Consider the following 72,089-nt stretch of genomic DNA (forward strand, 5'->3'; position numbering starts at 1 on the left):
CATGATGGCACCCAGAGAGAATATATTTCTAGTCTTAATTCACGGGACCGCTTGGCTTGACCACTAAACTTCTCTATCGCTCATCCAGCATCTTGTCTAGTCATTAAACAATATGGCATCCAAGATTTACCTTAACAGGCATAAGTGCTGGGACCTAATATTATCCCAGCAGGAATTAAGAAGTAGAGTTCTAAAGGTCCTGATAGCCTTCCATTTTGGTCATAGTGATCCTGTTTTGTTAATCCTTTCTAACCTGACATAAACAAAGCAATGAACAAAGATATCCCATCAAAGCAAAATTTTTTGAGCGAAGAACACACTTAGCATTCACTTCAGCACGATCATGAACCACCCACCCGTCCAATGCTGTAAATCAGATATCACCAATAAGACCGATTGTAGATAAAAAGTTACTAAAAACCTAACCACATTCCACAGATCACCATCCGCCACTGATGACCCCATAAAGAACCAATTCACTGCATGGGATTTCAGTAAATCACAAAATGATCCCCCCTCTAACGTATTTTATCAGACGTCCAGAATACCAAACTATGATTCCTGGCACCAACATAACACATCAATCTGAACAAAATCAAGCACCACAAGATCATGAATTAATCTAAACCATGCAAATCCGATCATCTAAAAAAAAATTCTGATTAAAAAACCCAAACCAAGTCAAAAGTGCAGTAAACAGACAAAAGAAGAAATAACACCACCAACCACTCTCAATTTGACAGCCAAAGTCTTCCGAGGCCTGACAAACAGTGCTCCACCAAAAATGCCTAGCAACAGCCTTTTGGTCTTGCAGGACCCAGCGCACCGTGTCACCAATAATACCTACTTGCATAGACCGCACCACAAGCCAAATACTGGTCTAAACAAACAAAGAGTCCAAAGCACGTCATGAAGAATCCTGAAGCCAGGGAAACTAGTTCCAAGTTTAACCTTGTTCTAACTTAAACCTACAAGTTCACAAATAGAATTAAAAACCACACAAGTAAGAAGACATACACGGCCACCACCAGTAACAAATTTCTGCTTAAAACCTACAAAGTTCACAATTAGAATTAAAAACCATACACCTGACATACATGGCCACTAACAGTAACAATTTTCTATATATATTGCATAACATTGCATGCTCATTCCTTTGAAGACTTGTTGATGAGGGACTTGTGAATATGGGGGATGACACCACCACCTGCGATAGTGCCCTTGATGAGAGTATCAAGCTCCTCATCTCCTCGGATGGCAAGCTGAAGGTGACGTGGGGTGATACGCTTCACCTTAAGATCCTTGCTTGCATTCCCTGCAAGCTCCAGAACCTCTGCTGTGAGATACTCCAGTATTGCTGCTGAGTACACAGCTGCAGTGGCTCCGACACGGCCATTTGCTGCGATCCTTGACTTCAGGTGTCGGTGGATCCGACCCACAGGGAACTACATAAATCACAAGAAATTATAACATAAACCAGCATATAAAGGCAGAATGGAATATGCATTCAACAATGCATTACATCAAATTCCCATTCACCAGATTTTATTTACGAATTTCTGCAATAAAAGCAGAACAATAGTTGCTGGAGTATATCCCCTCTCCCTCTCCCTCTCGTGCAAACAAAGACACAGACATACAGGTAAATTATTTCAGTTATTGTCAGAAATTTTGTAAAAGCACAAACTTATCCTTCTAATCTAAAAAATATGCATGTCTAGATATTGTCATTATTTCTGAAGAGTAACTAATAATTACTGATTTGACTTTATGAATTAAGTATCAAACATGGAAAGACTACATCTCAAGTCTGTAGCCCTTGAAAATCTATGTTTTCACCCCCAGCTGCAGCCAAGATTTGACCCAATGCCTCAACCGAGTTCAAGAAATTCACCAGACAAGCATCTGTGCACACCCCAGCTATAGCCCATGCTGCTAAGCCTGGACATTTGCTTCATTACATCGACAAGCCAAACAATTTTCCTTTTATTTTCCTAGGATAAAATAAGTTTTCTGATAATTAGTGAAAACTGTGAAGAGCATGAAAAGACTAGCAATTACAAATGGCAATTTCTAACCCAACCCACCAACTAAACCCGGTTTAAGCAGGTCTAACTTTGGCATAAATAGATCTACACCATAAATAGGTCAGACTTATTTATTAAACAGGTCAAATTCACATTTAGACCTCTAACCCGTTTAATCTGTTTTGATCTGCTAAATTAACCCAATTTGGTATGTTTAACAATTGGGTCGAGTCATGACCCAACCCGCTTAAACCACTCAAAACCCATTTAACCTAATATGAGCAATTTCTTGAATAGTTGATGCAGAAGGTTATCCATTTAAAAAGCTTGGATTCATGTTTAGAGTTTTAACCAGTTTAATAAACAGGTCTGCTTGGATTGACAGGTTTTTGACCAACCTGCACCCAGTCTAGACCCAATTGCCAACAACCAAGTTTTTTACGTCTGGTGTTCATGATAGATTCTTCATTAACAAACAAGACAATGCCTAAATTGCCCATCATTTTGGGTTGTCCATAGAGTACCTGCCGTTGTTATGTCAGCCTGTGTTAAGCATGTGGCTCGCTTAGGCCTATCAATTGACTATGACCATAGTTAAGCTGAGGATGAACCTGCATTTTATGGAACACCAGGTGCATTTACACAAAAGGAAGTTATCAAATTTTTAGATCTCTCTCCTGCATATATGTATATGCGTATACATATACATGTGTGCGTGTGTGTATAGCAGAGAAAACATATATACATCTTAAATGAATAGCAGAGAAAACATACCCCCTTTCAAAATTCAGATAAAATACCCTAAATGGAATGGTTCTGTTGTTCCTCTAACTCAAAATTGCATCCCTTCCTCCATGAATGTAATTTTGGGTTGGTTGGAAAACATGACATTTTTTTAAGAAAAAGATAAGCTTTTGGTCAAGTGTTGAAGGCTCCCATACCTCCCCCCCCCCAAAAAAAAAAAAGAAGAAGAAGAGAGACAAGAAAAAAGAAACCCCAATTCAACACATTAATTAACTAGAGAACCTAAACTGGAATCTCCAAGTCCAAAATTTTAAATCCAAAAAAAAAAAACGTCAGAATACCTTCTAATGCGTTTCAACCCAAAACGGAAAAAGCACAGAAAAACTACATCGAATGCCCAGAAAACAGGAACTTTGAAATAAAAGGTAGTACCATTCGCTATGCATCAACTGCGCATATTACGGTAAGCATGTTGGTTCATACCAGACCTAAGAATCTAAGGATTAATTCCTCAATGAACATAAATTCAACAAATAAACATCTTAATGGCACAAAAATAACTATTTGTGTGCACAGTTTCTTTAAGGTCGGTCATTTAAAATTGAAAATGGATGAACCCTGTTACAAAAATAACCAATCAATTATCAAGAAACAAAAAGGACTACCATACTCCAACCTGCCCACATCGGGGCCGAGAAAGGCAAACAAGAACCCTGATAAAACGCAAGAGACACGAAGATGTATACTAACAAGGAAAAAACGGCCTTCAGAGAAAGATAAAAGCCAAATCTACAAACGCGTCAGATCCGAGTCACTGCCCAAAGAGCTCAGAGAAATCGGATCTAACAACATCTCAAAGAAGATGAGAAAGTAAACAAGATTTACCTGCAGACCAGCTCGCGATGACCGGGAGACAGGCTTCTTCTTGTCCTTGTCCTTGTTCGCCGCGGTCGTCTTCGCTGCCAGAAGTCCCTTTCCTCCTTTCCCCGCCATCTCTCCCTTCCTAAAATCGAACACAAAGAAGCCCCGTTCAACGAAATGGCAAGCCCTAAAACCCTAAATCACCCCAAGAAAAACCTTAGATCTAGCTCAACAAGGATGCCAAAGACCCAAACAGAGAAGACGAGGAGTCAAATCTTCGAAAACCTAATCGAATCGAGAAGAAAAACCCTAGAATTCGAAGGAGATTGAAAGAAGAGGGAAGGGGAACGTACCTTTCTTTTCTTCTCCTTCCCCCTTTCTCGAGAGCGTCGAAGGGTTTGGGTAGGGATAGGACAAAGAAGGCTGAGATTAGGGGCGGAATTGGGAATAAATAGGGACTTGAGGGTTTGGGAGAAAGGCGGTTGCTTTTGGAGGGCGATTGGAAATTTCGAAATTGGGCTGGGTTCCAAAAATAGCCTCGTACTTCATAAACATGACGTGAAGAAGGATATTGGCAAGAGAAAATAGTTGGGGGATTCACGTGGAACCGGAGAGAGATTTGGGGGATTGAGATTTCATAATGACTAAATTGCCCTCGCGCGGTTGCGCGTTGACCTTGCCTGGCTCCGTTTGGAAGTAACTAAAACGCTTAATCACTTTAAAAACGTTGAATTTTTTTTTTTGGTACACGTAAGCGGCCACAACATTCTAATACGAAATTTTTTTTAAAAATTAAAATATAAAAATTAAATATTTTAAAAAAATTTATTTATTATAATTAAATTATTAAATTTTTAAAATATTATAATTTTTTCTTAATTGCTACTTCTGTCTAATATGGTAACAAAAATGATCACAATATAACGGAAGTTTGATATGATATTAAATAACTGATATGAAATTTTTGTATTTTTTTTTTACAGCTATAATTTTTATTTTTCACTTCATTTTTTTTCTCTATTACTATCTTCTCTAAAATTTCAGCATCTTCTATATTATTATTGGTACCTCTATTATCATCACCAACTCCAAAGTCTTCACTATGACCACCACCATCAAAACTATTTTAATCACTATCACCAAATTCACTATCACTGTCCTCTATAACTCTTGAAAAATAAATTATTTTCATGAAGTATATATTAGGAAAACAAAACTCTCATATATATATATATATATATATATATATATATATATATATATATATATATATATATATATATATATAATAGTACATTAGTTATGAAACTCTTTCGGTTATGCTAAGCACATGTGTCAGTCTCCTCTCTAAACACCAAAAAAAAGAAGGTATAAATGGTGGCAGTTTTAGAGAAAAAAATGATAGAAAAAAATGGAGAAAAAAATGAAAAGTAGATATCCTAGCTAGAAGAGAAGGAAAAGACAAAAAAAAAAAGTTTAAATCTCAACTAGAAGAGAAGGAAAAGAGAAAAAAAAGATTTTAAACCCTACCTATAAGATAAGAAAAATAGAGAAGAAGGAGTTTAGAATTCTATATCAGCTAGTTCTATGTCACATCAGCTTTTACTGTACATCATGTGATGTCAAGTGACAATCTCTATCATGATTTTTAGACGGAAGTAGTAGTCATTGGAGAAGATCAAGTTTTTAAAGTAATTAAGTCTAACTAAAAAGATAGAACGGCTCACTATTGGCCCATTGGCTGGTTTGAGAAGTTATTGACCACTGATTATTATTTTTTATTATTTTTAATTATTTTTTTAAAAAAAAAGATGGTGAAGAGGGTGTGTCAACAGGCCAAACATGGGCCAGCTTATCCTAGCTCAAGCTCGGCTCAATATTATTCACTATAACAAGCATGATATGTGCCAATAAAAGAGCACCAACGATGTACTAGCAAGCAAGCATTCATTTTGTGCCAACCAATAATCTAAGTAACTCTATACTGGTTTAACATGATATGGACCAATATAACTCATTTGGTTTGCGAAAAAAAGGGGAGAAGTGTGATCAATGAAAAAAATAGAAAAATACCTCATATTTAGTTAAAGTTTTCAAAAGGAGATAGAAAAGTAGCATTTCTATAGGAATAAGATTCCATATTTCATAGAATGAAAAACCAATATATAATATAGAAAAGTCCAATCCATCAAGATTTTTTTCCAAATATGTCTTTAAGCTTTTAGATAGAATGAGATGAGATTTTTTTTTTAAATCAAGAGTATAATAGATATTTTATATATTTTTTTTAAAAAAATAGATGCTCAACCAAATAATATAAACCATTCTGAAATATGTGACTTTTCCGTAATCAATCAAATATATAAAAATTACTCTCCCAAACATCATACATCCAAGCATCATCTTCCTAAGAAGTATATTCTAATGAGAAAAATTTCTTCTTACGAATCAAATGTCCTTAGAATTTACTAGAAAACAGGCATTTCATTCAAAAAAAAGAGTTTCACAATTTAAGATCCATAATTTTCAAAGTATTTACAACTAATTGTCATAAACATATTTTAATAGAAAAGAATGCAAGCAATTCTAAAATTAGAGTTGTAATTTTAGAACTCCTTTTTAGAATTGCATGCATTCTTTTATGTTAAATATGTTTATGACAATTAGTTGTAAATACTTTGAAAATTAATATTTTCTGAATTTGAGAATTGTTTGCATAAAATGTTAATTATAGACTATCTAACATAGACATATTTTAAGAGAAAATAAGGTAAAATGCTTAGAGATTAAGTCTAATGAAAAAATAGAATTACAACTCTAATTTTGTAAAAAAATATTTCCAGAATACAATAAGTCCATCAAAGCCTCTATTCTTTCTAATGCCTAACAATGACAAATAATTTCTATCCAAACAATTTACATATCATCAAGATTATATTATCCCTTAATACAATTAATCACCAAAAATACATGCAAGACACAAATGTTTACAATTAACGAAATAAAACTCCAAAAATCATAAAACTTACTGCATATATTCTAAATAAATAAAAAATTAATTTATGGCTAGTTTAATAAATCCTATTAATTTTAGACTAAGGCTTCCCTATAACTATTAAAATACATCTCCAAAAATTATGATACCAATCTTGTTAGAATCTCTACAAGACAAAGGTTCCAAAGGTATATGCCATATAGCCAGAAACTGATAGAAAATGGTTGATATGTGTGGTGGAAGGAATCATAAAATTAACTTTTAATTAAATATGTGAGATCTTATCTCGATTCAATTCAGATCTTTTATAGTTATTAAGATTAATAAAGAAAGTGAGATCAAATCATCACCTTTATACAAATAGATCTATCTGCAATTTGATGATTGTAGATATCTTCACAGTCTCTTTGAAACCACACAAACATCCGATCTTTATAGATATCTACACGAAGCTATGATTTGATCAAAGATTAGGGCTGAGCATGGGTTGGTTTCTCTTAACCCAACCGAATCCAACTTGGTTGAAAAAAATTAACCCACTATCAATTGTTTATTATATATAAATCGTTTGAAATCGAAGTGAATTGTTTGTAGTAGATTCGCATGGATTGTGTCGGTTTGAGCTTCAATATTGATCCAATATTGATTTTAAGTCTAATGTTGGCCCACTTAAGCTTATTTATTTTTTTATAATTAATTTAATATCAAAAAATTTTAAACTTTATAAGTTATAAAATTTAGATTTATTTTTTAATCTGTACAAAATAAAATAGAAAAAGAAAAAAATTACTTATCTGAAAGCAATTACATTTGAAAGCTTTCACTTTAAAATTATCTCAAAGTGATTTGCTTCCATTAATAATTCAACATTAATATTCTTATGAATCCAAATAGGTGATGCAGTATTTTTTATAATAAAGTATTGAAGTCTAAACGATGTCATTCCAAAATAAAAGTGAGTTTGTGAAATACTATATCGATTGAGTTCAATTTTGTATAGATTAAAAGTGTAGGAACCGAATCCAATCGTAAATAATCAATTTTTCATAAATCCTAATCCGATTCCATGCAATTTATGTCTTTCAATTGATTGAAGTCGATGTTTATTGGGTCGGATTGGATGGGTTTCTTCGGATTTTGGTTATTTGCTTAGTCATATCAAGGATGTTTGATCTCATTAGGATGCTAGTTTTCTTACAAAGATCTTTCTTCTGATAGTAAATTTCTTTTTCCTTATTGTTAAAAAATTTTTCTCTAGAATTTCAATCTTTTTTTTTTGCAAGATTGTATTTCGCATAGGAACGGATCAAAAACTTTCTCAACTTTTCTTGATTCCCTTCTCAAGGAAATCCATCAACCTCTCTCTCTTTTCTTTCATTTTTTTGCACTCTAACACTTTTGGATGTCCAACACTTTAGACATGAGGTAGGAGTGGGTGAAAGATATGTCCAACACTTGGGCATAATGTTGGCATGAGAAAGGAAGGGCATCCAACAACTTGGATGTCCAATATTGGTGTGATCCCTCCTTCTTAAGGATTTGTTCCTTTTACAATTATTGTGAACTCCTTCACATTAGAGTCCCAGGGAATCAAAGTTTTGACACAAAAACCCTTTGACCAGTTCAAGACTTGGGCAAGGACTCTTAGAATGCCCAAACTCTTTGGGCACTAATCCCTTTAGCACATCCAACTCTTCAATGTGAGAAATTTATTTGTCATGAGAAAAGTGGCGCACAATCATAAGAGAGGCATAATGGGCATGAGGAGTCCTTCTAAATGTCAATCACATTAACGGACCCAACTTTGATAGATCAATATTTGACCATTCAAAGTTTGTTAAGAGTCCTATTGCTTTTAGGTTTGATTGTATTAACTCTGACTTATCAACCTTTGGCATATCAACCTTCTTACTCAGATTTAAATCGAGTCTTATCAAATTAAATTCAGCCATCTGATCAGACATAACCTCTTATGTGTATGATTCCATAGATTTAATTTTATCTGATAGTAAGATATATTGTGATCTCCATTTTCAATATCATTAAAACTCTTTTCAATGGATTGAAATAATTTCAACTCATCTTAATAAGAATTATCAATCATCAAGATAATTTTTATGAGCCTTACAATCCATCAGTGATGCCTAGCAGCATGTAGTGGTATTCTTATAGAATGAAATGGAATGAATCTTTAGGATTAAGCTAAAATCAGATCGGATACCAACATATCCATATCCATATCCATATGTGTTTTATTACAAATATGGATATGAATATTATTCGGATGTAAAAATTTTTATTCATATTTGTTTTAAATGGATACAGATATAATTTGGATACTAGAAGTATGAGTATAATTACAGATATAACTTAGATAATTAAATTTTATGACTACAAAATTAAAGATATTACTAAATAGATGATAAATCAAGTTAATAATATATTTATATAGTTATATATTTCTCTTAAAAATTAATAAATACTATATAAAATTATATAAGATTACATATAAATTTGGATATACGGATATGATTGAATAGTTATCTATCCATATCCATATCTATTTTTTTTGACAGATATAGATATGGATATTAGTTAGATCCTCAAATTTTTATCTATATTCGGATTGATTTAGATACGAAAATAGATCTAGATGGATAATATCTATATTACTTTCACTCCTACATGTGCTTCAGTCTTTTTATCATGAGTTTCAACTAGACAGAGATTATGAAATTACTCATTAAACCTTATTATCTGTCATATGTCTAATATATTTGACTCAAATTTTTGATGTAAAAACACTGAAAATTCTTTTCCACTAGTTACTTTATCTTGATCAAGATCTTCTGAACTCAGTCTTCTAAATCATATAGGATCATCTTCTTATCTACCAAGGATGATAGATTTTATATAAATACACATCCTCCTCCTATAATGAACCTACTACAGTCAACATGCATTGGAAGGACTCATATAGCTAGAGATTAAGTATATGTACAGTCAAATTACAGCAATCTCATTGTGAATAACCAAAGCATTGCACATCAAAGGATTAGTCATACTACTGCAGTATCAAGTAAGTCATTGACGAGTGAGTAGACATCCAAATAATTTTTTATATTGATCACGTTTGATATCCTTGTTCATCAACAACTATCTGTACTCTCATTTCAGTATCTTCACACTGTAGACTCGAGACTCATCTATCCTTCAAAAGAGAAGCGACCTGTGCACCAATCTCATTGGATCAATCACAGTTCTTATGATGATCTCTTGATTGAAAAGATTTAAAAATTAATCACCAATGACACATGCCTCAAATTTTTAACTTTTGAGAATATGTATTATCATCTTATTAATTTCTTAGATGATTCATGAATACATACATAATATGAATAAAAATAAAAATTTAATTTTATTAATAATAAAAAAGTCAAATATAAATATCTTAGAATAAATATATGTGTCTGCCTGATTGATTTCTAGGATATACATCTAACATAAACTTATTGAAGATAACCGATCACGTAAACTTAGATATAGATTTACATTAAATAATACGGCAATGATGCTAAAACTTATCTTAATCATACTTTTGGTTATAAGCTAAGGCCTTGAGTTTGATCTCTATTTCATTAATGTGGTGGCCTTTTCTCCTTGCACATATAAAAAACCACATCAGAGTTAGATTAGAGAGAGCAAAACCATAGTAAATAGAGAATTCTCACTAATTATATGCACAAAATAGTGAGAGATGGAATAAGAAGGGAGAAAGTGAGCAGACTAAGAGAGATGAGAGAAGAGTGTAGGTTCTAGAGTGGGTGAACAAGAGGAAGAGAGAGTGAGAGAGAAAAAAGAGAGAAGAAAAGAAGGGAGATCATTTGATGGAGAACAAATGGGACCCGATGGCAATGATTATATTATGGTGATGGTGCTTGGGAAGAAGAGAAGAAGAAAGAAGAGGATGATGAGAGGGAAATAGGGGCTATGGTGGAAACATGAAGAGGAAAAGAGAGGGTTGTGTTGTAAGGGGTTGGTTTACTTTGGATCCAAGCCTAAGCCAGTTGAGCTCGGTTCAAAGGCTTAAGGTAGCTTTGGTATTATACTTACTTTATAGTGGTTTGTAGGCCTATCAATTTAAGCTCATCACATAGCAAAACTAAGTCAACTTAAGTAGAGAGTGCATATGGTTAAGGGTTGAAAGCTAGGTCTCATTCACTTAAAAATCAAGGGAAAGGGGAGAAAAAAACCCCTCTTCCCAAGCTATTTATTACGCTAATTTTAAATTCATTGGGAGATTGTGTACATAGTTCAAAAATTGTCCTAACCCTCACCATCTTATAATGAAAGTTAGCAACTCATACCATGTCCTCCATAATGGTTGGTGGTTTTGATTGTGCACAAGGTGCTGCGAAGGCTTAAAATGATAATAGGACAAAGCTAAGCTATGCTAACTCCTCTTCATACTCATAGGTTATTCTATCATAAAACTATCAAGGTACTATAAAAATCATTATTTTTAAATAATTTTTGAAGCATATTATTAGAAAATTTATCCCAAATACAGTGTATTTTAGAAATAAGGATTTTGGTTGAAGCAACCCATATATCTTAAAGAACTATTGGAAAATTTTGAAAATCATATACAATTCTAACTTAAATACTTTATACACTATATTGACTTTCTCAAATTGACAACCAAGTTGCCTTTGCTCTGGTCCCCTTGCCAAATTCTTGAACTTTGATTCTCATATTAATTTATGCAAGCATATGCAATTGGTAGTATCGAATGGTTTGGAAAATGATATCGAATGCTATATTCTTTGGATGCCCTCAATAATGATGAGAGGTGTTAATTTTATTGCTGCTAGTTTTGAAAAAAGAGAAAGTAGAGACTTTGCAGAGAATAAAAATATCCAAAAATTTGAGAATTTTTTTAGCAGCAATGGGCTAATTGACTTGGGTTTCTCTAAGAATCCTTGTGCATGATAAAATAATTACTTTAATTGGTTAAGAGTTTTGAAAAGGTTAATAGGGCATTAGCAACTTCTAGATTGATCAATATGTACCTTGAATCTAGAGTAATTCATCTACCAAGGATTGAAACCAACCACTTCTTAATCTTGGGTAAAGCTTCCTCTTAATTATCTAGAAGAGCATGCATGGATAACCTTGTTAGAATCCCACTAGATTCATGGAATTGGATCACCAAATAGGAGAGAGATAGAGAGAGAGGAAGGGGATCAAAAAGAACAGTGGAGATCCATTTGCTCCCTATAGAAATGGATTGGTGGAAGTCCGCATTTTCTAAGTTGGGCTGCATTTAAAACAATATAATATGGGAAATCATGTTATCGATCCCATGATTCCATTAGGATAGTCCAAGGTGCATTTTTTGCATAAAAGAAAATTCGATATTCTTTTACACAGACAATCATTAGATTGTGAATCCCATCTTTAAGATTTGGGAGCACCCAAGGATAATGCAAAGATGGAGAGTATCTATTAGTATTAATATAATACCTTCCTTCATCATATTTGAGAAGCTCTTTTAGATTTATCCATCTGCACTCCCTAGCAAGACATAGAGAGAGAGAGGGAGAGTTAAGTTCTACTCTTCTTTGTAAGCATAGTTGGAGTAAGCTCTTTTCGTTGAGTATAAAGATAAGGTTACTTTAGTAATAATGGTTACTAGCAGATAACCTATGCTATATAACGAAATTTAGATAAATAAGTGCAAAAATTAGAAAAAAAATGATGATAAGCAAAAGCTATAGTTGTTTAAAATATTAGATGCTATACAAAATTTTGATATGCTTGTCGAATTGATTATTTCATGAAAAAACTATTATTACATCAAGATATAGAAAAACAAACCACTTAATCAACCTAACAAATAACATGCTAAAATAAATTTAAAAAATAAAATAAAAAAATATTATAAATTTTTATTTATCAACATAGAAATAAAGAGTCAAATTCAACAAATATCTTGGAAGATAGATCTACTTGAGAATTCTAGATAAAAGTGATCTTGTAAAGAATAGACAATTTTAAACCACTTCATTTCTTTTTTAAAAAAAATAATATTTAATTAATATATTAATCCAAAATTTATATTAAAATGAAAATAGTTTCCTATATTTTCTCAAGTAGAGGTTTTGTCCAAAAGATCCAAAATGGATTCTTCTAAATAGACTTCATTTTGTTTTTGGGATATTCGATGATTTTAGAATTTTCTTTAAAAACATTAGAATCTTTCAAAAGACTTCTTAGCCCTTGGCCATCCATCCACAATATCGGATAGGGCTTTAGTACATTATTAATATACTATCATGTTGTTATAAGATAATTAATATACTATGTACTATATAGAGTATTATATTTATGTTACTATAATACATATAATATATTGCAACTATCATATCATAAAGTTTAAAAGTATCATAATATCACATATTTACATCAGCAAAAATGTATTAGCTAAACTATTATAATATGCTTTTTTTGGTATTTTGTCAGTATGCCATACACCATAGTATATACAAAATATTTGCATAAGTTATTATTACACTAAGTATGATATCATGGATGTATAATAACAAGTAACAGAGGTATGCATCATTTTACTAAAATTGCACTATAATATTAGTGCATTTCTTCTATCTAACTAATTAAAGAAGAATGTATGGGGAGGGGAGGAAGCCTTTAAGAAGAATTATATTATAAAACAGGATGAATTTGTGATCTAATTACTCAATCCCAAGAAAACACCAGAAGTGTCAATGATTAACAAAAATTCAGCCACCATGCACATCAAAGTTGTTAATTTTAGAGTTCAAATGAAAGCACTCACAAACATCTATAGATTTTCAATAGCCTATGAAATCTTGGAGTCATGAATCTTATTCAATTTAAGTTTGACAACCAAACTATGACAGCATGAGTAGCTACTTGAAATTTCTAAACTAATTGAATCAAATCCACTAGAGAAGGGGGTGCTCCAAGTGCCTGCTACATACATGCAAGATTCAAAAGCTCAAAATTTTTCAAAGTTGAGTGCATTGAGTTAACAAACTAAAAAGTATAACTAACATGACAAATAATCTGCAATTATGAATTGCTATGATGAAGACCTTTGAATAGCGTTAAATCAGAGGAAGAGTAAGTAAATTGAAATAAATGATGCCTTAGGTAGTGATTAACATATCTTTACTTGAGGAAGAGGTCCGCTAACTCTGTCTTTCTTTTGAGTACCATACAAGAGATTGGATAGCAACATGACAAACTGTTAATCATCATATCATCAATAATGAATATATGGCCAAAGCTTAAATATATAACTCAGGATAATGCATGTGTTATATATTAACTTGGTACATTCAACAACATAACTAAATAGTTAAAATTTAAATGTAGATTATAACCAATAACACAAATCTCATTCATGCCATAGCATTCTAAAAGACAATAACCCATTATTTTTTCCTAATATTTTAGGACTGGATAAGTGCTGATGACTAACACATCCAAGAAAAAAATACTAAAAGTTATCTGTTTATCATTAAAAGGGCATAAGGTTTATTTCTAATTGAGCGAAAAGATACAACATTCAAAGAGATGAAATTGTAATACCATAGCATTTTGATGTTATTAAGAAAGATCTACAAATAGATATTTAGATGGTATCAAAGCAACCTCAACTTGAGTAGGGATTCGGGTTAAGAGCTTTAAGCTTCTTCAAGTTGTCACTTTTCAGATGTTGCATGCTTATAGTTCCAAAATATATAATCATAAGATACCATTGTTAGTTCTATCTTTGAAGAAAATGAAAGCTAATGTGTAATTATTAGAAAGGAAAAGAAGATAAGAATAAAATAATATGAGAATTAATCAATGTTAAAATCTACTAAATAATATGAAAAAATAAACCACAACCTCATGTTGTTAGACACAACCACATATATAACTAGAGGATCAGAGGATTTGAACTCTAAATCTTTGAATGGCCTAACCACAACCTTATTCAACAAATTAATTGATAATATATTTATACCTTTCAAACTCTTATATATAACTACCAACACAAACCCCACACCATCATCTAGACTTTCCTATTTGGCCGCTCCAAGCCTCCCAACCAATTGAGACACTTGAGAATTGAAAAAAAAATAGAGAAAGTATCGGGGGAAAACATAGGAAAAGTCAGCGAAAACAAAAGAAAGGTGGAAAAAATTAAAAGTTAAGACCTTTTCCAACATAGATTGATCATTTTTTTTTCTTTTTTGCTTCTTTTTATTTTCATTTCTTCCTTTTTTTCTAGAGATTTGCCGGAAGGAGAGCACATGAGGGAGATTGAAGGGGTTCCTTCGATTCTGATTGGGCTTATTTCTCAAGCATATGGGATTTTTTGTGTGAGTTGTGGTGGTGTGACATGGTCCCTTAAGGCTTTGAGAGCTTAATCTTGGTAGAAGCAAGATATTTTGTAGGGTTTGGGGATTTTCTAGCTTACTCCATCCACATGTCCGCTTCTGGACTTACTCTCCATCTCCTTTTCCTTCCTCCCTCCCTATGCTTTCTCTCACCACCTCCTCCTCCTACACCATACCAAAAACCACTGAGCTTACACTTCTCCCTCACCACACCTTATCATTTTATAAGATTATAAAAGAAAAAAAAAATATAGACATAAAGATTACTAACTAGAACTACAGTGGAAAAGGTATGGAAGGGCATGTTGCTTATAAGGATGAGGCATGAGTTTTGGATTGACGATGTAAAAAACGAATTGGAGGAGATGATGTTCACTCTGGCATCGCCTCTAACCATTGATGACATCCCTCATCTAGATCCAACTCCTCTCTTCTCACATAGGTGAAGCAGCCTTTGCATTTGCTTCTCTTAATCGATAGATGAGAGAGGGGGGAAGAGGTATGGCAATGGAGAGTTTCAGAAGAAAAAAAATTGCATCTCCTCTGATTCGAGAATCACCATATTTAAAGCAAGATTTAGTCTTTCTCCTTTTAGATGACGGTCTCCGTCATCCAACAACTTAATGGATGACTATATTTAAAGCATATCGATTTGATGGGCGATACGTGGCACATTAGATGCATGACACCTGGAATGTTAGATGTATGCACTTGTTGCATTGAGAGACTACTGGCTTCTCCTTTAATGTATTTATATAGATTTTTTAATGGAGATTGGGATAGTAGCCTCCTATTGTCTTTTTTTTTCCTTGACTTAATTATGCTCTTTCCTTTTTTTATTAAAATAAGGTTAAGGTCTTTCCAAAGAGAACTAGATGAGTCACGAAGCGGATACAAATAGATCAATTTCTCATATTCATGGTAGCATCGATATCTCAAGTTAGTCATCAAGACCCACTCTTTAATGGTAGGACAAGCTCTCCGTAATTTAGGATTTCAGCCCCCACCATTTGCTAGCCCCATCCTTAAGCTCTCCTTTGCCCTTTCCATGGATTAGAGGGTAAATTTACATATGGTTCACATTCATCCATGTCGCCCAAGCAAGACAAAAAAAGAGTGAGGAAAGATAGAGAGAAGCACTCCTTCTCTCATTGGTCCCCAACTCTAGGCAACTTCTACCCTCAAGCTTCCTCTATCATCTTAGTTATTTGGAAGAAAAATCCCTCATTGCATCTAGATGCCTTGATTTTTTCCTCCTCCTCCTCTTTCTCTTCTTTGATCAGAATCTTCATCCATAATTCAATGCTCAAATTGCATGCCTACCTTCTCTGATCTTTATATCAATCTTTTAGTTCATATCCCTATAAGAATATTGAATATTAGTGATAGTATTAGTGATAGAAAAAAAATTCCATCGCTAATAATACCTTTTAGCTACCAAAAAACTGATCATAAATCTCACCGTCGCTAATATTATTAGTAACAGAAATTTAATTATTAGTGATAGCAAAAGCCATCGCTAAAAGTGTTTAAATTTTTTATAATATTTAATATATAAAATAATTATTAGCGACAGCGAATTGATGTTATTAACGATGAAAATCTTACCATCGCTAATATTTTTTTTTTAAAAAATTGAATAATAATTTAAAAAATAATTTTTTAAAAAAATATTATTAGTGATGAAATTAGTGACAAAATACTTTTTCATCACTAATAATTTAGAAAGTGATTTGGGTTCAATTCGAATACGATTCAAATTCAATTCGAAATCCTATCAAACCTAATTTAATTAGGCTTTGAATCCAAATTTTACTTAGATTATAAAATTTAATTAATCTCAAATTAAGTTAAAATTAATTTAATTTAATTTAATTTAATTTAAAAAATAATTTATAATTTAGATTTAATTTGAATCCAATTCAAATCCGATTCAAATTCAATTTCAAATCCTGTCAATCCTAATTCAATTAGACTTTGAATCTAAGCCCTACTTAGATTGTAAAATCTAATTATCTTCAAATTATATCAAACTTAATTAAATTTAATCTGATTTAAATCAAATAGGTGAAAATAATTTTTAATTTGGGTTCAACTCAAATCCAATTCAAATTCAATTCAAAATTCTATCAAATCTAATTCAATTAGACTTTAAATCCAAATCTTAATTAGCTTATAAAACTTAATTACTCTCAAATTAAGTTAAATATAATTAAATTTAATCTAATTTAAATTAATTAGAAAAAAATAATTTTCAACTTGGATTCAATTCGAATCCGATTCGAAATCCTGTCAAACCTAATTCAATTAAACTTTGAATCTAAGTCTTAATTAGATTATAAAATCTAATTAATCTTAATTTAAGTCAAGCCTATTTAAATTAAATCTAATTTAAATCAATTAGGACTGGATCCATGATTCGATTCGAATCCAATTCAAAATCCTGTGAAACCTAATTCAATTAGGCTTTGAATCCAAATCCTACTTGGATTATAAAATCTAATTAGTCTAAAATTAAGTCAAATATAATTAAATTTAATTTAATTTAAGTCAATTAGGATTTGATCTATGATTCAATTCAAATCTAATTCGAATCTGATTCGAATCTGATTCGAAATCTTGTCAATCTAATTCAATTAGACTATGAATCCAAGTCCTACTTGAATTATAAAATCCAATTAGCCTCAAATTAAGTCAAGTCTAATTAAATTAAATCTAATTTAAATCAATTAGAACTTAATTCATAATTCAATTCAAATCTAATTCAAATCTGATTCAAATCTAATTTAAAATCTTATCAAATCTAATTCAATTAGACTTTGAATCCAAGTCCTACTTGAATTATAAAATCCAATTAATCTTAAATTAAGTCAAACCTAATTAAGTTAAATCTGATTTAAGTCAATTAAGACTTGATCCATGATTCAATTTGAATCCAATTCGAATCTGATTCTAATCCAATTTGAAATCCTGTCAAACCTAATTCAATTAGATATTGAATCCAAATCCTATTTAAAATATTAAAATTTAATTAATCTCAAATTAAGTCAAACTTAATTAAATTAAATCTATTTAAATCAATTAAGATTTGATCCATAAATTAATTAAGTCCAAAAATTTAACAAAACCCAATAATAATTTTTAACCTCCCAAAAAATGATTCAAGAAAAAAATTTAATATTAAAATTTAATATTTAAAAAAATTTAATAGTATTAGCGATGGCATCAGAGACGGAATAATTTACCATTGCTAATAATTTTTAAAAAATATTATTTTAAAAATTAAAAAAAAATTAATATTAAAATTTAATATTTTTAAAAATTAATAGTATTAGCGACGGCAGATGGATATTAGTGACGAAAACTATTATTGCTAATACCCTGGCATGAAAACTGTCGACTGTATTACCGACGGTCAGTTATCGTCGGTAATAGTCTGCCTAAAACACACCCCAGCCTGTCGGAGAGAAAAAAATTTCACACTCTCGTCCTTCTCGTGAATTCCCTTTCATTCTCCTCCTTTTCGATTTTTCTCCACCTCGTCGGTGCCTCCTCCTGACCGATGGCAATCCTACTAGTGCCTCCTACACCGCGGCCCTACTGGTGTCTCCTACGTTGCGGCCCCGAGCCAGCCACCCCGGCCCCATCTGTCCGCGGCCACCCTGACCCCACTGGCTAGACCCTACGGCCCCTGCCCCACCGACCTCCCCATGGCCCCATCCCCATCGGCCTGACCATGCACCCCTACCCCGCCACCCCCTGCCTACGGCCCTGACCTTGCGGCCCTCACCCCGCAGCCCTATCTCCGCACCAGTGCGCCTACTATTGTGAGTATTAGTGACTGCAGGGGCCTCATCAGTTAGATGCATGGGATTTGGAGTTATGTTATGACCTCTTCTTCTTCTTCTTCCTATATAATGTCTTAAAGCTAGTGGGTGTCGGTGGGTTTTGGTTGCTATATTTTTATGGTTGTCTTCTTATTTTTTCTAATGATGATCCAAACTAAATAGATACTGAAAGGACTGGCCCTTTTTTTTTCTTCCCATATGATGTCTTAAAATTGATGGATGCCGATGGATTTTAGTTACTATATTCTTATGGTTGTCTTCTTATTTTTTTTGATGATGATCCAAACTAAATGAATATTGAAGGGACTGGCCTTTTTTTCTTCTTCCCATATGATATCTTAAAGCTGATGGGTGCCGATGGATTTTGATTGTTATATTCTTATGGTTGCCTTCTTATTTTTTCTGATGACGATCCAAACTAAATGGATATTGAAGAGACTGGCCTCTTTTTTTTCTACCCATATGATGTCTTAAAGTTGATGGGTGTCGATGGTTTTTGCTTGCTATATTCTTATAGTTGCCTTCTTATTTTTTCTAATGATGATTCAAACTTAATTAATAGATATTGAAGGGAATGGCTCCATAAATTATTATAGATTTTTTTTCTTGTTCCCATATGATGTCTAAAACTTGATGGGTGCCGATGGATTTTGGTTGCCATCCCCAAGGATAACAAAAGATTTTATGTAATAAGAACTGATCTCTTCTTCTGCATGTTTGGAGTCCTACATCTTTTTTTTCTTTCTTTGAGAGGTCATTAGCCTTGATGCAGCAACTTGCTAGTACACTATGGACTGAAACTTGTCTTCCCTTAAACGCCCCCCATAAATAGTAATTTTTCTGAAATCCTACAAGTCTAGAAAGTCATGGATTGGGGCTCTACTTGCCTAAATATCTATTTATTTTTACTAGATCAACTTGATGCCTCTAGTAACGTTGTTCTTGATCTACGGCAGATGATGCACTACAGCAGACCTATCTCTAGACCCACTAATCGATGTCGATCATTCATCAGAGAGATCAGATATTATGTAGGATTATTGTTAGCATCTACAATGTATCAGCAGAAAAATAATTCTCATCCAGCAGTACATGATAATATATTGGTCTGCATGGCTACAAAGATAGAAGTCAAACTCCATCAGACAATAAATACTTATGACAAGTTGCCTTTCATCGAAGAAGAACTACTGCTTGCAGAAACAAGGATGCTCGAAAGAGAACTGGAATTGTACATCATCAAGATCTGGCAAAAGTATCCTATTGATGCAGTCAGATATCTTTTTTCTAATTTATATTTTAGATTAATATTACTTATTTTTTCTTTAGTCATAAATTATACATGTTACTTTTATGAATGTGATACAAAGTTATGGTATCATGATATACAGTTAAATAAATATAATACATAGTTATTTTATTCTGGTACACAATTCATACAATATGATACATAGTTATTTTTATTTTCAGAGATTATAGATCATGTCTTTCTGAGGTCAGAACCATCACAGTCGAGGAGGGAGCATTGAAGGAGAGAGCTCTCATGTAGCCAGCTCATATGATTTTGCGGCACACGTGCCATTTGGTAAACTTTAATACTTTAGTTATTCTAAGCCAATGACCTCAGAGCCTCCTAGATGCTATCCGCAATATGATCATGGAGCTTTTCTAGGATCCACAGCTGCATGACCAGCTGGACTCATCATCCCAGCTATCACATCATGTAATTATATTACTAAATTATTTTACTTATTTTAAGTTTTTATATTTAGAAGCCTCATATATTTAGGTTTGAATTTGAAAAAAGGATCTAAGGGCTAAAAATTCAATCTAATCATCTAATCGATGGGTCGGGAGTGTCTACAGCTCTGTATCATCGAATGAAATATGTAAGAACAATCTGTTCGAAAATTAAAAGAGTATATCAAAAGATATACCTCTATTTCAAAATTTACTAATATTATTTTATTTTTTTCAGTACAAGATGCTGGGACATCTGGCTCTCATCCATAAGCTGCTGGAGAGGAGCAGAAGGAGGAGAAGGATGATGACGAGGATCGCATCTGACTTTTTTTTAATGTATTATATTTTTTTTAATACTGCTTGTAAAAAAATTATATAATTTATATTTTTAATATAATATAATTAATTTTTAATTTTTGATTATCATATTTCTTTGAATTTTAATTATAATAGGTATTAGGAACCATAATTCATTATGATTAATTAAAATAAATTTTAAAAATATTATTATTAATTTTTTAAAAAATAAAATTAATTATTAGCAATGGTATTAGCGATAAAAAATATCGTTGCTAATAAGCCGTCGCTAATACTTATTAGCAACGGTATTAGTGATGATAATACCATTACAAATATTTTTTTTAAAAATTATTTAATTTAAAAATTAAAAAAAAATAGAGATAGCATTAGTAACAACAAATATGTCGTTAATATTTTTTAAATTTTTTTAAAAAAATTAATTTAAAAATTAAAAAATAATTAATGATAAAATTTTTTTATCGCTAAAGCCATCACTCATAGCCTTATTAGTGACGGCTAAGATTTTCATCGCTAATAAGGATATTTAGCAATCAAATTTTTTCAGATTGACTGTTATGATGGAATTAACGATGGTGAGATTATTAGCGATGGCATGTGGACTATTAATGACGGCAACTAGCCGTCGCTAATAGTCTGGATTCTTATAGTGTATCTCTATTTGGACCACATCTTAACTTATACTAAAAATTCAAAGGCTAGTTAGATAATAGTTATATAGTAGTTAGGGGTGCAAATGAGTCGAGTTTCTCGAGCTCGACTCAACTCGGTTATTATCAAGATCAAGTTGCTTTAATAGTTTTTTGAGTTAAGCTCGAGTAGCAGGATACTCAACTCAAAAACTTACGAGTCTACTCAAATTTATATATATTTTTAATAATATTTTTTATTTATAATATATATAAATATATATTATTAGTAGGCTAAGACTCGATTTGGAGTTTGAACTCAAGCTCAAATATGGTTCGGTTGATATTTGAGTCGAGTCAAGTCGATCTTGAGTTTTGTCTATTTTTTATCAAATCAAGCTTAAACTTGGGATATTAAGGCTCGATAGATCTTAAGCTGAGTTTTGAGTGAGTATTTTGAGTTGAGTAGCTAGAGGTTGAGCTTCCAGCTATTTGGTTCAGCAAGATAGCACCCCTGATGGTAGTATTAGGGGTTGGTAAATTAGAGAGGCTTTACTCTTGTTATGGGTATCAAAGTATTGGGTAGTAGGCTTCCTTACACCATGTTTTGATCAAAGGTGTGAAGACCGGCTAAAATGATGCTATATGGCAAAGCTTGAGGAAGGTTGGATGTTAGTTAAGGGATAGATTAGAAAGTGATGCAAGTTTATAGGTCGATCAAGTTACCATATGACATTACCTAAGGTGAGAAGGATAATATCTAAAGAGCATCCATTGGAATATACTGAGTGTTGAGTCATTTGAGGAATATATCGGATCCTTCAGATAAGCGGCAATGAAAAATAGATTAGTTGCAAATATATCCTACTTGAGAGGCTATGTTAAATTAAAAGCCAATCATATTTAATGTTGTCTGTGGTACTAAGATAAGTCATTGGCTTGATATAGGGTGAAGATCTAAGTAGTTGCAATTGTTACCAAAAAGATAGGATATGAGAAGTGGAGATAAGTAATTTTGAGACTACATTAGATTGCGGTACTCATTGAGAGAAAGTTGTTCGATTGGTGTTAATTGAAGATAACATATGTCAGTGAGGGAGAGATGGCTATCTAGTAGTTAAAAAGAGGATATATAACTATTAATCTATAATCCTCGGAAGGAATCTTTCGCCAATCAATGATTTGTAGTTCTATTTCTGTTCTTTTAGTTATTATTGATTATCCTTTGACTTTTAATTTTATTTCTAGAAGTGTAGCATCGTAGTTGTTGTTCCCTTTCATGAGAAAGCAACACCTTAAGATAGTGGAAACCACTACCATCTATCATTTTCATTTTGGACATCAATGGCATGGTTGCGCATATATCTATCCAGCCCAACTATTCATTCTTCCACTATCTAGGAAACAATTCTAGCATGCTCGATAGGATATGAATAGCTTGTATGATGTTGCCTAGGAAGAGAAGTGATGCTCAACCATCCAACTTTGTGGACAGTCTGACTCACATAGTGGCTCAAGCCTTCTAAGGATCATGTCAATAGTCAGATCAAGAAGGGTCAGTTTAGCTATTAGCTAGTGCTTGGTACGATATTATCTCACAATTTAGATTATAGCTAGGGAGACTTATTGGAGGCAGTCACAAGCCAATATGGCCATTTATGGAGCAATAGGAGTCTTCTTTAACTACGATTGCAAAATAAGCTGAAAGACATATCTATATTGTTCGATCAAATATCGAATATCATAATATCCACCAATCAATCCTATTGTGAATTAGGCCGATGGTAACTTCTATATGGCTAGCAAGTCGGCCGACTCTCTTCCATAATATGAAATTGTCAGGATGCTGGAAAGACTCAAACTTCAAAAATATATGACCTATGAGAATGGAAAAGCAAATAGTACACTAGTAAATCCTCAAGATCTAAGGTCCAAGGTGATGGAGATAATGTTTTGCCAACAAATATCAAGCGAAGAAAACTATTACTAATGGTTTAGTTAAAATTAGGCTGGCTTTAAAACCTAAGCTGAATTTCGGTCACTCAAATCCATGGCTAGGAGTGAGGAGGAACAATATTGGTGTGGAAGTTGTCTTGTGATAGATGCATATATCAGGAGTTGGCGGCACTCTTATTACAAAGATTGGGGGGAGGGGGACTTGTTAGTTGGCCAATGATGTATGTTCCCTGATTCTAAAGTTTTGGGGGCATCAGTTGCAAGTGGGTACCTTCTCTTTCAATCTTTCATACTAGCCATGCGTACCAAATCCTTGGGCTGGGGGGCAACCTCAGGCCAATTACGGACTCCACAACAGTTATGGGAACCTTTTGTATCAATTAATTCCAAGTCTAGTAAGTCAACCTCTTCAATGCTACGATATTGTTCTAATTAGGACAACTTCTTGCAAAATGTCACCCAACCGACTGACCTTATAAGGGATCAACTAGGCTATTTTTATGGATCAACAATAAGGTTGATTTATAGGAAATTCTACTTAGATTGGCATGATCAAGCTAGAAACAAGACTGATTTTAGGAGATGACCATCTTTCTACTAGTAGTAGTGGTAGATGTGATGGTCACTAACTTTATAAGTGGCTCATGTAAGTCTAAAAGAGTTATACAGATCCACTTGCAGCTAGGGTCAAGGACATCCATAATGGCTTTCTTCATCATTGATGCTTCTTCTACCGACAATGCATTATCTGGTAGAGATTGGGTCCATGCTAACTATAATGTATCTTTTTTTGGCACCAATTTCTTGTCCTATGGAATCTAGATGCCAAGGTGAAGTGGATATCATCCTGCAAAAAATAAGCTATTTGTGGCAAATGCTAGCATAGCAGAAGCACAACTCTATAATATTGATATTGGCCCTATTAGGTTTTTGGGACAAGATAGGTATGGAAGGCCAACATGCCTTGCGACCTCTAATACAATAAAAATGGATTCTTCTGATTTGATTTATATCTTAAAGATATTATGACCAACGGAGATTGAAGGGTTGTCTACTATATAGGAAACCTATAGATAGTCTGCAAAGCATTAAACTTTGAGAAAGATTATGCATGGAAGTATCGGTAAGTGGACAATAGCCTTGTCCAAGTCCACCCTCCAATAAATTCCTCAACAATCAGTTGAAGGTCAAGCATTGGTTGATTTCCTTGGTGATCATCTATATATTAGCATTGGTGAAAAACATAATGTAGTATATTGAGATTTGAGTAATCCGACTAAGATCTTGGCAGTTATTATTTGACAGCTTAAGGAATGAGGAAGTGTTGGGATAAGGATAACTATCAAGTATCCTATAAGCACAAGGACAATGCTCTCTTACCATATAGATTTTCCCTACTTGAATAACTAGGTTGAGACAAAGCTTTGGCCATCAGCCTAGAAATATTATTAGACATGGGAGTTATAATGGTGGAAGCTAATGGTGATTCTCGAGTTGTGATCAAATGACTTAATGGAGAGTATAAGTTCTGCTATGAAGCACTTATGAAATATTACATGACAGTAATTAAGTTGCTCAAGAGCTTCGTAGATGTAACATTGAAATTTATTCCTTGATTGGAAAATCAAAAAGCTAATAATTTAGCATATACGGCTTTGGGAGTAAGGATGCTAACATCTTTGAAAGACAGGTTGATAGCTTGGTGCAATGCAAAGTGTATGCATTGGATGTCAGTTGTACTGATTGATGGCATTGAATCATCCAATATTTGATAAATCCTTTGGTGAGATTGATAGAAAGATCAAACTACATGCTATGAATTATTTGATCATGGGTGATGAGCTATACAAGAAATAGCCTGACAAACTTTTACTGAAATATCTAGGTGAAGAAGAATTTATGTTTGCAATAGGAGAAGTTGATGAAAGTATATTTGGAGCTCATCCACTAGGGCCCAAGATACGCTGGCTGGCCCAAGAAGGTGTGAGTAGACTGCATGAGGTATGCTAAGGGATGCTAGGCTTACCAGAGGCATGGGCCCTATGCAAAGAGTTCTGGAAACAGACTTGAACTATATTATAAAATCATGTTTATTCAGAGGTTGGGCTATGGGTTTAATTAGAAATTCACCCTCCTTCCTTTGCAAGCCATGAATTGTTATCATGATAACAACCTATCGCACCAAATGGTTTGAAGCAGTACCCATGAGATTGGTCAATCTAACCACTACTATAATCTTCATTAAACAATGCATAATTCATAGATTAGGTCTATCAAAAATAATTATGGCAGATCAAGGAACAAATTTTATTGATCTAAAAGTTTTGGCATTCATAGAAGTGACCAAGTTTTGTGTGATCCATTTGACGTCATATTACGCCCAAGATAATAAGCGGGCCGAATCAACTATCAAAATCTTAATGTCCAACATGTGCAAATTCATTAGAGATAGATTGAGGATAGGGAGTGAAGTTCTCTCTAGAGGAACTATAGGGATATAGAACGCCAAAAAGATTGGCCATTGGAGCTACACCAATCACACTAGGTAACTCATTAATCTGAATTGTCTGAACAAATATTACATTCAAGTAATGATGGTCGAATTGGGACAATTGGATGAATTGTAATTAGCAACATTAGACTAATCGCATGCCCAAAAGCTCAAAGTTGCTCAATTGCACAACAATAAGATTTGATCTATGTGCTTTAGGTTGGAGACATTTTAGAAAATAATACTCCCTGATGAATTAAAGAACCATAGATTTGGAAATGGCTCCTAATTGAGAAAGACCTTGTGTTATCCATCAAGTCCAACCCAAAGAAATTTAGAGGCTAAGGAATTTTAATGGAGAACTACATGACCAATCCATAAATGAGAAACATTTAAAAAGATATTATCCGGTGCTATAGGAGATGCATAAAAAGGCTTAGAGTCAAAATTCACTAATTAAGATTAAAGATATTTTCATCCTTGTGATCATAATACAAGCAATAGCTAGCTATTCAACTAATAAAAGACAAAAATTGGACAAGCAAGTTGACAAAGAGAGCATAGAAACAAAAGAAGAAATAACTTGGTAATACTCGCAGCTCATTGCTTCATCCTTCTTGAAGATTAGTGTCATACTGAATAGAGTAAATTCTTTATTTTTGAGTGAATTCCTTTTGTTTTAAAGATCTCTATGCTGATTTGCTGTGTCATCAATTACAGTGGTTGTAAGTTCAAAATAGTGGCCATGTGGTTTTGAATAAGAAATTTTTCCAATGAATTTAATTTCCAAAGATTGGAGTAAAAATTACTTTATTTGAACTTACTCTAAAAATGATAACAATGGAAAGCTAATGGTGGTTTTGATATTAAATTCTTCACTCATCGATCTAAAAATCAAAGCTCCTAGGGCCTAAGATGAAGTAATTGGAAGGATCACAAAGGAGAACCCAAGAATGAACAGACCAACTTGGATGATTGGACTACTCCATTCTATGTTCAGTTTGATCTACCATAAATTCCAAGTTTATCTTGATTGGAATCATGAACAAAGAGGAAATAAGATTGTAGGAGGAGAAAGCTACAAAGGTGGATGATGGTAGAATAAAAAGAATGGGGCTTATTTATAAAGGTTGAGCATGCATTTCATAGGTGTATAGGTAAGATTTCACCTGATGAATTTGTAGAGCAGTGCAAAGATCCAAAGCAGCACCCAGAGCAACTCTTGTGATATCGGGAGATGTTAAAGTTGTGCTAAAAATTCAAAGGGAAAGAGTATGTCGACACAACTATTGTGACGATATGAAAACCCTACTATGGCACGTATGATACAAAGTGCTATAATGGATGGATGGTGGTTGAAAGAGGAGGGATGGGTCACTCTCTTTTAAACAAAAAATACCATCTTCGCTAGCCACTCTAAGGATATGGCTTTCATATGCTAACAAATTCCAGGAATCCACAAAAAGAAGGAAAGAGATAATAGAAAGAAGGCAAAAACAATTTATACAAGAAAATTCTTATTAATCAATAATGTAAGAATGATTACAAAAGGAATCCCAATGGGGTATTTATAAGTAGGACTTTTCTTCACCTTTCCATTATGAGATTCTTACTCTCACGAGGATTTGAATAATCCTAACCATTAACTTTCCTAATAACATCAAAAATTCTCAGAAGAAAAGTTCACAAAAATCAAAACTCTATAGAATTAACTAACATTAAATTTTTCTAACAAGATAAAACTAGCTTAGGTTTTAAGATTCATGTGCAAAACACTTACGACCCATGTGGCCAGTACATGCACCATGCACTACATGCACCATGCACTGTCCCATGACTCGTGCACTCCAGTCTGGTATCCAGTGTTGGCTCAAACTCACTCGTCTGGCAAGTGAGCCCTAGATGCTTCAGTATTATACATACTCTCTTGGTTAGAGTGGACTCGCCATTGAGTCTAGATCTTCTTGGTCTTCATTATAAGGCATTAACTATGTTGAATGTTACAGATACTCCATATTCTTCAAGAGGCTCAATTTTGTAGGCTTTGTCATTGATGCGCTTCAAATATTGAAAGGACCATCAAATGTTTGTTGCATGGTGTTCTCGAAGTGAGTCGCTCCATGGTGAGATCGAGGTTAGGCAAGGTGCACAAAAAGCTGATATAATCCTCAAAGCATGATAAGAAGATAAGGTTTGGATCCAATGTAGCTAGAGATTGATAAAACCAATGCCAAGCTCGAATGGAATGGAGGGATAGAGGCATGGCCGAGGCAATCGTGGATGGCATATATGCATGATGGGTGGGCTTGCTTGATGTGCTAATGTACTGTCACAAACTCTATCTTTCCAGCACAAGCATGTTATGCAGCATCTTCAAGTTAGGCTCATTCAAAGGACAAATTTGGAGACACTAAATACCACTGGCTTGGAAGCACTTCACGACTTCCTTCTGGATCTTGACAATAATTCTTTTCTTTTTTTGGATAGAACTTGAAAATAACTCTTCAAAAGATTTGTGTCACCAGGATTCTGTAAAGAAAATGTTGAGTTGAATCTATGTGAATAATGAGCTGGCCCAAATCCTGATAACATATCCATATAAGTTGGTTCATAACATACTACTTTATTTTTGCAACATTAGCAACCTGTCCGCTTTGTGTTCATAGAGAAAAACAAAAAGATTGGGCAGCCACCAGACATCCCCTTGGCTTCCCTATAAGCAGAATCAAGTTTCTTGTTCCCAAATTGGGAGTGCTAGCCCAAACATTAATCCTAATACTCTTGTGAACATCATCCTCTCTATATGACTTGATGACAAAAATCTTTTCAGCAGCACTTGAAGCTGAACTTGAAATATCTATTGCAGCAATATCACTTGCTCCAGAAGCTTTAAATTGGTTCAAAGGTTTTTCCAGCTATGGAATTACATCTGCAGCTTTTGATGCATCTGGGGAACATAATGCAATATCCAATAAGAGTAGGCATATATGAAGAATATCTAGTGAGAGTAGGCATACATGAACAGCTGCTCTCTCATAAACTAGAAAAGAATCAATAAATCTCCTAAGATCAGGTATCATTCTTCCCATTCCTGTTGCAAAATTTGCTCCTATCTTAAGAGCAAAAGTCAGTAATTTCAAGAAGAACTAAGGAAGTAGACGTCTGATAGCTTGGTGTCTTCATGCACCAATCCACATTCATTTTAACAACCCACAATCCATTTTGGTCATCCACAACATCTAATTTGGTTTTGACTCTTGGGAGAAAGAAGAGGGATGGAGCCGGATCTGTCTGTACGAGTCTAGAGTTCTTTGGCCACAACAAATGGCGCGCCAGGAAGGACCCCTCCGATAGATAGAGTCCCCCTAACAGGACCGGGGGTGGGGGGCAATTGTTGCGGGCCCTTGGGCCCGACTGGTAAGCACTCGGCTGTTAGGACCGGGGGTGGGGGGCAATTGTTGCGGGCCCTTAGGCCCGACTGGTAAGCACTCGGCTGTCGGGTTGTGAGGCCTCACAGCTTTGTCTCTGAACTTGGATCTAAAAGATGCCTCTTGAAAGAAAGAGGATTTTCCATCCTATATGAGATAGAGTACTCTTGAGGTGGGGGGCAATTGTTGCAGGCCCTTGGGCCCGACTGGTAAGCACTCGGCTGTCGGGCCTCATAGCTTTGTCTCTGAACTTGGATCCAAAAGATGCCTCTTGAGGGAAAGAGGATTTTTCATCCTATATGAGGCAGAATACTCTTGACTTAAAGCCGATGTGGGATTAAAATTCCCCTCCCTCACCCCCAACAGTAGCCCCCCTAGTCAGGGGGTTCTGAGTTCAAAGTAGGGTGGAGGTTCCCTTGTATCGAATGGAGGCTAAGGTTCCTAACCTCTAATAGAGTTCGAGGAGACGTCCTCCTCCCCGTCGAACCAGGAGCTTTGCCACATTTTCTCTTTCGAAGTGGGCCTTCAAGCCATAGACCAAAGGCCGGGCTATAGATCCAAACCTATATGGACTAGGCTGGCCAGTCAATAGACCGAGCTGGGCATTACATGCATGGTATCATAAGAGGTGGCCACTTATCAGCATCATGAATGCGATGTGGAGATCTGCAAATATCTCGATTTTATAAACCATAAGTAGATTTTAAGGTTGTTGCTTCACCAAAAGTCATGTGGTTCACTAACAAATGCAAGGACTAGGCACTTGAGTAGTATTATATCTCCCATACAAACTTATTATTTTTTTTTACGTTTTGCATCATGTGTAAAAATTGCTCTCAATCTTGGTTTTTATAGATTATTTAAGTTCAGATGGTTGAGTTTGCAGCATCCAAGAGTTGAATATAAAATAATATCTTCTTGGGGTGTTGTAGAAAAGCTTAGTATCACCTTTCATGCTAATAAACGTAATCATATTGGTTTATATTAATACAGGATCTAATTATAGTTCAAAAGAATATGAATTTCCAAAGTATATTTTTACTTAAAGTCATTGTAAGATCGGAAAAATGTAAGTCAACCTATTTTTTATCAAATTAACATATTAACTTTTTAAGTCATTGTAAGATTGGCAAATATGCTTTCTTACTTCATCAATAACTCCATTAATTGTCTAATCTTTAGCAACCAAGTTGAGAAATGAAGGAATAAAATACAAGAGATTTGATGATTTAAGGAATATTTAATTCCATAAATCATTTATATATGACAAATTGTGTATAGCGTTAATGTGGAATGATTAGCATTGAACAAACTTTAACAATTCCAGTTTGGTGAAAATAAATCATTGATTCTTAGACTAGCAACACTAGGGCAACAAATTAGGACATCAACATGACTGGAAGTCTGACATGATGGAGGCCCTTTACTGACAATCTCTTCAAGCAAAGACAAGCAATTCTTACCTACCTTTAATAATGTCAACCTGGCAGTTATGTCCTCAAAACTATGTGCTATGTACAAACCTTTGGATGTACAGGACCATGATACACATCAAAATGGGCCCTCAGATTTAGCATTTGGGATCATAGGGTCCACCTAATAGGGCAGTTGAAACAATTAGTGCTGATGTAACCTTGAAGTGTACCAATTTAAAGGCAACACTACTGAACCAGAGGGCACGTCAGAGTTTGAGAGGCAACACTACCTACCATAGAGTTTTCGGTTGATAACCTTGGGCAGCTAAGGCAAGCTATCTAACACTTGACTACCAATTAGTTGGTGCACTTTTAACCCAACTCTGCCTCTAATTGGTTTCAGGTCTGCAAGAGAAATCCACTTAAAAATTAAAGGTGTTGAGTCTGAATTGGTTTGAGGTTGATGGGGGCCTAAATATTCCATATTATGTTACTCAAGTTAGATACAGAAATCAATTGCTTTCTACCTACAACTCCAAAACTATCAATCTAAGTGTGTCACAATTAGGTCCATTAATATTGCATGGGACACATGTCCCTGTGGACAAATTCCACTTCATATATTTTTATTTTTCCTTTCTTTTGTGTGGGTGATCATATGATTGTTAAACTAGCTACCATGACATTACAATGACCATCATCTTTAGTGACCTGTGAAAATGAGTCATGAAGGATATAGATTTTATCTGTTAGGGTTATTATAATGAGTACATCATATAATATTATAGTTTATAACAGTATTTGTTTATGATATTATGCTTAGAACATTTTACAACTGCACTATCATTTGTTACACCAACTTTATATCTTGTAGTATTTTATTTCAATATGAGATGTTCATTATGCCATTATATATAATCTATTTTTATAACTAATTATGGTTGTGGGGGAAATTAAGGCTATAGTCGATGTCTCGAACCTTAATGTCTGAGATTTGAAAAGAAAAAAAAAAAAAGAAAAAAACTTCTGAAATCTATTATTGGACATTTTTTGAGTAATATCCTTGCAGTTAATTTTTTAGGAAATACTTTTTTAAAAGTTTTATTTAACACAGTGAATTAGTATGTGCATGGTGACAACTTGCAGAACCTATGTACCACATCTGTAAATGCTCCTTTGAGTGGGCTCTAAAATATGGACAGGACCTACAGAAGAGATGAGGCAGGCCGGACAGCTTTGGTTCTTGTTGTGATGCATGTGGGGTTACATCTGCAGTACATTATTCTGTAGCATCCCTCCTTCCAGCTATATAATTGGAATAAATCAACATAAAAGGTAGAAGAACCACAAAAGAATTCCTGGTCCTAGGTATCAAACAATGAAGACAATGCACAAAAATGAAGGATATATCACTTTCAAATAACAAAAGTAATCAACTAACACCTTAAATAGAGCAATACAACATGCAAAACATAATTGTGATATTGATTACTTTTTTTTTTTTTTTTTCAATTTCAATTTTAATGAAGCTGAGTTGGAGAGCTTGAGTTAGAAAAGCCTAGCCCTAGTTTAGCTTGTTTACTAAACAAGTGGAATTTGAACCAAACTTCAAGCCAGACAGAAGCTGCTTAGGAGCAGTCCCCCCACTAATCAATTGTGCTATAATTTTATTAAAAAATAAAAACAATAACACTATGAGATGAACATTTATTGGTGGAGAAGAATCCTATCTTTTACTTTCCACGCCAATGTAATAGATCTGGGTTACTTTATTAATTACATCAAGATATTCACAGGATTATGTATGTTTTTGTCTAAATAAATGATAGAAAATCAAAAATTACATTGATAAATCCGTTACTATCATTCTTGACGAATCTCAGTTTTAGACAGTATCTATACAATGCATATCGGTCAACATATTCTAAGCTTTTCAATTAGAAAAACAAAAAGAAAAAAAGAAAACAAAAATATTCTGAGCTTCGTTTTCCATTAGATGCCCCACCGACTTATCCTTCCTATGCTTGCCACTCTCTTCATGTGAAAGTTGTTAGCAGTCATTTTTATCCTATGCAGCACAGCATGCATGAAAAGCTTTCAATTCAAAAATCAAAAAGAAAGAGACAATATGATAACTCAATGATCTTTTATATATATATATATATATATATATATATAGTATTAACTACTAAAGTAACTTGCTATAGTTTCAAAACATTGAATGAATTAATTTTATGATTGTCACACAATTTTTTTCTTTTTCTCTTCTTCTTTAGAGATAACTTTGCAAGAAAACAAGAACAATTATGTTTCTCTGAAACTTTTTAAAAGTTTTACAACCAATAATAGTGAACCTATGTGCTTTCCTTTCGAAAGGCAACACCACCCAAAACTTTTTCCCCTTGTAGGAGTCTATACATCCCATCGGCCATGGCAACAATAGTGAGTCCGTGAACGCTACCACCTTTCTTGGGACCAGCCTCTGAAATTCCCATGACCACCTAAAAGAACAACCTAGCGTTACACCTAACCTAAAACTACAAGAAGTGCTCCTTGAATGCTTCTGCCGAAGAGCATATGATGTCACAACTCACAAATAAAGCCAAAGTCCCGGAAACGAGGATATTGAGAGGTCCCATGTGAGTAGGCCAACCCATCTGCGTGGGCACACATCATCACCTATTTATCAGCCTCAACCGTAAAAGCTTTGTAGAAAAAGGCCTGCTTAGCTATAATTATCTACCAATAGATTTGGTGATCTAAATCACGATTTAATGGGTAAAAATATTTTAAAAATATGTATTAATATATTGTGATCACTTTTATTATGGTCAAGGGCTTATAGCTCCACACGTGAGGTATTATTTATTTTGATTCATAGTTCTTATGGTTTTATTCTTCAAAAGACGTTTCATATGGGAAGGATGATCCCTTTCTATATAAATCAGAGTCTTTTTTGATTCACAACCAATGTGAGACTAATGATGCCCTCCTCTTTACACCACAATATAACTCCCTCAAAAGAAAGGTGTCCCACTGTCCTCTACCTAGTGTACTCCAAGCTTGCTAACATAGACCCTCAAGTTTGGTCATCTTTTGTTCTTAACTTTATTTATTTGGACAAAAAAAAGAAAGAGAAAAAGATATGAGCTATACCAGCTCAGTTAGTAAATCTTGTACTATCTTATCCAGATCAAGCATAAATTTATATATACATCAATAAATTATTTAGAGAAGATGATTATCATTAGAACATAAAATTTTCATAATAACAGCATACCATAAATAAATCATACTCTTGTATATGCATAAATTATATAATTTATATAAACATAATTTTTAATGCATAGCACAAATAAATTCATAAATCATGTTAATTTCGTATATAAAGTTATAAATTATCTTTCATTTTGTTATATCATGATTCTTAATAGTTCTCTCAGACTAAATGCTAAGGTCACTATTATATCTGTGACAGGTCATAATCATATACCAACTACTATTATCCATTGACAGGATCGTATACCAACGACTATTATCCATTAATAGGGTCATACACGAATTACTATTATCTACTAGTAGGATCGAATGCTAATTACTATTATCCATTGGCAGAATCATACATAGCTATCTGAAAGCCTTTTGTCATCTTTTTTTAAATAAGCATTCTTAAATCATATTTCATCAAATCATATTTTCTTAAATTATGCATAAATAATATATCAGATAATTTCATAAAGTTTCTGATCCATAAATAAGTTTTAACTATAACATAATCGTGAAATCATTCTTTTCATGACAAAATATAAATTTTATAAATATAAAGTTTATATTTTATAAATAAATTATTCATAATAAAATATATATAGAATCACTATATTTTGATAAATCATGAATTTCATAATACATATGCTCAATCGTTATTTTATAAAAATATAGAATAATTTTTTTATAATTAAATAATCAATAATTCAAAAGTAAATAAGAAGTATCGAGCTTACTTATCTTTTCCATCTTAGTCCTTTAAACTTCGCTAGATGAATTTATCAAATCTATTTAACATATATAAAAAATATAATTAATTTTTAATTCAATAAATTCAATCATAAAGAAAAGGAGACTGTATATTGGGTAGTTGGTTCGACAGGTTGATTGGATAGTAGGGTAATTCAGGCTCTCCTAATCGATGATTAGATCTAAATGGCTCGATCAAAAAATTATGAAGTATAAATTAGATCAAGATCAATATCAATCAACGGGATTCATTAATAGTAGATTTCAAGGGTATTCAACATAGTTAGGATGGGTTTCGACATCTTACAAAGTGATTCTGGGCTTCTTTGGGTAGATCATCTCCAGTTTATGCTAAGGTCCATGAATCAGATAGAGAGAGAGTAAAGGAAGAAAAATTCTAGAGAGAGAAGGAGAGAGAACAAGAGAGAGAATTCTCTCTCTTTTTCTTCTTTTTTTTTTGCTTTGCTTTGTTTTTCTTTTCTTCTCTTTTCTTCTTCTTTTCTTCTTTCTTTTTCTTTGCCGAATAGAGGGACATGAGGGCTAGTGACTCATGCTCCGGTGAGGTGCGGTGGCATGGTCGGAGGTCTGATAATGGCAGTCGATGGTTATGGGGCAAGGCATTGATGCAGGGTGGCCGGTGGAAAGGACCAATCAGTGAGAAATCATGAGAAAAATATCCAAAAATAGGGAATTATTCTTTGTGGTATTTTTCGGCCAAATTAATGGCCGATGGTGAGACCTGGGGTCATGGGGAGAACGGAAAGAGAGAGGAAAGATGGGATCAAAGACTTACCTTGGCTCCGATGGCATCTTCGGCTTCAATTTCTAGCGGGCACAAGCAAGGGAGATCGGAGCTTCAAATGGAGAAAAGAGGGAGGGGCATAATGTTCACCGATGAAGAGCCTTAGGAGGAGAGGGGAGAAGGGATTTATAGAGGAGCCTTGAGGTCCTAGTTGCCCAAAGTTCTGACTTTTCCCAGATTCAATCGAAGAAGGGGAAGAAGACTTCCATCTAGAGTCTTCTTCCTTCTCTTTCTTTTTCTCTCTTTTTTGGGTTTTGGGTAGAACACGGGCCTTTTTCATATGGGCTGGTCCAATTGGATCAGGCCATCATATTCTATCCTCCTTAAAAAAAATTTCATCCTCAAAACTTAACATATCTTCATCTTCAAACAAGTGAGAATACTTACTCTTCATATATTGTTTATCTTACTCTAAACCATTGTCCATATCCTAGCTTCCTCCTCCAAAATGATGCAATTTTTTATCAACATATTAGTGAGAATAACTTTCTTAAGAAAAGAAATAATATATAATGACTTATTCAATTTTATAAATATATAGTTAAACTTGGAAGATACCAAGGAATGAGAAAAATTCATAATCAAATAGCATATGAGTATCTATAGGTTAATTAGAATGGTATCAGTAACTACTTGATCACTTGTATTGGCATCCTTCTCAGTCAAAGTAAATACTCACGCATTTTCTTTTTGGTTCTGATCAGTGAGTTTAGTAGACTTAGAGCCATTCTTTTTGTTAAGATAATCCTGTGCCAAATATCCTTTCTTACCGCACTCGAAGCATATTCCGAGTTTCTTATAGCAAAGCCCACTATGATTTCTACCACAATACTCATATGTCTCTACTCCTTTCTTCTTATTAGAGTTATTCTTTAAGTTGTCATATTGGTCACTCCGAGTTTCTATAGGTCTAGACCTCTTTCTATTCTCTCTTTCTTGTTCCGATCTTATAATATATGATTCAATTTTTAAAGCTCGTTTTAGTACATCCTTGTAGTTGTTAAAGAGATGAAAGGACAAGCGAGATCAAATTTTATATCTGAGACCATGTTCAAATCTATTTGCCTTTACATCTTTCAAACTCCATGAGCTAGGGATAAAATGGGCCTAACTCATTGAATTTATTTGCATATTCCAGTATTGTCATATCATCTTTTTGTCTCAAAATCAAAAAGTCATTCTCTTTTATCAATCTAACTAACTCAAAAAAATAATGATCATAAAATATCTTTTTGAACTCCTTCCATATCAACTGATTATCATTATTTTCATATGTAGCATTTATTGTAGTCCATTAAAACTTGATATTTTCTTTTAGTATGGAAATGGCTAGCCTAACCTTCACAGTCTTAGGATATCGTAGTGCATCAAATATTTTTTTCATTTTTCGAATTCAAATCTTCATAACTAGAGGATCAAGTCCACCCTCAAATAGTGATGGATTGAGCTTTCTAAATCTCTCATAAAATGACTCTAAAGATGTTGTAGGTTGAGGAGTAGCTTATGTCTACTATTATTGATACATAAGTTGAGCCATCACTTCACAAACTTCAACAATGTCTACCTGAGTTGCTGGCATATTAGGAACCTACTTAACCAGTTGGTTGGCATCTCTCCTCGTAGTTCTTCTTGCTCCTCTCCTCCTAATGGCACAGTTCGCTAAGACTTCATCCCTTCTGTTGCTTATCGTCACCTATCAAAAAATACTAGCGTTAATTAGCTTCTTTAAATGAGTAACAGGAACTCTAAGAACACTTATCTTCGCTTATTCAATTAAACATAGTCTAATTAAACAAGACCTAATTACCCATTGCTAGACTTTAAGTTCTACCCATGATCAAATCTATTGTTAGACTTTCAAGGGCTCATGACTCGACATATCAGATATTAGCAACTCTATCCCATGGGTCTCACAGTTTTGTCCTCTTTTTTTGGTACAAGCGGACGGTCACACTATTCTGGTGCAAAAGCAGTCCAAATGATCAAGATACAAAATATCCCATAGAATTAGTGAGCAGACATTCCCTAACCTCCAAATTCAATCCTCCGAATGCTCCACCACAAAGGCAATAACCTAGTCTGCTACGTTATTCGCCTCTCGATAGATGTGCTAGATAGACATCGCAGCAGATTGACAAAGATGGTTTTGTTCTTTTAAAAGATATGTCATGTGGGAAGAATGATCCCCATCTATATAAGATAGAGTTTCTTTTGACTTACAACTAATGTGAAATTAAAGATGCTTTCTCTTTTACGCTACAACAACTCTTATCCCTATCTATATAAGACATAATTTCTTTTAGCTTACAATCAATATGAAATTAATGATGCCCTCCCTTTTATGCTACAACAACTCTTAAAAAATTTTTGCAAATTTTGGTACATGTTTGGATATTGTTTTGTTGAGTTTTGTGTCGTCGTATATGTTATACACAAATGTGAAATGAATACATATATTCTACTTATATGAACATTTTTTTTAAAAATAATGCTCAATCTAATGGTTGACGGTAAATATAGATTTTGTCAAGTCCGAAAGTAAAAGGATCTTTATACAAAAATTAGCAACTAACAAGTTATAGGACACACATATTTCATGCAAAATGCATAATGTCTATCGGGTCCACTTTTAAATCTCTTTCAAACCTTTAAATTTAAACTAATGATCAAACTAATAAAATGTTGGGCATTAAGCTAGGATGAATGCCAATACATAGACCTTTATAGGAGTATCATTCAATTAGGATTCACAAGAAATTGTGTCCCCAAAAATCTAGAGACATGGATGTGTGGATGTGTCCCCCTCCCTTTGTCTCAAAAATATTGTATTTTCTGGCACTTTTAATCTTACTGTAGATCAAAAAAATCATCCGATGTAATTAACAATTATCGATCAAAAAAAAGATGCCACCAAAGAGGACTACAGACAGTAATAGATTTGCACGGATTTTGTCTCCTAACATTTTTGCTTCTTGCTACAAAAGAGAATCCTAGTAATTTTTATAACACACCTTTGCTTTCACGAATAGACGTAAAAGAGAATCTACAACTATTTCAAAAGCTATACACAAGCCTACTTGGAATGTCTCCTGCAAAACTTTGATTGATTATGTAGTTATGCACAAAGTTAGCTTCTCATTATGCATGTTCTTTCCAAGAATTTATCTTTTGTTCAACTAGCCATGCACAAAATTATAGAGGTACCATGGAACTTTGAACCAAGAAAAAAAAAAACATGGAATAACAATATTTTTGAAAAGATTGCGATAGCTTTGCATTAACGCAAAGCTTTTTGATGTAACTCAAATTAACATTAGGGCGTGCACACTCGCTTTAAAAGGATAATGATATGTAACTTTGAGTATTTCACCTACCAAGTTTGTTTGTTGATTGATCATTGGGTGCTGAATATATGACTGTTGGATACATATGTTGCACCTAAATGAATATATGAGGCATAATTTATTTCCACTTGCTAAGAGAAATGATGAATAGAATCATGCAACTAATGTTTTAATTTATTTAATTATTATTCTTGAGAAAAAGGAGGTACTCAAAATTTTATTGATGAAAATTGTAAAGTCATGCAAATAGTGCTAATTGGTTATTCCAGTCAACTATGATAAAATACAAATTAGCTAGGAAGTGGACCGATTTACATTTTCTACGGGGACTGTTCACGAGGGTTATCAATTGCTCCTATGTACTATACATGGATGTTTCTCATTAGAGTGATAAGTTTGACCTTATGGATGCACTATAAGAAAAAAGATTTTTAGCGACGGCTATTAGCCACAACAGCCTTGCCGTCGCTAACAACCATTTTTACCGACCATAATGCCGATCAAAACATATGTCGTCGTAAAATAAAAAAAATAAACTTATTAGCGACAGAGATATGTTATTAGCGATGGCTTGACCATCGCTAACAGATTTCCTGCCCCGCCCCCCCACCCACCCGCCCAATTTTTGGAATCCTCGAGCTAAAAGCCTTGTCCCCCCCCTCACCTTCGGTTTTCATCCCCCACCGATGACCGACCAAACCCCCCCTCTCCCTCTCTTCCGGATCCCCAGCTTATGCTGCACCGTCAGAGCCCCCAACCTCCTTCCTCCAGCCTTACGCCGTTCGGTCTCTCTTTTTTTTCTTGAAGCCTGCGTCCACGAGCTCCCGACTACCTCCCGGAGCTGGCATCCCACCGCCCGCCCTTCCTTTTCCTTCCCCGCCCCTTCCTTTGCTGGATCGGACCCCCCACCCCCTCCCTATTCTCCCTCTACCACCCCCCTCTTACCCCACCTTCGGTCCCCATTTTCTCTCGCTACGCCATCAGATCCGGCTTCTCCAAGCCCCCGACTGCCTCCCTGAGCCCATAGGCCTCCTCGAGACCCCGCCCCATCTCCCCCCAACCGCCTCTCCGAGCTCTCGGCCTGCCTTCCCCCATTCTTCCTCTCCCCTTCTTCCCCCCACCTCCCCTTCCCCCTTCTTCTCCTGCCGCACAGTCCTCTGTGTCGCAGCACCGCTTCCTGGTTGGTGTGGTGAGTACTAGCGACGGCTCCATAGTGATCGTCAAATATCATTATTTCAAATTTTTTCATATTTTTAAATTAATATTTATTAGATTTAGTTAAATTAGATTTAATATTTAAATTAAATTAATAATATTTAATTAAATTAATTTTAAAATAATAATATTTAATTAATTTTAAAATAATAATATTTAATTAATTTTAAATTAATAATATTTAATTAATTTAAATTAATATTATTAATTTAAATAATAATATTATTAATTTAAATAATAGTATTATTAATTTGAATAATAATTATTAAATTATATTATTAATTTAAATAATATTATTCTCGAGAGGTGGAACCACTACGGGAAGCTCTCCGACGAGAGTAGTCCTACTGCCTTCGAGAGTGGGAGTTCGAGGTCAAGCTACTGTTGGACTGACTCTGGTTTGCTCATCTACTTCGGTGGCAATCGAAGCAGCTCGATGATTAGATTCTAAGCCCCAGACTTGGCTTGAAGTCCGAAAAAATTTTCGGACTGGACTCAATGAGGGGTGTGGCCTAGCCCAACTTGATCCGTTTTCAGTCCTATTTGCAAGCCGCTCGGTACTTTGGAATCTCCAAGATGGAATTTGTCTAGATGCCATATTAATTTGCTCGCACGGCCTAGTCATCTGGCATGCTCCAAGTCTACATGTGCAGGATGCGCATCCCGACTGTCCTCATTTGTAATGATGCTCTTTACTTAGAAATCTACTAATTTTGTATTGCATAAAACCATAGACCTGTCTTTTAATTAATATGCATATTCTATAGCATCCGTATATTTATATATTTTTATATAGATGGAAGAATTATGTACATTGATCAATTAACTGTCCAGTTTGGACAGTTTGGGAATTACAAATAATTCTATAGATAATTACAAAAATCAAATGGTATATTGAGGATTCGAGAAAAATTTTGGACAGTATTTTTTTTTAGTTTTTCTCACACATCTTCAGCCATATGGGGAGAACTAAGAAAAAATACTGTTGAATTTTTTTTTCGACCTCTATTGCATATCGTTTAATTATTATAATTGACCTATAGAATTAATTAATATAATTTCTGAATAGGATAGGACCTTTTATACCTATTAGTTGATGATAGGATGTATTTATTATGTAAGTCATTTTAAATGATAAAATAATTGATAAATATTTTATCTTGTATTTGTATATATAGAATCTTTAGATAGTGTGCCATAGACCGTAGTTGGATGGACCGTCGAGTAGTCGACAGGATGATTTCTGCTGAATATAAAGATGATGTCAAGTACTTCTATGATTATGCTTTTGAGAATGCGGCACTGTTAATTCAAGGACGGACTCATTGTCCTTATAAGAGATGTATCAATCGAGAAATATTTAATAAGGATGTGGTAATTGCTCATTTATATAGGACTGGATTTATGCCAAACTACAAGCATTGGTACCTGCATGGGGAGACGTGAGAGATAATTGCAAAGATTTGAAGTTAGCAGGATAGGGATACAAATAGAATGATAGATATAGTTATGGATGCGATTGGTCCAGAATTTGACTAGGATATGGAGAACGATCTAGAAACTAGCAGTGCTGATTTTTATCGTATGCTGAAAGATACTGATGAACTCCTATGGCTGGAATGTGAAATACACACTGTATTATTAGCTGTGTAAGAGTTGTTGAACTTAAAAGTCGAGTTTAATATGACAGTCAATTATTATAATAGGCTGGTAGCAATAATAAAGAAGATACTACTGAAAGATGAGAAGCTTGTTGAGAGCTTCTATGCTTCAAAAAAAATGATGAAAGGGTTAGGCATGGGATACGAGAAGATAGATACATACCGTAATGATTGCATACTTTTCTACAAGGAGGACCAACTGAAGAGCTCATATGACGTATACGGTGAAAGCCGATTAGACCGAGGTAAGAGGATAAAAATCAGAAGGACATACCATATAAGGTTCTTCGATATCTTCTTCTCACTCCTCGACTTTGGAGGCTCTATTTATCCAAGAGTACTAGTAAGCAGATGAGATGGCATAAAGAAGTGACTCACAAGTATACCGATATGATGAGTCATCCGTCGGACAGTGAGGCATGAAAGAAATTTGATGCTTGCCACCCTTTATTTGCTCAAGAATCACATAATATCCGACTAGATTTGTCTACATATGGGTTTACACTGTTCAGTCATGCAGCGGCCCCTTATTCATGTTGGTAAGTCTTTATTACTCCATACAATTTACCGTTTGGGATATGTATTAAAGAATATAACATCTTTCTTATATTAGTCATTCTTGGACCATAACATTTTGATAGAAGCATTGATGTATTGAAGAAGTAGAATTTTGTAATGAAGGATGCATTGATGTAGATCATTAACGATTTTTCTACTTATGAGATACTATTAGGATGGAGCACTCATGAGAAGCTAGCATATCCCTATTGTATGTTGAATACAAAATCATTTCAACTTGAGTATGGTCGTAAGCTCTGCTGGTTCGATTGTCATCATTAATTTCTCTTCAAGCATCATCCTTTTCGAAAACAGCGAGATAGTTTCAGGAGGAATAAGATAAAGAAAGACCATGCACCCCCGCACCTCAATGGTATAGAAGTATTTTAGAGGGTATCCCAAATAGACAAAGTCCAGTTTGGCATACTATTTGATAAGTAAAAGTCTTGGAGGTTTGATAGAACTCATAACTGAATGAAACGTAGCATCGTTTGGGAATTATCGTGCTGGTCCACCAATTTGATTTGTCATAACCTTGACGTCATGCACATTAAAAAAAATATATTTGATAATTAATATTTTCTACACCGTTATGGATATCAAGGGTAAGATGAAGGACAACCCCAAGACTTGAGTAGATATGAAGAACATGTGCAAGCACTCTCTATTAGAGCTGGTTGAGGTGTTACCTAAAAAATTTTTAAAGTCGAAAGCATCTTACACCTTAACGAGGGAGCAGTTGAAGGATGTATGTGAATGATGTAAAAATCTTAAATTCTCAGATGGTTATGCAAGTAATCTACCTCGGTGCATCAATATTAAAGATTACAGATTCTATATGCTAAAGCGCCATGACTGTCATATTTTTATGCAATAATTATTTTCATTGGCTTAACATGATCTCTTTTCTAACTCCATATGAAGTTTTTTGATCGAGCTTAGTCTTTTCTTCAGAGATATTTGTGCTACCGAACTATCTACCGATCATATCTCCAGTCTTGAGGCTAGCAGTGTAGAGACCTTATGCAAGTTGGAGAAGATATTTTCTTCTAATTTTTTTGACTTCATAGAGCACCTCGTGATTCATATAGCATATAAAGCTAGGGTGGAGGGATCAGTGCAGTATAGGTAGATGTATCTATTTGAAAGATATATGCACAGTCTCAAAAAGAAAGTAAAAAATAAGATCAGAAACGAAAGTTCTATTGTGGATGCTTACATAAATGAAAAAAATTTTAATTTCAGTCGATACTATTTTAACCCCAGTGTGCAGATAAAGCTGACTCAAGTAGATCGAAATGATGATGGTGGTGAGGGATCAGAGGTAGAGATCTTAATATTTGCCTATCCCACTCATGAATTTGAGCATGAAGTTCATCGGATATTAACTGATACTGAAATTCGATAGGTAGAGACATATATTTTGCTAAACTACATGGAGGTTGATTCATATGTTGAGTAAGTATCCATCATAATCTCAACTCTTTAATCACTTATCATCCTGTACTTATCTTATGCATATATAGGCAATATGATGAGATGCTGAGATGGGACAATCCGATGATAAGCGAGGAAAAGATTTTCACTCAGTGCTCATAGAACTTTGTAAATTGGTTCCATCAACTAATAAGCGATCATTGTCATTTTATTTATTTTAAATTCTCTCAATTTATTTTTTTTATAATATGCAGATCATGCAAGGAGATGAATTCATACCTAAGAAGCTAAGACCATTAGGTTACAGACCAACAAAGTACATGACATGTTATAATGGCTGTAACATAAATAGTTTCAAATTTCACATGCAGCAATATGGATATTATAAGAGTACAATGAACGGCGATGTGTATATCAAGGATAGCTGGTGGGCAGAGACGGAAAGTGACTACTATGGAATCCTTGAAAAAATGATCAAGTTAACCTACTTTGAAAGTAATAGTATTATTTTGGTTAAGTACCGATGGTTTGATACCGGTAATTGTATGAAGGTTGATCTATGGCACGTGCTTACTGAAATCAAATATGGATCAAAAGCATATGTCAAAGACCCCTTTGTGCTAGCTCAATAAGCTATTCAAGTATATTATATTCCTTTTCCATCAAGAAAGAGAAGAAGAAAAAATTGGTAGGCTGTATGTAAGGTTAAGTCTCAAGCCGTTCATTACAAGCTCGAAGAAGAAGAAAAGCCCCATTTACTAGAATACTTTTAAGAGGATGAAATGTTAGGAGTTTATCAGCATTTAATAGATGCAGAGTTGGATGCTCTAGAAATTCTCCTACGTGATGGCCAACATGAAAAGGTAGATCATTCTGAATTTGTTTTAAAAGGCAATCCTATCCAAGAAGATGAAGAAGAGGAAAAAAAGAAAGAAAAGAAAGAAGGAGAAGAATCAAATAAAGAATTCGAAGGGTACCAAACATTTGAAGAGATCGATGAGTAGTGCTCTTCAAAGCCCTACCTCTTCTTTCTTGGACTTCTCTTCTAAGTCCAAGCATCTTTTAGCAACGACCTCCACCTAGGCATCCAAGCCCTAATCTCTCAATAACAGACTTTTAGTATCATTTTATTTCTTGCATTGTCTTGGATCATTTTAAATACTTATTTTACATCATTTTAAATCTTGCATTATCATCCATAATTGTATAATTAATTTGTAAGTCTATTTATTTTTATTTTTAGAGATTATAGATAATATCTTCCAGAGGTTGGAGCCGTCACAGTCGAAGAGAGAGCTTTCATGCAGCCAGCTTGCGTGGTACTATACTACACATACCACAGGATAAATTTTAATATTTTAGATATTCTCTTGTATATTATTTTATCCTTTATTATCTAATATAATATTCTTTATGATGTCTTGATACTCTTAGGTTCGGATGATGTGGGGTCTCCAGTGACCCTATAGTCACACGGAGTAGCGTCTAGCTCTCAGAGTCAGCAGTGTGGTAAAGAATCTGTTCGGCTCACGGCACCTCTGACTCGGTCGAAAGATAGAGAGCTCATCCATATTTAGAGCTACTCATAAATATTATATCTTCACTGAATATGTTTAAACTTTTACCATTTTAGAGACTAACATTTATCGCTCAAAATCATTTTTACAGCATATTTAGAGAGCCAGGGGTGCCTCATGTGATTATCGAGATCATCTGATGATTGATGTTGGGGTCGATGAATGAGTTCTTCAATTGACTGTCAGGGGCTCGTAATGCAGTCTGGGAGATATTCCTGATAAGTCAAAGTTGTTTAATTTTTAAATTCATGGTAGGTTTATATTCTATTTATTAGTATACATTTGCTTCTACTTGTAGGAGTACTACTGATTCGAGACTCCTCAGGATGAGAAGACTAACTGTCGGACCTTCGAGGAGGTGGCCATACGTAGGCTCCGGGATGGGCCGTATAGCCTTAGGCAATCCGTCATAGAGCACTTCAGTTTCGAGTTACCATCAGACTGAAAGTCTTACATAGATTACTGGATGTGGACAGACATATGGAAGGCCCTCTGTGATTGGTGGAGCATTGATGAGTACTCTGATAGGTGATAGAGGGCACGGTAGAATTGGACCACCCGCAGGATTTGATCAAGCACATCCATGGCTCCATTGGCGCATATGTTGTGGCCAATAGATTGGTAAAAATTCTACACTTAAAATTAATTTCATATTACATTGATTATATGTATATTTTAATTAATTTAATTTTATTATTTTTTTATTAATTATAGACACGACAGCTAGATCGTGCATCAGGGCAGCTACAGATGTGGGAGGCCACACACCAGTTTAGGAAGACTAGTGATTACTTAGATCCTAGATCTCAATAGATTATGGTAACAACTTAAAATATTATTTATTAAATTTTTATATATACTGGTATATATGGACTAATGAATTTTTAAACTATAAAAGTAGATTACACGGAGTATCTCGTATCGCGGTATGGTGAGGACTCATCCTCTCAGCCCTTCGACCTCGAGGAATAGCTCAGGACCATCGGAGGGATGCGTAGGAGCCAGATCATAGGATTCGATCATAGCTTCGACCCTCCAGTAGGTTGATACTCTTCGATGTCCTCCTCTCAGATCTCAATGATCTAGATGTGGGGTGATGCACATATGGAGAAGGTCGTGCAGAGACTTTAGAGTCAGTGACCTCAGAGCTTTCAAGATATTGTCTGCAATATATTCATTGAGATTCTCTAAGATTCGCATATGTGCAATCAGTTGGACTCATTGTCACAGCCATCACAACAGATAAGTCTATTAATAATTTTTTTTACTTGTTTTAAATTTTTATATTTAGAAGTTTCATATATTTAGGCTTAAGTCCGAAAAGGAAGACCTAGGAGGTAAAAATTTAATTTAATCTTTCAATCGATGAGCCAAAAGTATCTATAGCTCTGTATCATCAAATGGAATGTGTAGGAATAATCTATTCGAATCAAAATAGTATATCGAAATATACGCCTCCGTATCGATATATATACTTTCATATAAAAATTTATTAATAATATTTTATTTTTTTTATTACAAGATGTTGGGATATTCGGATTTCATCCACCAGCTGCTAAAGAGGACGTACAAGAGCAGGAGAAGGATGAGGAGGATGACGAGGAGGATCTCACATGATTTTTTTTTTAAAATATGTATGTAATTTTGATACTTGTAAAGCAGTATAAATTTAAAAAAATTATATAATTTATATTTTTAATATAATATAATTAATTTTATATTTATAATTATCATAAATAATTATTATTTTATTTATAATAAATTTTAAAAAATATAATTATTTATTACTATGATTAAAATAGATTTTAAAAAATTTAATTATATATTTTTTAAAAAAATAAAAAATTATTAGCAACGGTATTAGTGATGAAAAATGTCATCATTAGTAGTCTTTAAAATTTTAATTAAATTAAAATAAAAACTATTAGTGATGATATTAGCGATAAAAAATGCCATCATTAATAGTTTTTATTAAGAAAAAAATAAAATAAAAAAGTATTAGCAATGATTTTATTGTTATTAATACTATCGCTAATTGTCCGTATTAGTGATGAAATTTTTACCATCGCTAATAATAGTAATTAGTGACCATGTTATTTTCAATGAATTATTAGTAATGAAAATCCATCGCTAATAATATTGGCAATGGGGATTGGGTTATTAGCGATGATATTTAGCCGTCGCTAATAGCCTATTTTCTTATAGTGATGTTTCTCATTAAAATGATAAGTTTGACCTCATTGAAAGAGAAAGAGGACCAATTTAAGAAATTTTTCAAAATTTTGTCAAGAGTTTGACACATAATTTAAGAATTAAAACTTTTTGAAATATTTATATACTTATACAAGTTACACTACATGCAAGTACACATGGTTACTAAACATTTTAGAAACAAGAAATGTTTTAAATAAATTTAAGCATGGATCAAGTGCTGGTATACTTTCCTTATAAAATTGTCTAAGATTTATCTAATTTATTTTATATTCTTAATGTTACAAAATTTCAAGTTTTGCTCCCTATTCTATGTTCCATGCAGGTGGACCAAGTTGACCTGCCCGACTCACCGCTGAAGACTAATAGTAGGTTGAGCTAACTTAAAACCTATACATTTTTATAAGAATATTTGATGAGATGATGAAGTTGTTCAACTAGCTGGATGTTTAAAGCATTTTTCACCCATCCAGGCCGATGATCTACACATTAGGGTTAAATGAACAAATAAAAGGGGAAAGATGATGTTTATGGTTTGGTATCTCTCTCAGACTAAATAGTTATGAACCTTGTCCTCCCTTCATCATTATCTAGCATTGCCAATAGAAATCTAGATTTGAATATTTTTGGCTTTAATCCAATTTTGATCATCTATGGGATCTGATTAGGAAGAAGAAAGCAATTTTTTCAACTTGTTCAACTCAAATCTTTTAAGAAAACTTAGAAAATATGAAAAATTTGATAAATATGATGTCTATATTCTCTATTCTTTCCTTAACCAAAATGATTGAATTTCATATAGTCTCTATTTAATACTAGTGAGATTTGCTTTTGTATAATTTAGGTCAGATTTTTCTTCTAGTTTAAAAAATATAACTTTTCTAGAATAGATATAATTAATAAAAATAATCATAAAAACTCCAAAATTATAGAGGAAATAGATCTTGACTTATGTATTGACTTTATCTTCAGCCACTCCTCTTAATTGTTCCTAAATTGAAAGGTATATATGATTAAATTTTTCTCAAAGAGAGAATTTTTGTTTTAATCGATATATTTTAGAGCTCTAGTAATAGAATTTAGCCTTGATTGATTGATGCACTGCACCCTTAAATGGTGAATTCACTTTGTATAGCTTGAAAAGCTAACTGATTTAGGAAAAGAAGCATCTCAATACGATGTCATAGGATAAGTTATGGCCTCTAGAATTTTGGCATTAGATTAAACATTCTATTGTGATGGATCTTATTTTTAGACACTATCTAGTTCTCCTTATAATGATCAAAGTGGTCCATATTGAGTCTAATAATCTTCCTAGATAACTTTCCTTCAAAAGCTTTTGGCCAATGTCCAACCATCAGAGCAATAGAGTTATGAGGACTCATGCTCATTTATTTAGTCTTGCATCAATTATACATTGAAAAGATCTTGATTATTTATATAGAATCAAGTAACCTAAATAATACTTTCCGACTAGCCTTTAAGGTAAAGTCATAGATTGTTGCAATTGGTATCAAAAAGGATTTGATCCATTGACTCATGTGGATTAGGAGATACTATAATATGGGACTATTTGGGTTGAGCACGGCCTGATCATGATTTTATGATTAGATTTATGACAATTGTGATTAAATTTGGACCCTTAGCCTAGCAAAGCTATAGGACTAAAATGGAGGGAGTATGCATGGATCCATGCAAGTGTTTGTTTAGTCCAATATTAGTTATGTTCTAGATAAATCTTGGATATTTATATAGGATCAAGAAATTTAAATAATTCTTTTCAGTTAGTTTTTTTGGGTGAGGTCCTCATTTGTAACAAATGATATTAGAGTCATATATTTATGTGTTTACTCATATATCAGCTATCATTAGATAGAACTTGGGTACTCATATAGGATTAAAGAACTGAAATAACAGCTTATAGCTAGCCCTTTAGAGTAAGATTCTGGATTCTTACAAATAATATTAAAGTGTATTCATTTATAGCCCATATGGACTAGGGGCACTATAGCATGAGCCCATTTGAACTAACAACAAGTTGATCATGGGACATGATTTGATCTATAGTACTTTTGAATGGATTTGGATATTTAGCTTAGCGAGGATTTGAGGACTTGGATGTTAGGGCTTAAATGGAGTATGCAAGGATCCGTACAAGCATATATTTACTCCTAAATCGGCTATGCATTGGATAGACCTTGGATACTTATATTGGGCTAATGAATCCAAATAATACATTTAGCTAGTCTTTTGGATAAAGTTTTAAATTGTTACAAATAATATCATAGTGGACTTGGTCCCTGAGTCACGTGGACTAGGGGACAGTGTGACATGGGCCTAGTTGGATTTTCTATGAATTGATCATGGTATTTGTGCTTAGATTTGTAGCACTTATGACTAAATTTCAATAGATTTGCACTTGTAGCTTGGAAAGGATTCTAGGACTCATATGGAGTATGTGATGATCCATGTGAGTCTTATATTGGCAAATATATTCGATATATCTTAGATATTTATATATGGCAAGGAACCCAAATAATATATTCCAACCAACTTTGTTGAGTGAAATTTTGAGTTGTTACAGGAGTATGGCATGAGATGATAAATACAAAAGACGATAATAGAGGAGGTGCACAACATCAAGGTTCCAAGTATGAAATTAAAGGTGCAAAGCAAAGGAGGCGGGCAAAATACTAGTAAAGAAAATCAACATCAAAACTAAAGATAGAAGAGGGCCTGATTGGGAATGAAAAACCCTACATTATCATCTTCTAGCACATCCATGTCACCATCTAAGATCTTTGTTGCTTTTGCTCTATTTTTTAGTCTTTTAAAGTTTCTAGTCATGGGATTTGACACGAGAGAGCTATACTATGGAGGCAAAAAGTGAGGAATTTCTAGCCTGCATCAATATACATCAATGTGTGTGTGCATGCACGCGCACAACCTGTGCCAATATATATCAATGTGTGTGTGTGTGTGCATGCACGCACATCAATATATGTGTGTGTGTGTGCACGTGCGTGCGTGCATGTTAACTTGTCTACTTTCAATGAGAATAACTAGTCCTCTCTTCTTTTTTACACATACACTATAGAAGTTAAATCTCAAATAAAATTTGTTAACCAGATTTTCTCTCTTGAATTGTTGTCCTCCTTGACTGCTTTAGCAAGATTTGGATACTTTCTAGTTAGCCTTTTTGAATGAGGTTTTAGATTGCGACAAATGATATTTGAGTCATATATTTGTATGTTTAGTCCTATATTTGCTACACACTAGCCAAGTAGAATTTAGTACTCATATAGGACTAAAGAACCAAAATAATAGCTTCTAGCTAGTCCTCTAGAGTAAGATTCTAGATTGTTATAAATGATATCAAAGTGCATATGTGTTTCCTAGAGGTGGCAACCTAAGGAGGGGGTGTAAATTAGATTTCTTAAAAATTATTTGGAGTATTTATGTCCAACTATAAATTTGAAAATATTTGTATAATGCTTGGCAGTAACTAGATAAGTAACAGAAGAATAAATGTAAAAACAATCACACAATCATAAGCACAAGAAATTTATCGTAGTTTGGTGCTCATGCTCAGCAACTACGTCCACTCTCCAAATCAACCCATTTGAATATTCGAAGTATAATTCTACAAGATTATAGTTTAATTATTTTTATGGATTCACAATCTAATCTAGTTGATTTTTTAGGCTCATCAATCAAAATCTTATAATTGATTATTTTCTCGGGCTCATACTTAATCCAGTTGGTTTTTACTGACTCAGTTAAAACTTTAAAATTGATTGTTTTCTCGAACTCACAATCAACCCTCAAAATTCAAATTTTTTTTCTAAGAAACTTATCACAATAGTTAAAAAAAGTTATACAAAAAATTAAAGCATAAAGAATAAAATTTTTAAACTGTTGAAGAAGTCAGAGTGATTGAGTTCTTGAATTGCTTTGACTTCTTTCTTAAATACTTAAGAGAGAATTGATAAAGACTTGAATGCTTTTGTTTTGTAGTTGCTAGCTCAATTGAGTACACACTTCTTCTTTTTTGAATTGAGTAAATGTGGGAAGATAAGAACTGAAAGCTCTTTGAATATCCTTTCTCTCTCTTTTTATTTCACTTAATAGCTTGAATGTTTTTCTCAATAAATTTAGTTTATTTAAATTCTTAGTTTTTAATTTAGATTTTTTATTTTTATAATCTCAAAAATATTTGCAATTAATACTTTAGGCGTTGACAACTCAAAAATAGCTATTTGACAGAAAATATAATCATTTGAAATAATCTAAAAAACTAGCCATTATTTTATCATAACTTTATGAGTCGGCTCATTCAAGCTTGTAGTCAGCTAATTTAAAGTTTTAAGTTGGTTAAGTAAAACTTTCGATTGGCTAGAAATAGATGTAAATTTTTTTTGCTTTATATCTATTCTATTTGTTTGAGACTGTTTTGGCTCAAAATCTTCTTAGTCAGCTAACTTATTTTCTAGGTTGACTTAGAGAACTTATGAATTTTTACTATTTTTTATTTTTTTCTATCTTTGAGATGAGTTGACTATCCCATTCATGTGAGTCAGCTAGTTCTTGTCTTGGTCGATTAATTTATTTTCATGGTCGGCTCAAAAGAATATCTAAAATTTTTATTCTTCAATCTGAGTTTGAAACTTAGTCGGCTATCCATTTATATAAGTCGGCTATGATTCTATCTTGGTCGGCTCAAATAAAAATTTAGTCGGCTCATAAAAAAGTCTAGATTTCACATCTTTCTGTCTTTTTTCTTAAAGTGAGACTAGGTCGTTTAAGCTTCTTTCTTCATCGATTCAAATGTGTGCCAAACATGCCAAAAGTAATTCTTTCTATTTTTGAGTAGTTTTTTTATTCAAATATATTTTAAGCTAGACTTCTCTTCTTAAAATTAATTTTTGAAAATATAAACTTATTGAGAAGTCTTTGTAGGCTAAACTTTTCTTTTTCAAATTTCTTTCAAATCGAACTCAGTTTCTTTGTTTCCATAACTTAAAAATTTAATTTTGAGAATATGAATTTACTTAAATTTTGAGAGGATTCTTTTTAAATGAAATCAACCATTGAGTATTATAAAAAAAAATATTCTATAATCACTTTTATAAGTATCATTAGTAACTATAATTTATACTCAAACTCTTTTGATATTATCAAAATTAATTTCAGTGCTTATAATATATCTATCATCCATGTAGACTAAGGGACATCATAGCACGAGCCCATTTGAACTGACAACAAATTGATCATGGTGCTTACGATTGGATCTATGATACTTTTGAATGGATTTGGATACTTAGCCTAGTGAGGATATGAAGATTTCGATGCTAGAGCTTAAATAAAGGAGTATGCAAGGATCCACGCAAGTGTATGTTACTTCTAAATTAGCTATACGTTGAATAGATGCTGGGTACGTATATAGAGCTAAAGAATCAAAATAACACATTCAGCTGATCTTTTAAGTAAAATCACATTGTTACAAATAATATCATAGCAGACTTGGTCCCTAAACCATGTAGACTAGGGGACAATGTAACATGGGCCTATTTAGATTTACCATGGATGGATTATGACGTTTATGATTTGATTCGTAGTACTTGTGACAGATTTCAATAGATTGGCACCCTTAGCCTAGAGAAGATACTAGGACATAAATGAAGGGAGTATGTGATGATCTGCGTAGATGTATGTTTAGTCCTATATTAGTTATATACTTGATAGATCTTAGATATTTATATAGGACTAAGGAACCTAAATAACACATTCTAACTAGCTTCTTTAAGTGAGGTTTTAAGTTGTAATAGAAGTATGGCATGAGATTCTAAATACGAAAGGCAATAATAGAGGAGATGTACAATAACAAGGTTCCAAGTGCAAAATTGAAGGTGCAAGGCAATGGAGGAGGGCAGGATGCCAGTAAAGAAACTTGACATCAAAATCCAACATAGAGGAGGGCTCAATTGGCAACAACAAACCCTACATTATCATCTTCTAGTATATCCATGTCATCATCTTAGGTCTTTGTCATTTTTGCTCCATTTTTTAGTCTTTTAAAGTTTCTAATCATGGAATTTGACATGAGGGATCTATATTATAGAGGCAAAAAGTATGGGATTTCTAGCCTGTGTCAAACATATTAACATATTTATTAATATATATATGTATTAACTTGTCTACATCCAATAAGAATAATCAGTCTCTCTCTTCTTTTTACACATACTTTATAGAAGTTAAATCTCAAATAAAATTTATTAACCAGATTTTATCTCATGAATTATTGTCCTCCTTGATTGTTTTAGCAAGATTTGGATACCTTACTTTCCATCTCTCTCATTGATATCAATAAATATCTGTCTTATGATTTTTTCCATAATAACAAATCTAGCAAGATTAAGGCTGCAAATGGGTCGGGTCTGCTCATGACCCAACCTAGCTTGTCCTGCTTAGACCCGATCCAACCCGTTTTAAAGGACCCATGGGGCCGGATCGGGTTTTAAAATTTTGCTCCAAGATCATCTAGTTCCTTGATAATTTCTTAAAATTTCAATTTAAATACAATTTAACTAATTTAAATTTGTAAATAATTTCTATCATTCAGACTCCTATTGTCATCCATTTGGGTTTGGTGGACATTCCTGCCCAATATTCTCAAAATAAATTTTGATGGATTGATAAACTCAGACAATAGTGCTAATGTGAGATTTGCTATTAGGGAATAGCAATAGACAACTCACTACAACAAGAATTCATCCTTCGAATTGCATAGTTTGAATCATTGAGCTTACAATAGCATTAGTGGGGTTAGATTATACTATCACATCTTTACAAGATAAAATTATCTAGTTTGGAAGGTGAGTTTAAAACTACCATCAATTAGGTCAAAGAGAATTGTGATGTGGCCACACACCTATATCTCCATGACAAGAACATGATTCAGCCCCTGTATTTGTTCAAATACTCATATATATTGCATCAATGTTACAGATTGGTTAGCAATAATTCAGAGGTTGAAATATGGTTTGGCAATTATCACAATGAATTACCTCTTTTGAGAGTTTAGGCTCAATGTAGTTGGCATTTTATTTTCATAGTCATAATTGGGGATGGTTAGCCTCTTGTAATCCCTGCACAAAGAAAAGCGCTTGCAAGGAAGATAAGGTTCACGATTTAGTTATTGAATTTTCTTATGCTTTGACATTTCTCTGCATATGTAAATACAAAAGATTTTGAAATTATTCCAGTCATTAATAATATACATAATCATGAGAAAACTTTTGCTAATGTTGGTTATGATGGAGTTTGTTGATTATTTTGATCTTAAAGGTTCGATGTTATTTTTATTTGCGCTCCCCTTGTGTTTAGGTACATTTCATTGATTTTAATCACATATAATCCTTCGTGAATTATGTTTCATTATTTCTTTAATTTGCAAGTCACCCAACCTGTTTTCCAAGACACACGCACGCATGCACATATGCATATTAATTCCATTTTAAGTGCTTGATATATATTTTTCTTGACAAGAGGGTGAATGACATTGGAAGTTTGACAAATACTTCTCTATCATTATATGTTTTTTTTTTTTTTCTAGTAGTGTGCCACGTACGAAGGTATACTTTAGAATGTTATAGTTTTGTGTCAAGAATGAGGAGTATCAATCCTAATAGTGGGCATATTATCCTCTATCGATGCAATCTTGCAACAAATGTAGGATTAAAATGAAGTCATCACAAGTATTATACGAAGCAAATGCAGGGTAGAGAAATCAACAACCAAAGCCAGCATCAAACATGTGAAGTGCTTCCACATGTAAACTCATCTTTCAACTTCTTATTAGTAAATGAGCTATTAAGCTTGCTAGAAATAATAAGCGAAAAGTCTAAAAACAATATTATAATATCTAGCTAGATGCTAACTTGACATAAGCTTGGAATTCGATTTCACCTCATCAAGCTTCATTGGACTAGATCCATTCTACATAAGTTGGCTCAGAATTCTGAGCCGAGTCTCTAAAATCTGGACTTGCTTAAAACACGATATGAATGAAAATTTGAGATCCAAGTTGCAATATCAAAATCGTATGCTTATTTAGATTTTATAGGAATCACAAAAAAAAAAATAATTCAAATCAAATCTTGACCTCTAAGGATTAGAACCATCAATGCATTACATCTTAGCCGCAGAAAAGAAAGCACATGCACTGTTAGACGATATACATCATTCTGAACCCATTATAATTAGTTTAGAAGCTTAACCCTTATCACAAGGAGTTCAATCGTGTAGCTTAACGTTATCTATAGTTTGTTTAATACATATTATATATCCCTAACATGGACAAGTACAAAACTGGGAGACGACTAGGCATTTTAATGACTTCATCCGGACAAATTAATAGGCCTGGTTTTGTGGCAAGCAAAGCTTGAGTGTAAGCTTTCATCAATTGATGGGTCCATAGGACTACATACCCCACACGCTATCATAGAATTATTCGTTTAATTATTGGAAAACGCCCTGGGGATTATCATTATTAAATTACTTCCCCTTGCGTTTCATCATGAACCCTTCTCCTATCAATATTATTATTATTATATAATAATTTTCTGGTGAGTTCTAGAGATGAGGCAGTAACGTTCTAGAACCACGTGGCAAGGTCTAAGCCGTCCCAAGTGTAAGCCGTCGGACCACGGCCGGAAACCGCTCGCTGGTACTGGCTGAAAGGAACAGCAGAATAAAACCCTCGCATATCATTCTCCTCCACAACTACCCCTATTAAATCAGATAGCTACGAAAATGCCACCGCCCGATGGTCTAAACCACACCGACACCGTCCAGATTCACCAAACGGCAGTAAGTAATTGCCCGGAAGAGAACGGGGCAACATAGACTTTTTGCTCTGGAAGGCCTCATAAATATCACGTGAGGGGACACGTGGTGAGATCGTGGTGGAAGGGTCGAAACAGTCCCCAAAACGCCGCCACGTAGCCGAGCTACAGGACCTCTGCGGTTAAGGATTAACCTGTGCCACGTCAGCGTCCAGGTGGACAAACACGTCCTTGTCATCACTCCCACTCCCCAATTCTTCCTTTAAAACCCCACCTTTCTCCCCCCTCCGCTCTTCATTTCGCCCAGAGCTGGTCCCCAACGCGTCGATCCCCCTCGCCGGAGAAACAAAAAAGAAAATTAGAAAAAAAAAAAAGAAAACTGAAGGTATGGAGGGGAGATTCGAATGTTCCGACCGGTAGGATCGCCGGACGGTCGCCGGAGACCGCCGAAAGTGACATGCTTTATGGTGATGGAAGTCATTCCATTCTTTCTTGCTTCGGAAATCGAACACGGCGATTGCAGCAGGGATGGCGTATTGATGGCATCGATCGGGATCTCTTGATCTTTTTGTATTCCCAGCCTTTGATTTAATGAGTTCTTGATCGCCTTTTTTTTTTTATTCCAAGGTTTCTTGGTTGTCGCTTTTAATTCGAGCTCTGGAGTCGGTTCCGGAGGGTTCTATAATTAGCATTTCTTGTAATCTTGCGTCAGAGCTCCGATTCCACCATTTTCCCCCTCGATTTAGTGGGGATTTTGGGCTTCCGAGCTCTGCAAATGGAGCACTAGCGGTTTTCTTTCGATTTCTATTGCTTGAGGTGAGAGGAAAAGGTAAAGGGGCGAGGGTGTTTGGATTTTGTGAAACCATGCCGTTTCCAATGAAGATCCAGCCAATCGATGCGAAGGGGATGGTGAGGAGCGAGCCGGCCAAACCGGTGGGGAAATCGCGGCTGAAGCGGCTTTTTGAGCGGCAATTCCAATTTCCAGCGGTGCTGAGGATCTCGTCGGCGGAGAAACTCGTCGCCGCCGCCGGCGATCCGGAGCCCAGCTCCGTGTGCCTGGACAAGATGGTCCAGAGCTTCATGGAGGACAGCAGCGAGAAGCCGTCCCGCTGCGGCCGCCACCGCTGCAACTGCTTCCACGGCAACTGCGACGAGACGTCTGACGACGACGCGGACTTCCCCGGCGGCGACCCCTCTCCGATCATCGCTACCTCCTCCGATGCTGCCGAGGTCGTCAAGGTACAAGAAATACTTCGATGTCCGATCGGTTCTCATTCTAAAGGATCCCCAATCTTTACTCATCTCGATCGAATCGATCTCTTCTATAGGGTTTGGTGCTCTGCACGAGCGTGGCGGAGAGGAATCTCTTGGCGGACGCATCGAACATCATGGAGAATTTTACCAAGATGGGCAAAGGGAAAGAAGATTCCCGACGGGCCGTCGCCGACGGCCTCCGCGCTCTCGGCTACGACGCCGCCATCTGCAAGTCTCGCTGGGAGAAGTCCCCTTCCTTTCCGGCCGGTAGATTTCGATCCAAATCGCCGTTAATTTTTTTACTCTTTTTGTTCGTTCGATCGATTGACGTCGTTAGGTTGGACTCGATGGCAGGGGAGTACGAGTACGTGGACGTGATCGTAGCGGGCGGGGAGAGGTTGCTGGTGGACGTGGACTTCCGATCGGAGTTCGAGATCGCACGGTCGACGAAGATCTACCGGGCGGTGCTGCAATCGCTGCCGTCCGTCTTTGTCGGCAAGGAGGACCGTCTGCAGCAGATCGTCGCCGTCGCCTGCGAGGCGGCGCGGCAGAGCCTCAAGAAGAAGGGCCTCCACTTTCCGCCGTGGCGGAAGCTCGAGTACATGCGGGCCAAGTGGCTCTCCCCCTTCGAGCGGACGGCCCCGATCATCCCCCCAGAACCAACACAACGATCGAATGGTGAAGGTGAAGTCGAACCGAGGGGAGATTCGGAAGATGGGAAGAAGAATGACAACAGCTGCGGCGATGGCGGCGCGATCGGTTCGATCTCTGCCATACAGTCCTCCGGCGAGGCCGAGGAACCCATACCCATCGCCGAGGCGGAGACGGCGGAGGAGGGGGTCACAGAAGTGGTGTCGTCGTGGGAGCCGCCGGCGGTGAAACCGAAGGCGGTCCAGAGGGGGGCGAAGGTCGTCACTGGGTTGTCTTCCGTTCTCCGAGACGAGCCCTAATTTTCGAAGTTTTGTTTTGTTTTTTTGTTTTGTTTTTTTTCGCTGAGAGAAAACTATATATAATATATATGACTATAACCGAAAAATCTCCTTATCCTTTTCTTTCTTTCCCCCTTTCGTAGGCTTGTTGTAAGAAGAGACTCGCCCGTCGACTAGTATGTTATCATAAATAATAATAGTATAAAATAACATTTCGTTTTAAATAAATAACTGGGCCCACCCCGCCCCGCAGCATCTGGTACGCGTTTATACTATTTGTTTTAAATGTTGGCATGTTGCTTCTGAGTTTTAAATAAAAATAATTTTTATGTTTGTTCATGTTGTTGCTCTTTATGTCGCACCGGCCAAGCCTCGGCGATGGCGGTTTCTTGAAGGGAGACGGCGAGAGACCAGGGGTAGAATAAAGGTTTCTCTCTCCTCCCTTTTTACTTTATATCTTTCTGTCCCATATATGTTTATTCTTTTATTAGTATTAAAAATAAAAACGACAACGGAGTGGAACGGAGGACGCAGGCTCGTGCGTCTTCGACGCCGTGACCGTGAGTGTGAACGCATAAAACTAGTCCATGGGAATTGCGTGATTCTCCCGGATCACATATCGGACATGCCAGAGGAGAAGCGCTCGTTCCCGGTTCGAACCGGATTGACGAATTGACGAAACCACCCCTATCTGGAAACTTCCCAGGCCTTGGAAGCCAAGGGCAGGGGCGGGAAAGCATTGAAAATTACGTGCTGTCCTTTTCCCTTTACCTACCTAGTTTCCTTGCGCACGTTAACCTCTGCCTATGCTAGGAGCTAATATGCGCAGAAAAAAATAAACAATACTGGGGACCCTAACGGCCCATGTTAACGTCCCGTCCCATCCCATCGTACCGGTACCGCTCCCACGGGCCAGTGGTGCCATTAGTAAAGCTGCTCCAGGACGCTCCCCCTTCCCCGTCTTGTCTCCACGATGGTGACATCCCCTCCCTCCCCACTACAATCATTGCACGACCTTTTCCTATTTGTACACACAAATGTTGCCGAGAAGAAACTGTAAAATTTTCGAAAGACCGTGCTACGCCGTTTGGCGTGGGGCCCCCTTCCACTTTCTGCCAGCGGAGGGGTTGGGACGGTAGAGAGGGAGAAGGCGTGAATTAAATACCATCGGCAGAGCAAATCCAGGGCCTTCTAATGATGGCAAACAGTAGTGACTACTATCTTATATTAATACTACTGATAACAAAATAGTAATTATTGTAATTACAATATTTACTTTTGGGAAAGTAACGGTCGGATTCCAATTAGGTAAAGTATATATCCAACACTCGAACTTGTTAAAAATGAGGAAAAAAAGTGGAGTTTGAATTTGAATTCAGATCTCCATCCAATAGATAAGATGTGAATTCATACCCCAACTCATTAATTATTGGATTTTAATTTGGATTCAAGTTTATTGGAGATTAAATTTAATACGTAATTTTAGTTAGCGAACTGATCAAAAGTTAATAATTTATAAAATTAAAAATATCATTGTCACAATAATCTATTTTACATCGGGCAGTATAAAAAGAATGGTTGATTTTGAAAAAAAATTAATCACTTTCCAAATAGATGAGAGTCTCTATTTATGTTTTGGTTGAAATATAATCAAAATTTAAATATTAGTTGGTTTTGGGAACTAAAATAATAATATTTGAGAGTTAAGAAATGCATTAGAAAGAACTCACACAAATCATGCTGTCAATTTTCTTTATATTTCTAGATATATGTAGTTTGTCTTTTCAATATTTGGGTCATCAGAGGTTCCAATATAGCTAAATTTGAGTCTAGTAGAGAAGAAATCAGATGCTAAAATCCAATTAAATATTATAAAATTATCAAAAATTTTATTTGAAATTTTTAATTATTATAAAATATTCAGATGAAATTATTGAGTTTTTGAATATCATTCACATTTTTTTGGATTGTATTTTTTTTACGTGAGAGTGATTTCGTCAACGAATTTCGCATAATATCTACTTTGAGATCTAGATAAACAGAGCGGAAGGGAAAAACAATCGAATTGCTATCCATGTTCGTGATTTAACAGTGACATCTCGAAAAAAGGACCGATAATTTCCTCGTGCAAAAGATACAATCCGAACCCCCTCTATCCATGACCCATCCAATCTATTTCTTTTGCTCTCGTTTATCTAACCCCTTGAACCAAACTCATCATGCTTTTTTCTGGATCCTTTTGTACGGTGAGCAACGATGGCCCCACCAGGCCCACCTTCCATGCCCTAAAGCCTTTAACCATTAGCCTGAAAATGATGGACACAGCGACGTTACGGTGCCCGGTCTGTTGGGTATTGAAAGCATGCCGGCGAATCGCAGCCGCCCCGGCTTCTTTACATCCCCATCAGAGTTCAGGAGCCAGCAGTCGGTAAACAGAGCTTGTTAAGTCGTGTGGATGCACGTGAGTGCGTAGGTGAAACACAGCAATATATATGTATAATATATTATTATTTTAATAAAAAAATAATAAATTTAAATTTATAATATATTTAAAATTTTTAAAAGAAGCCAATAATTCTGAAAGAAGAAATAACTCAAACAAAATCTCAAAATATATACAAAGAAAAAAATTCTTCAAAAAATTAAAACTTTAAATTTTACTAAAGAAATAAAATTTATTCTACTAATAGAACATTTCACGATATCTTTTTAGGAGTTTTTTCAAAATATTCATCTCCTTTAACGAGGATTAATTGTTACTGATTTTTGTCAATATATTTTTTTAAAAAAAAATTTAAAAAAATTTTAAATTGATGTGAAATTAAAAATTTTTATAACTAATTTTTATTTTAAATTTATTTATTAAAAATATTTTGAAAAATCTCTTCAACTATTTTTTTGAAGTTTATCTCGAGAGATTTGTGTTAGTTGCTTTTAAAATTTTAAGCATCTGTGTCTCAGGAGCGGCCTTCACACACAGTCTATAAACGACAACTGATCTTGCCTTACAGTAATCTTGATGCATCATTCGATTAAGATAAGGATTTCAATCCGATACAATTTCTATATTTACTCGATCAAGATAAAGGTTTTAACCTGATATAGATGGTCCATCCGGATTTTATCAAATCCTATATATATATATATATATATATATATATATATATATATATGTACACGTTCAGTCGCCAAATCTTACTATAATTAATGGGGTTAGTTGAGTACACGGACGGGCCAGGCCATATTTTAGAAACGTCTGTATCAAATGATGTGTGTGGGTGATGTTTGTACACCACCACTCGAATGTGCAGCACAGTTTGAAGCCCATCTAATCACGGGCCAAGCTAGACACGAAGATCAGCTCCATTCTCAGTTGATGATCTCAAATAATTGTTGGTTCGCAGAAGATAAGAACATGTCCAGTTGGAAAAAAGTAAACTCAGAAACGAGAATGAAAATGAATAACTTTAATTTCAACGAAAAAAAAATTATTTTTATTTTAATTTAGAACTATAAAAACACCCAATCCTTTGAAAGCCAATTCCTACTCGCATTTAGTATTTAAACTCTATTCTAATTTCGATCGTAAGGAAGATACGGTCATCCTGATTTTTATCTCAATTTTGATTTTGATCGGAAACCAAGTGCCCTCTAAATGTAAACTAACACTTGACCCAGAAGTCATTTCATTTAACTGATTTAGACGTATAAAGTCTTGATGTGATTTTTATATATTTATGGAGAAGTGTAGTTGGTTTTGACCATTCCGAGGAGAGAAGAATATCAATCAGCTGAGCTCAGGCTGGTTTGGCCTTTAGTTTATAAGTTGAGAGAATCCAAAGCTTGGCTCACTCACAAAACTTACTCAATTCAGTCTGCTGTCCTCTTGTCCTTGCATTGTATTCTATGAAAACAAGGGGCTGAGCCCTCTGTATTCCTTTAACCAAGCCATCTTCTGATGCTAATGCTGAGGCCTGGCTGATTGGCCTCCGGAAATAATCCCTCGGAAGGAAGGATGAAAACGACCGCACTCGAGCCCATTTTGGCAGCTATGTCGTCATCTCTGTCACCAAATTTCGTTTTAGTTTTACTTCAAGACAGGCTCACCGTATGGGCTAGGAATCTTGACCCCGTCACGCTATATATATTTTCCTCTGAGGCAGCGTCACGCTATATATGTTGCCCAGTGGGAGGACCACAACCTTTAGGTGGGTTAGACCAACTACTGGCATCAGAGATCAAAGGGTTAAGGGGAAAAAATGGGTTGGACCACTCTAGGGGGACAAACCCTATCCATGGAGGAGGATATGGGCAGGTAATCCTCAACTCCATTCCTGAGGTGTAGCATGTTAGGTGGGCATTCAGTTCACCTTTCAATGCATTATTTTTCCATGATCAATTATTTTTGGGACCTCCCTCTCAAATGGGGACTCTCAACTGTCCTTCTGGCTGGGGAGCCCAAGTCCTGCCAATGAAATGTCCATTCTACATTCAATATGATCCAAAGTATAAAAAAACCTACTAGGCTTGCATAGTCATACTGTTCTAACTCAGGTAATTTATTTTGACTCGATCAATCATACAATTAATCTGGTTTGAAGAGAATGGATTCTTTGATGTTATGGAACTGCTTCGCTCCTCATCAGTCATTGGTCAGTGGCAGTGAAGTTGATTAATTTGTTTCACATTTGGAGCTATTGATGATCAAAGGTGGTGTTACAATTGCATCATGCTCTCTAGCAGGTTCTGCAATTGGTTTTGCGTCAATAGGGGGTGAGGGAAAAGGACTCCATTTTAGGATACTTAGCAAAGTAGGTGTGAAGCCTATAGCACAAGTTTCACAATGTCAGGCAATAGTTTGGGCTTGAGGGACTGACCAATAAGTATTAAACAATAATATGCAATCGTTTCAGCTTTGGGGGTGGGGGACCAGTTTGTAGTATTACTTTTAGGCGCTTACATCTTGTCGCTAACTTGAAAGCAACTCCAAAACCACGGGATACGTGAGATTTAAACTTCCACAGTGGACGATGGATTTACAAACCATAACGGCTCTGGATAATATATGCATCTTCAACAACTCTTGCTTCATTAATTATTATATATTTTTAAACCAAATGGAATCCAACTTGCTTAGGAAACAGAAGAGCTTCTGTGACGGTCTCGTGCAGAGATCCCAAGAGCCTGGTACTCTTTGTACGAGTTTCAGGCTCCCAATGGTACCATCTCAACCGATATCTTGTGCTTGTGCCAGAACGCGGTACCAAATACGCGCATGCATGACGGTAGTCGGGCCCAAAAGGCGCGTCCTAGGGAAAGGTGGCAAACAAGTGGCCCTATCTGCTGGTATAAAGCAATAATTATGATATATTATCCGATATGACACCGGGATTTATGGCTCAGATGAAAAACCAATTTAGGTCTGAATAATATCCTTCGGAAATCGGATCCGTTAATTTATCTCATCTATACTCCTTTTTTTAAGCTAAATCTTTGCTTGTAGATCTCTTGATTTGCAAGCAGAAAGCAAAGATTCATGAAGTTTTTTGTTCTTTTTTTCCCTCCCATAAAAATTGAACTAGCAGTATATATGTTGAGTTCTTATGGATAATATCCAAATAGATTGCCCAATATAAGAATGCAGGAGGAGATCTAGTCTATTTTGGTTCGATTTTTCAAATAAGCTCTTAGTTTTTTTCTGATGTAGAATATAATTCAGAGTGCATGTGAGAGTGAGAGTAGAGAGAGAGAGAGTATGTGTGTGGGCGATCTAGTGATCCCCTTCCCCCTTCCCTCCATTCCTACTGTTTTATCTCTTTTGGTCAGTTTTGCAGGATCCTGCGGAATGTTTCCAAATAGATTCTTAGTCTTATAAAATACTATATATTTCTTTTATTAATATCTTTATTGATATGGCTAACTTATATTGTAGATATCTACATTTTTTGGGCCTCAATGTGGCTGAATAACTAATATTTCTTGATTGCAAGTTTACAATTCTTTTCACATGGCAAGACAAACATATGAGACAAAATTTCTGAAAGAGAGATTCTTAGCATGGTATGAAAATACTAGCTCACATGAACAATAACTACATTGACAATCTTGTAAATACCAATCACATAGCAAGTACTCGTTGCATTACATCATAAAACAAGGAATACTATGACATTTTTTTAATACATATAATAAGTAAAAAAATTGATATGGGTATAGAAAAATAAATTATTTTAAAAATTTTGTAGCCATGATGACTCGAGCCTTTGGTCCCTCTTATCAAGGTAAAAATTTAAATGATAGGAAAAGAGGAAAATATACCATTGATATGAGAAATTTGAGCTGTATATAAGTTATTATTTCATGCATGCTTAATATTTTATTAGTAACCTAAAAAAATAATATTATCAAATGATATCTATGTGGAGTATTAATTTAAAATTATTTTTGAAAAGATTGTATTGGATTATCATAAATTTAATAATATTATACTTGTATACCTTAATAGTTAATGTATTACCCATATTTACTAACATTGAAACTCATAGCAAAATGGTTCAATCTCCACTTTATTGTATATTCAATGTTCTATACTAAGTGTTTACACCAAATCCTTGCTCGATGGACACATGGGAGATGCGCCAAAGTGGCTATGTTGTGAGAAGAGCACAGACACAACACACCTCCAATAAATATCCTAAGGGCCAAAACCAAATGCACCACCAGATTGGAGCTAACTAAAGCATCTCACTGGAGGCCGAATATGTAGAACGACTACAAAAGGTTGGTTTAGAGTAGATTGATTGGAGATATGGCAAGAAATTTGATTGATAAAATGTTATTGATTTGATGGTTGGTGCAGACTGCTCATATCAAAGAATATATTTAGTGGAAGATAATTGGGAATAGTTATCATAATTATGATGCGAACATCATTACAGTCGTCAAAAGTAGGCAGTCATTATGTACTAATATAAAAATTACAGTGGTACACTAGATTAAAAATCCTTCAATAATCAATCCAATCAAAATATCCTTATCTTTATCTTAGTTTTTTACCCTAGAAGGAAGCATTACTTAGAATTGCTACCGTGGCCCAACACTACATGCTTATTGTAATCTTACACTAAACCTTCCTACCATAACGTAGAGCTATACACCTATATCTAATTCTGTTTCCTTTGAATGATGATGTCATAGTGGCAAAATCCTTGAACGTCAAAGTAGGTGGATCCATGCAACTCTTTATCCTTCTTAGACCTACATCTTTTGGCTAGTCCAATGTCAATGACATGCCTATGTATCCTTGCTCAAATAAGCTTGGCAGTGTGCCCTTTGCTCCAACCAACTGGGTTTTCTAGGGATTCCAAGTTCCATGGCTTACTCAGATGGGACAGAAAGGGCAGTAAAGAGTTTGCTAGCATGCCCGATAGGACCTTATGGAGTCAGTATCATGCTGTTTCCAATGGGACAATTGTATAGTTTGTCGTCATGCCCCTATCAAATGAAGCTAAGAAAATAGCTGCAGAAAAAGCATTTACTATCCTAAGGCCACTTTGTAGAGTGGTAAGAACCATCTTCGACTCTGGCAGCGGGTGGTTTGAAATATTTGTTACATAGTTAAAAGCTATTATGCAAAGCCATAGTGTATTTTAGCGAATCCTATGGTGAAGACATGGAGCCCATGCTTGTAATGGACGAATGAGTTTATCAGCCAACATGTGGATGGACTATAGTATATGAAAAGCAAGAGTTGGAGACTTTGGCTCGTCAAGAGATAACAACTGAAGACAATACCATGGAGGCCTCGAAATCTAGTGATCAAGATATCGCGGAAGTCATGCCAACAAAGTTATAGTAGCTTGAACCATCAAGAGATGCTTTCCTCAATACCTGGATAAAACTTTGAGATTGTCGGTCATAGTGATGTACAAAGACTTGCCGGTATGAAGTTAGCAAATTCTTGTCAATATTAGTTCTTGATCATTATCCTAGGAGCGAAGAGCAAGAATATAGCGATCTCATAATATGAACTGTGAGCATCACAAGGATTACAGGACAACCTTATCCAAGGAGCTTCTCTATGTGATGTATATCACATATCCTACGGGCAACATGACAATGTAAGGGCTGATTCAGCCTGGTACTAAACTTTATGATTAATCAAGGATCTTGATGTGGATTATGGGTGGTGTGGATCTTGATAGTGAACAAAGATCTGCCAAAAGATCAAAAAAGTGATGAATTTGATCTGAAAGGAGAAGTAATATAGGAATGTATATATTATTACCAATAGTATGTTCTACAGAATCTTGGCCAAGAGTCAATATAAAAAAGTAATACCCTGCTCTCATCTGAAGGCTGGGTACATCATTATGTGAAATTTGCAATGTGAAAAGGATCTAAAGATTTTAGCAATATCCTTAATATGCTCCCATTTGTGTTGCAATTGCTTGGCTAACTCGTCTGCTTTGGCCATCTTCACCAAAGCATGGCCAATTGCTTTGGCCATCATGACACATAGTCTTGAAGTTTGGCATGTGCTTTAGCCAAAGCTGATTTACTTTGTGGGCCCTTGTCTCCTTAGCAAGGTTCACCTTCAATCTCGTTAGCCTCATATGAGCATCTATCAATGGAACGTCCATGGAAGTGATTAGCTATTTGGTTAAAGTAACTTCAGATTCTAGACGATCACAAGAACTTTTCCATAGGATATCTTGGTCTTTCAGCATAGCTATGTCGACTTCGAACTCTTCACTTTGGGATGCAGCTTAACAACTTCTTTAGTTGCCGTAACTATAGTGTGGCACATCTAGGAAAAGCTTGAAAGCCAGCTTCTCAAATCGGTCATATTTGCTACTTGACTGATAAGTAGTCTGCAGCAAGGACTTGATCACACCTCGGAGCTCCACTATCTTCCTACAACAACCTAAGTCATCATGGTTCAATTCAATGACACCTCAAATGATCCTCTTTGCTTGTGCGATATATATCGACTAAAGGACTCGATGAGGGCCGGGCTGTTGAAAAAAATCATGATATGTACAACTAACTTCACCTAGGTAGCAAATTGAGAATTGAACAACTATTATCTCCACCAACCTGCAAAAAAGAAAGTCTCTCATCAAATTAAGACTGAGCAACAGGAAGATAAAAGATGTTATATACCTTTATCTCTTAGGTAGTGGTGGAAGAGACTAGGTGAGAAGTTTCTGCTGGGCTAACATCGTGACTTGGAGCCATCACATTCAAACCAGGAGTTGGTTCTAGGTCTGGCAGAGTGTCATATAGAAGCTCGGTTGGTGCCAATTGAGCAGGAGGGACAACGAGCTCATGTTGATCCAGTGGAGTGGCAGAGTTATGAGGAGGTTGACTAAGGAAGTCTTCAGGAGCTCATGATGGTTCTTCCAAAAATTGGGATAGTACTTTATGAAGCTTTGCCCATTTATCCTGGAAAGAGGAATAGGATCAAATGGAGGCGACAATGATGCTAGTAGAGTCAGTGGAGATAGGGACATCATCGGTAGGTACCGTTTCCGATCGTTCGTCCTCCTAGATCACCAAAGGATAGAAGGCGTCTTGCCATTCTAGCTATCTATATGCCTCCACTTGGAACAAATCAAGCAAATGACTGGCATTTACGACTTAGGCTTGGAGGCCACCATCTTTTTCCACTTTAAAGGCTTAGGCTGAGCCGATGAAGGTTCGGCCTGGGTTGGGCAAGTCGAATGGGTAGTGCTAAGAGAGGAGCTGTAGGGTATAACAAAAGGATCAATCTAGTGAAGAAATAAATAAAGAAAATCATGTAAGACACACCCTTCACCCTTGTGGATGCGTGCTATAGATACCACTTTTTGAAAGACTGGCCGCTCACAATTGGAGCAACATAATTTGGTCAGAGTGATCGAGCTATTCATAATGAAGGTATTGGAAGCTATCAAGTCAGCAATCTAAATTTAGTCAAGGAATAATTAGGTCAACATTTGCCCAACCAAGCATAGAATTTTATGGCTGAAGCTGATCAGTAGCATGCCGACCTGACCACCGTCTCTTGGCCACATATTTTGCCTCAAATTCAGCTCACAACTCTGATGCTTGACTTTTCTCATTCGTTCGTCATTGGTAGGTTTCAAAGGCCCGGCGAACTTATCTTATAAAATTATTTATACCTTTTGATCTCTTCTACAAGATCTTAAAGCCAATCATAATAGAATTTGTTCAAACATAAGAAAGACAAACAAAAGGTTGCTCGAGCAAGACTGAATTGACTGGCAAAGTAGTTCGGATAATATTGTTCACTGTCACATATTGTTGCCGTAGTGCTTAATGGTTGAGCTGACATGGAGGTCACAAGACACCAGAAAGTATACCTCCAATGGGCGCTGATAGCTTCAATCTCTTCTAGGATCATGTCAAATCGAGGAAGGAGCCAAGAGAGCTTCGGAGCTTGAAGGAATATATAAAGAAAGATAGTATTTTGATGAGTAAAAGAACTTATTAAATATTTAGCAAAAGAAAGAGTCAGTCTCACCAGTTGGGCAAAGCGAACACCAAGAAGAGTAGTTCCAGAATATCTGCCGAAGGATGAACATCTAGAAAATAAGTATGGAGCCCAATTTGAAGGATACAGAGAGGACTCCTACGGCACCAAATTCTTAAGTTAAGGTCTTTTAGGCATTAATATAAGTAGCCCAAAATGAAAGACCTAAAGGATATAGGCCAATTCTCGATCGCAACTGCCAGTTGAAGGTGAGCCTTTATTACTTTCACTGAATGACACAACAGAAAAAAAACTTATAGATCCAAAATAGGAAGAAGGTAGTATACTCAATCATGATGATAGGTCTAGTATGATAACAAAATTGTGAAATGAAGAATGTATATTTCGCACTCATATCGAAGTCAAGGCCGAAATTATTTGGAGAGATATCGATTAGCATATTTGCATTGAATTTCTCTTCGGTAGGGCAGATGTTAAAAAAAATCCTAAGTCTAAAAGACTATGACTGGATATACCAAATTTAAAAAACTAAGTGCAAGAAGTAGGTGACCCGCGGAAGTTTACAACCACTAGGACTAAAGGACGATTGGCTATGGGAGGAGACGTTGAAAATGATAAAAAAAAAAAAAAAAAAAAAAAAATCCATTGGTTTCCCAAATAGCCCTTTTCTGTTCAACCCAATTTTACTCCAGACAAGACTTTTAGTGGGTCACAAGTGATGGTGATAGGGGTGGCAATCGGATCGGATCGGGTCATAAATGGGTCGGATCAAAAAATCGTCAATCAAATTCGATCTGTTTATTAAACGGATCAAAAATTTAAATTTAACCCAACCTATTTATTAAACAGATAATCCAATCCGATCCGTTTAATCCGTTTATTAAATAGGTCAAATTAAGTTAAATGGTTAAACAGTTAAACAGATCGAGTTAAATGAGTCAGAAACAGATTAAATAGATTTTAAATATGTTAAATGAGTCTTAAATAGATTAAAGGTTAAACAGGTCAGATTAAATGGATCAAAAATAAGTTAAACAGGTTAAATAGATTAAATGGGTTATCTGACTCAACCCGACTGAATATTAAACGGGTTAATGAGTTAAACGGGTCAGATATCTAAAACTCAATCCGATCCACTTATTAAACGGATTAAATGGGTTGATCCGTTTATGACCCAAATCCGTTTAAATATAAATTGTTTAGCCTAAACCAAACCTATTTATGTGATCGAACACAGATCGGATTGACGGGTCCGATCATATTTTGTGAGCCCTAGGTGGTGGTTCAAACTATTCTTGATTGAGCTCTTGAAATTTGGCTTTTCATAGAAAAAGGCTTCCTTCAAGGAACGGCAAGGAAGAGCAAGTATCGAGAGATACTGTAATGAAACATAGGCCTAAGAATAAGATGATCGGAGTCTACTGAGTACCTAATATTGACCCTCTTAATGACATTGGTGTGTTCAAGGTTTTTTCTACATTGTTTAGCACTAGCGTGGAACCTAGCATCTTGATCCACAGCTAACAAATGGATGAAAAAGATAAGTTATTGAAGAAAAAATAAGAGCTAAAGTAGGATTGCTGTGAAAAGGATGTAAATGATGTAGGCATCCGGCATATGGAAGATAAATGCTTCATACCGAGGCATAAGTGGAGAGGCTATATCATGATTACAGAATCTTCATAAATCATAAATCAAGTAGCAGTATCCCTTCAGAAATGATCTATATATAGAAACATGTGTCCACTATAAGGAGAGAGAAGATGTAGCTACACGATTCTCTCTTTTTATTTTTATTTTTATTTTATTTATTTATTTATTTTTTTTGTAAAAAAGACTAATGTGCATTAGCACAATAGTCACCCCAAATTTATTAAAAGAGGAGAGATTATAAAAGAAATAAAAAAGAGGAGCTCCCATCAAACCAAATATACCAAATTTCAAATTTTAGATACCCTAAACATCCCACCAAAATATAAAAAAATTTAAACTTGAATTTTGAAAAGAGAAACATCATCAAGTCATCGTCGGGATGGAGTAACACTAATGACCGTCGGAGAAGATCAACAAATCAATATGTCTATGTAAAAGAAGAGGGACTGATGGCTGCTCAACTGAAGATCTAATCAACGATGCCTCCAACAGTCGTAGCTAAGGCAGCGTTTCGTCATCACACCTCGACGATGCTTCAGATCTAAAGGGAAGAGGGAGCATTCAAAAGAGCCATGGTCTCCCAGGCTCTGGCTATCTACTAGAGGGGAAGAAAGGAAAGGGTTGGCCAAATGCGCATGTCAGAGGGGAAGAAAGAGAAGCCATACTCGATCCTGGCACAGGAAGAGAGAGATTAAAGAGGGACTCTGTGCTACATCAAAGGAGAAAAAGAAGAGAGAGGAGAGAGAGAGGAAAGATTCCAATCGAGAGAGGAGGGAGGAGGGGGAAGGAGAGGGGGCCCAACCCAGAGGAGGAACAATGATGCCTTGTGAACCTCCGACATCAGAGGTGAGAAGGAGATCAGGAAAGTCGGGACAAGGATCGGCGACAAAAGGAAGAAGATCGATGATGCTCTGCAACCTCCAGGTTCAAAGAAGGCAAAAAGAGGGGGATAATAGCCAGAGAAGTCACATCAGGGGAAGAAACCAGCTGGAGAGAGACAGCTAGAGGAGGAGAATGTTGGGGCTCAACGAGGGGGAAGGGGAGAACCAAAAAAGGCCAGCGGTAGGCCACAAGCCTAGAAGGCTGGCAAGGAGGGCAGAAGGGAGGCCGATCATCAGAAGATCGGTGAGAAGGCTGGCCAAATGAATGAAGTCAAAGGAGGGCCAGACCAAAAGAGAAAAATCCAGTGGAAGAGCGAGA

The 72,089-nt window shown here is 35.1% G+C and overlaps 2 protein-coding genes and 1 pseudogene across 3 annotated transcripts; 2 read left to right on the top strand and 1 right to left on the bottom strand.

The window, feature by feature from the left end:
• Positions 1–910: 910 nt before the first annotated feature.
• On the bottom strand, positions 911–4,138 carry LOC105042211 (probable histone H2A variant 3). 2 transcript variants are annotated; one of them, XM_010919333.4, is made up of 3 exons: positions 3,986–4,138; positions 3,657–3,774; positions 911–1,445 (listed from the first exon to the last, which is right to left on the bottom strand). In XM_010919333.4, exons 2-3 carry the CDS (start codon positions 3,762–3,764, stop codon positions 1,149–1,151), a joined length of 405 nt encoding a protein of 134 aa, XP_010917635.1. In that variant the 5' UTR covers positions 3,765–3,774; positions 3,986–4,138; the 3' UTR covers positions 911–1,148. The 2 variants fall into 2 exon arrangements, with proteins under 2 accessions (XP_010917635.1, XP_010917636.1); XM_010919334.4 differs by having other exon boundaries at positions 3,657–3,827; positions 3,986–4,119.
• Positions 4,139–56,855: 52,717 nt separating this feature from the next.
• LOC105042213 (uncharacterized) lies at positions 56,856–59,077 on the top strand. Its single transcript, XM_010919335.3, has 3 exons — positions 56,856–57,794; positions 57,884–58,076; positions 58,164–59,077. The coding sequence occupies exons 1-3, from the start codon at positions 57,420–57,422 to the stop codon at positions 58,757–58,759; spliced, it is 1,164 nt and encodes a 387-aa protein (XP_010917637.1). The 5' UTR covers positions 56,856–57,419; the 3' UTR covers positions 58,760–59,077.
• Positions 59,078–62,789: 3,712 nt separating this feature from the next.
• Positions 62,790–72,089, top strand: part of LOC140856180 (uncharacterized) — a 27,215-nt pseudogene continuing 17,915 nt past the window's right edge.

This window comes from Elaeis guineensis, chromosome 3 (genome assembly GCF_000442705.2).
Source record: "Elaeis guineensis isolate ETL-2024a chromosome 3, EG11, whole genome shotgun sequence".
NCBI lineage: Eukaryota > Viridiplantae > Streptophyta > Magnoliopsida > Arecales > Arecaceae > Elaeis > Elaeis guineensis.

Excerpts from the sequence above, each read along its gene's own strand:
- LOC105042213 (XM_010919335.3), top strand. The coding sequence starts at position 57,420 with ATGCCGTTTCCAATGAAGATCCAGCCAATCGATGCGAAGGGGATGGTG. Across the intron at positions 57,795-57,883 it reads ATGCTGCCGAGGTCGTCAAG|GGTTTGGTGCTCTGCACGAG; the intron begins GTACAAGAAATA and ends TCTCTTCTATAG. Across the intron at positions 58,077-58,163 it reads GTCCCCTTCCTTTCCGGCCG|GGGAGTACGAGTACGTGGAC; the intron begins GTAGATTTCGAT and ends ACTCGATGGCAG.
- LOC105042211 (XM_010919333.4), bottom strand. The coding sequence starts at position 3,764 with ATGGCGGGGAAAGGAGGAAAGGGACTTCTGGCAGCGAAGACGACCGCG. Across the intron at positions 1,446-3,656 it reads CATCGCGAGCTGGTCTGCAG|TTCCCTGTGGGTCGGATCCA; the intron begins GTAAATCTTGTT and ends TGATTTATGTAG.